Below are 72089 nucleotides of genomic sequence, written 5' to 3' on the forward strand. Positions count from 1 at the left end.
AACATTACCAATTACATTGTAGAAATGTATCCATTTTTGCTATGCTGCTGATGCTATGATTGCGCGAACTTTTCATATGCTTTGGGCCCTATGTCTAATACTGTATCCGGTAATACTTATTCCTTTTAAGTTTTTATTTTCATTATATTTTAATTAAATGAATTTCAGTTCACTTTCAGAATTTTCTGAAAAGCCAAATGACGACATTCATGTTAATTCAACATTTCTCCTATTTATACCGAAATATCATGACCGTTAACAATGCCAAAATTCATACATCCACAACCAGACAGGTATGTGGGAATTCATGCTAGAAATTGGTATGCCAAACTGTAAGTAATCAGGAAATTCAAGCTTGCAAACTGGAAAAAAAATCTCTACTGCAAAGATTAGTGAGCCTGGAAGTATCTAAGGTGGGTGCACTCAGAGTTCATTTCTACTATTGTATTGTATTTGTACCAGAGTTTCACAGTCACTGCTAAATTTTAATGATCCAAGACTGGGCTACTATATCAATTAAGTTCTTGTTTGCAGACCATTTTTCTTTCCTTTTTCCCGCTCCAAATGTCCTCCCTCTCCTCTCTGACTTGCTTACTGAGGCAATGGTCACCCTCTGCTATTTTGCACAATTAGCCATTCTTCATGTGTAAGCCTCGACAATGAGCACTGGCAGGCTATTTAGTTGTTAAGGGCAGCAAAGCCTAACCTGATTGTATCCTCGCACGACATTCACAGAAAGTGTACTTCCTGCAGGCACCACTGGATAGTGATCATAGGATTACACAGGATATACGGCACAGAAACAGGCCATTCGGCCCAACCAGTCCATGCCAGTGTTTATGCTCCATACAAGCCACCTCCCGTCTTTCCTTATTTAAATCTATCAGCGTAACCCTCTATTCCCTTCTCCCTCATATGCTTGTCTAGCCTCCCCTTAAATGCATCGATACTATTCGCTTCAACCACTCCCTGTGATAGCGAGTTCCACATTCTCTCCACTCTTTGGGTAAAGAAGTTTCTGAATTCCCTATTGGATTTCTTGGTGACTATCTTATATTGATGGCCTCTAGTTATGCTCTTCCCCACAAGTGGAAACACTCTCTCTGTATCCATTCTATCAAAACCTTTAAAATTTTAAAGACCCCTATTAGGTCACCCCTCAGCCTTCTCTTTTCAAGAGAAAAGAGACCCAGCCTGTTCATCCTTTCCTGATATGTATACCCTTGCATTTCTGCTATTATCCTTGTAAATCTTCTCTGCACCCTCTCCAGTGCCTCTATATCCTTTTTATAATATGGTGACCAGAACTGTACGCAGTACTCAAGTGTGGTCTAACCAAGGCTTGCTACAGGTTTAGCATAGCTTCCCTACTCTTCAATTCTATCCCTCTAGAAATAAACCCTAGTGCTTGGTTTGCTTGTTTTATGGCCTTGCTAACCTGCATCGCAACTTTTAGTGATTTGTGTACTTGTACTCCTAGATCCCTTTGTTCCTCTACCTCACCTAGACTCGCACCCTCCAAGTGATAAGTGACCTCCCTATTCTTCCTAGCAAAATGTAATACCTCACATTTATCTGTGTTGAACTTCATTTGCCAATTATTTGCCCATTCTGCAAGTTTATTAATGTCCTCCTGTAATTTGTTGCAGTCCTCCTCAGTATTGACTATCCGCCCCCCCCAATTTGGTGTCATCCGCAAATTTAGAAATTGTGTTTTTGATTACGAAGTCTAAATCATTAATGTAAATTGTGAACAGCTGTGGTCCCAGCAGTGATCCTTGTGGAACACCACTACCCACCTTCTGCCACTGTGAATAGCTACCTTTTACACCTACTCTCTGTTTTCTATCCTGAAGCCAGCCAGGAATCCATTCTACTACTTGTCCCCTGACTCCGCATCCTCTGACCTTATTCATCAGTCTATTATGGGGTACCTTATCGAAGGCCTTTTGAAAATCAAGATAAGTTACATCTACTGCATTGCCATTGTCTGCTCTCTCTGTTACCTCTTCAAAAAATTCAATAAGGTTGGTCAAGCAAGACTTTCTCTTTTGAAATCCATGCTGACTATTCATTATTATATTTTTGGTTTCAAGATGTTCTTCCATTTTCTCCTTTCGTAGGGATTCCATTATTTTTCCTACCACTGATGTTAAGCTCACTGGTCTATAATTCCCTGGACATGTTCTATCCCCCTTCTTAAATATTGATATTACATTAGCTATCCACCAGTCCTCTGGCACTACACCTTGTTCTAATGAATCATTAAATATGCATAGTAATGCCTCTGCTATCTCTTCACTAGATTCTTTTAAAATGCGTGGATGAAATCCATCCGGACCAGGGGTTTTATCCTCTTTGAGTTTGAATACTTTATTTAATATATCCCCTCTTTTTATTTTAAATGCACTTATCACATTACTAATCTTATCATCCAATGTCATGTCCACCTGTTCTATCTCCCTGGTAAATACTGAAGCAACATAATTATTTAATATTTCTGCCATCTCTCATTCGTTACCTGTGGTATTATCCTGTCTATCCCTTAATGGCCCTATTCCCATCCCAACCTTCCTTTTTTTATTGTTTTATGTTCCTTGATAATTTAATTTCATAGTTCCTCTTTGCCTTCCTAATTGTTTTTTTGACTTCTCTCCTAATCTCTTCATATTCTTCCTTATCATGCACTCCCCTGCTGTCTAAGTACTTAATGTATGCCTTGTTCCTTACCCTCAATTGTTCCCTTATGGTTTTATTCATCCATGGAGTCTCATTAGTGTTTAGTTTGATCTTTCCTTTTAATGGAATATGTTTTTCCTGCACTCTGTTGAACACCATTTTAAATGTTTCCCATTGCTGTTCTACGTCGTTTGCCAATATTGTTGCCCATTTTTCCCTCCAAGCACATATTGGGTTAGAAAGGAGTCTTGTACTCATTGTAGGAACTCCATTCCCTTATCCCCTTTACCTACCTCTTCTATCCAATTAATAGCGGGGTAGTTGAAATCCCCCATGATTATTATTCTATGCTTTTTACTCATTTCCCTAATTTGTCTGCATATTTCTTCCTCTACCTCCCTTCCACTATTGGGTGGTCTGTAGACTATGCCTATTAGTGTGATTGATCCTTTATTAGCTTTTATCTCTATCCATATGGATTCTATTTCTGTCTTGCTGATATCTGCGTCACTTCTTTCTGCCATTATGTTATCCCTAATAAGTACAGCTACTCCACCTCCCCTTTTACTCTCCCTATCTTTTCTAATTATGTTATACCCTGCAATGTTTAATTCCCAGTCCTGATTTTTCTGTAGCCATGTCTCAGTTATCCCTACTATGTCTGGTTCCTCGCAATGCATGATTGCCTCCAGCTCCCGTTTTATTACGGACACTGTGTACGGACAGTTTAACTCATTTTTAATAGCAGATCCTCTCACTTTATGTTCAACCATCTTTTTACACTCCTGTTCTATAACTCTATTTATTCCCTTGCCATCAATGTCCTCCCTTACTTTATTCTTTCCTATGCTCTCTTTTCCTGTTTTGTTTATGATTAGGCTGGTTACGTTTCTTGTAGGTCCCTCCCCCCATCTTACTAGTTTAAAGCCTTTGCCACCTCCCTATTTACCCTTTCCGCTAGGAGACGGGTCCCATCCTGGTTCAAGTGGAGCCCATCCCATCGGTACAGCTCCTTCCTGTTCCAGAGCTGGTGCCAGTGTCCCATGAAAAGGAACCCCTCTTTCCAACACTAGTCCTTTAGCCACGTGTTAATCAATAGTGAAAACCCTGGATCGGTTCGCCTTCCCTAATCCAGGAGCAGTCCAACCAGTTGTAAAGACAGAGAGGGCTGCCACACATTGGAGTAATCCAGCCTCCCATATATTGGGTTAGATTTTACCTCCCATTGACTATGAATCTAGCTGTCTCCAAGGAGGGACCCTAACTTTAGGGCCCAGTTTCTGTAATATTTATGCCAATGACTTCCACCTCCATGATGTTATGACTTTTGAATAGCTAGGAATAGGGAACACAGTGGAGTCTGACTTTAGGGAATAATCTCTCTGGCAACCTGTAATTGGTAAAAGAGATAAAGTTGTCTTTTGCTGTGTCTTCATGAATAGTCTTCTGATAGAAAGCAGGAGGTTGTAATTTACTTTGCACTTCAAATTCTCTTTGCTTCACCTCTCATCAAGGACAGTCTTTCTGAGACCTTGTTCTGTGTCCTGAGCCTAAGAATATGATGTTTACAGCATAGAACAAGTTCCTGCAGCCCATAATGTCTGTACCAGCTCTTTGCTAGAGCAATCCAATACTAATCTCACTGCCTTGCTTTCTCCCCATAACCTTGTATCTCGCTCTGCTTCAAATATATATTTCCTTTAAATAATGCAGCAATCTCTTCCTCGACCTACGGCAAAGCATTCCATGCTTCAAATCTTTGCATCAATTTTTTTCTCCTAACCTCTCTCCTCACTCTGTTGGTAAATTGATGATCCCTTGTCACTGACTCCCATCCAGAGGAAAATCTGTCCCTATTCACCCTATCAAAACTTTAATCATTTAAAAAACTCAATTAAATCTCCTCAGCCAGCTCTGTTCCAATTTCAAGTTTCTCCTCATAACTATAAGTTTCTATAATGGGACGCCCAAAACTGCTCAGTGTACGCTAACTGTGACCTAGCCATCGCCTTGTATAAAGTTATTGTTACCGCTTTGCTTTTCTAATCTATGCCCCATTTATCAAATCCAAAATGCTATTGGCCTTTTTATGACTTTATCTACCTGCACTTACATTATAATCCTAGTCTATGGGTAAATATGTAGGATACTGAAGGTACTTCTTTCATGTTATGTTGAGACAACAACAAAGCAGGAATATCTCTGCTTCTGACTGCATTAGATGTAGCCAGATAGTCACGTATACAATATTTACACAAGATACACACTATCTGACATGGTAATATTTGCGACACCTTATGAACCCAGAACTTACCTCCCTCACCTTGACAAATTTAATGTATATATAAGGTTAGACTACACATAGCTGTATCTATAATATGTTGTGATAATGGGTTGTAGTGGGAATCAGAAAATTGCTGGAATCTAATCAGAAATTATGCATCTATTTTAATATCCTATTGTTTGCTGCAATCTATTGATCTAGTGTACTCTAAGTGCATTTAATTCTCCATAGAACCCATTCAACTATAACTTGAACCTAAAATGTATACACTTTCAAATAAAGGAACTAAGAAGACATTTTGTGGAGGTCAATGTTAATTTTAGATTCCCCATAAAATTTTCCTTAATTATACACAATCTTCTGCCTCAAAGTATAGGTATGCAGTATGGTGTACCTGAATAGTTGCCAGCACAGCACGTGGCTGATGCCACACACCAACCGAATATACCACATTTCTTGCACCATTTTTTGTCTGCATTGTGTCAGGCACTCCATTTGAAATTAATAAAAGAAAAGGAGAGGGTCTTGAGCCCATGCTCTTGTGTCACACTGGCAAAATTTCCATTCACTAATTTTAGTTTCTCTTAGTGGGCCCATCAGGCACCGCCATCCTTTACCTGCATGAATACATACATACATCATTAATCTCAATCACATGTTTTTTTAGGAGGGCAAGGACTGTCACATTACTTGGATGTATTATTCCATTAATCCGTTATACAGTTCTTCCTTGTATTATTTTGCATGCTTATTGCTGCCATCTATTGGTGGCTTTAGCACAGATTTGGCCACTGATCTCAAGTGGGCAGAGGACATGGAAAGCCAGTGGCCAATCAGCCATGTTGAAGAGGTTTGAGAGAAAAACAGAAGTGTGTGCTGTAATCTATTGATCTAGTGTACTCTAAGTGTATTTAATTCTCCATATAACACATTTATCTATAACTTGAACCTAAAATGTATACACTTTCAAATAAAGGAACTAAGAAGGCATTTTGTGGAGGTCAATGTTAATTTTAGATTCTCCATAACATTCTCCTTAATTGTACACAATCTTCTGCCTCAAAGTATAGGTACACCCAAGTTTATCCTTCCTATTGTAGGAGGACTTCATCTGACTGAGGAAATCCTGATCCACTAATTTATTTTAGTAATGTTCTTCTATTTAAATATAAAACAGCATAGAACAAGTCAAATAATGTAACATGAAAGTATTCTAATAATGTTGTAACCCTCAATAAAGATAATTTTTTTTAACATTGTGACAATCACAGTATATATTTCACATGGCAACTCAAAGAATTAAAAGCACATTTCCATGCAGGGGGTAACGTAACTCATTCAGCAATATATCCACAGATTATTGAGGTGAAGGAGTCACATGACTTGATATGTCACAAAAACATTAGGCCCCAGGCCTCAAACTCCTTTCCGGGTCTGTGACTTAAGAAAAAGGTGCTGAATTGGAATTCTTCTTTAATGTGCTTCGTTGTGTAATGCTTCTGGTGATTGGCAATGATCCTGACATGCTATACATCATCTACTGATGCCTATTCTCTTACCCCGCCCCCACACCCCCCTCAATCCCCACCCCCTCTCAAGAAAAAAGTAGCATAGACTTGTAGAAGTGGTCCTGTGCAGTCAAAAGTGCTTGCATGTGATGGGTTTCAAATGATGACTCATTGCTGAAGCATTGGATAAAAAGTTGGAGCTTAGACATTGTGCTTGGTAACTTCAAAAGTCCTGGCCATTTTGGTCTTTCACACAGTCTAAATCTCTATTTAGGTAGGCACAACAGTCTACTCTCTGCATATGCTACATTTTAATTGTCCATTTTATAACTGAGAAAGGCTTGAATGATCCCTGTGTTTTTGGCTACTTCAACACAGTGATATGAAATACCGAGGACATCTTCAATTTATCTTGGCATTCGCAAGATTTAGTTGACTTTGTTTCATCAGGGATTGACAAAGACGCCAGGAAAATCCTTTCTCAGTGCTTTAGCTCAGACAGTTGTTTCAATTTTTTCAATAATTTCCACAGTGGATTGGGAAGGAGAAAGCAAAGCACAATCATCCTGATCCCACTGGCTCTCTGGACTAGAGTCATCATCTGAGCTCAATTCATCTTCATCCTCATCCTCCTCTGTGTCTTCATCACATGATTCTGGGTAGTGCAACCCTAATGCATTTATCCCAGAATCCTCTGAAGCAGATGGTGAAGAGCAGTGGTTCATCTGTGGTGCTGGTACCTTGTCTGCCATAGTTGGACCCTTTGGACTGACTGAGGTAGCCTGACTAAAGTTATCTCCAACCTTTGGGTCGTACACAGTGGGAGCTGGTTGAGGCTGACGCTGAACATAGCACATCTTGCCATTAATCCTTTTGACCCGATAGTTGTCAACAAAGAGTTTGGAAATAGTGCAGTACCTTGGTGTATCTGGTGTGAACGGAGGCCTGAGCAAAGAAGCAGTCTGTAGAAAACGTTCCACCAGGGAGATGGACAGTTGGACGGTATCTGCATGGCTGCTTGTGCTGACCGGGATTGAAGTGCTTGGTAGATGTTCTACAGAGGTCATAGGCTGGTAAATGTATCTACCTGAAAAGGGTCAAAATGAATGACAATGATAAGAATGCAAGGGACTCACAAAGCGAAGGGTGACATTTATTCTTGATGATTATTAATAATTAGAGACTTTTTCTGCTTGGACAAGATAAACTATTGTAACAAATTAATACTTAACAAGACCACAATGCTTATTTTTCATAAGTCTCCAGTTTCTCATGTGTAACTTATTTCTAAAGCACAGTGCACTATGTTGGGTTCATTCAGTTTTGTATTTAATTTATCCTGTTTAGTAACTCACATACCATTCTGGATTTGAGTGATTTAAATTGACATTTAGTGCAGTCCTGTATGTATTATTTCCAAGGGACTTGATTGTCATTTTGAGACTGGAAGATGGAGAGTGAAGATACAGGGTAGTTGCAGAGATGGTATCACTGAAAATGTCAAAATACTAATATTTGTATCTCTACAAAACTGGATATTGGCAGGGGATATAGTAATTAGAGAGGTCCATAACGTATATAAAAAAGATAACAGTGTGGTGTGTGAGAGGATCTCAACTACCAAGGATCCATTTCTCTCCACTGGACCTCGAGGGATCTAGGGTATACCGCTGCCTAATGTCTCACAGCCACCATCCTCCCCCCTCACACCACCCCCCACTTCCCCACCCTTCCTCTCTGGACAATGTGGATTTTTACCACTCTAACTGGACTGGCAAAGACTTACTAAGGGGACCATAACTTAAATGCTACATTGCTGTGCCAGCCACCACTGAGGCCAGGTACCACAGGGAGATAATGTTTAATGGGTGCATGTGCACCATGATAAAACATGGGAATAATGAGTGTGAGTCATTTCATCTCTGCACAGCCCCATTGCTGGTTGTCTGATTTTTTAGAATATCCTCACTGGGTAATGTACTACATGTAGCTAATGGTGTGGATGGGCAACCTGATGACCTCTCTCTTGCACTGCCACTTTAAAATGGGCCACTAGGGGATGTGCAAGTATGTCTCCGGGCACGATCTTTCCTTTTCCCTGTTACCCTTTTTAACCTTAGCCACATTGCCTACCAAAAGCCAAGTGCTTTTCCCCACAGCAGTGCAGTTGAAATAAAGTTGTGAGCTCGGCAGCGTTGGGCACTCAGGCATGAAACCACGCCCCAGCACGTGTGTGCCACATGTTGATGCTTCAGCATGCGTTATACGCCCTCACCTATTTGCTTAAGCTCAGATAGGGATGGCCCTCCACGTTTGTACGTTCAGCAAATTACCTGACGCTGGCACAATCTGCATTCTCTCTTCGGATTGGTGGGCATGTTTTATTTGCCACCTGTTTAAAGTTCCAACTCAAAACCGTACTCTTGAAGTGTAAATGTTGCCCTTTCCTGCCAGAAATCAATCTTCAATGAGCTAGACTCCAGGCATTTGCCTTTCTCATTGGTTAGTAGTATCACAAGGGCATCCATACAAAACTCATTGATAACACTGGCTGTGCAGGTCTGTGTGCTGGGGGGAGAGAATGGGGGAAGAAAAGAGACATCAACCAAACTGAAAGCCCAAATACAAGTCTATTTTGAGCTCTCGGCCTATTTCTGTCGAGACCCTGACACTTCAAATGCTGTTGTTTCCATTTGGTTTCATTTCCCTTGTGGTGAAGGAACTCAGTCATTTGATCTCAGTGAGCCACAGGAAATCAGTCTGGCTGACTTCCAGGAGTTGTCCTCTTCCTGTTTCTCCAGCCTGACCTGGCACAGTTCTCAGACAGTATATTTGTATTCCTAAACTCAGAATGTTTAAGCTCAATCCTCAAAAAAAAAACACAACTCACTTTGAAACACGTTTGCATCTTTGACAGAATCTGACCCAGTCAAGAACTGTTTTAAACCTTTACCCGGGAGTAAGAACAGAACTCTTTCTAAAATGCTGAGGACGATGGATAATGTAGATGAAAATAGATTTTTTTAACTTCAGCTGTGAGTTCAGAGCCAGAAGACGTGATTATGACAATAACAAGCCTCAAGCAAGACTAGAGGGATTACTTTTCTCCTGCATCCTAGCAGAGGTCAGCTAGCCATTTCAGCCAGGGGATGAGGCTCAATGTGGGAAAGAAAATAAATCATAATAATATATCATTTGAAAGGAGGCAGTCATAGAAAATGACAGGTATCCTGATTCTGGAGGGAGCAACCATTTCAATTTTTGCTTTAAATTAAATGACCAACCTACAAAAAATAATGGCTTCCTTTCTCCAGCATAAAGGACAAGTTATCAGTCATGCAAAAGCTTTCTAAAAATAACATTTAACCACAGGAAAGCCTTCATACCCTGTATATAATATAATGGAATTAAAAAAAGATTTTATTTTAGGGCAGGATATTCTGTACTCCTGTCAGACAGCATTGTCTAATGAAACCTGGTAACGCCACAAAGGATTTGATGGTATATTTTCTCAGGGTAAACAAGCAAAATCTGGCTTTTGTGAAAACTGCAGCTACATTGTGACATTGTAATTTAGCACTCGCAAGAAAGTGGTGCTGTTCCTGGACACACCTTGGGAGGCTGCTTTCCAATGGTTTTTCATTCAATCCCATACTCAGTAGTAAAATAAAACAGAGAAAGAGAAAAAGAAAGAGAAAAAGAAAAAGAGAGAAAGAAAGAAAGAAAGAGAAAGAAAGAGAGAAAGAAAGAAATGCATTTCTATAGCACCTTTCATGACCACCAGACATCTCAAAGCGCTTTACAGCCAATGAAGTACTTTTGAAGTGGAGTCACTGTTGTAATGTAGGAAACGCAGCAGCCAATTTGTGCACAGCAAGGTCCCACAAACAGCAATGTGATAATGACCAAATAATCTGTTTTTGTTATGTTGGTTGAGGGATAAATATTGGCCAGGACACTGAGGATAACTCCCCTGCTCTTCTTCGAAATAGTGCCATGCGATCCTTTACGTCCACCTGAAAGAGCAGACGGGGCCTCGGTTTAACGTCTCATCTGAAAGACGGCACCTCCGACAGTATTTAATATTTAATACTAGCACATTTTCCAATGGTGTTGCTCACAGTGCCACTGAGTTTGTATATGAACAGGGGTGTTAAGTCAAGTAGCATTACCAGATACACTGACCTATCAGTATTGGGGGTAGAGCTTGGACCTGGGAACACTGGGAAGGGACCTTTTTAAATACGATTAAAATCACTAAGGAAGTGGTACTTGGTAAAATAATGGGACTCAAGGCGGATAAATCCCCTGGACCTGATGGCTTGCATCCTAGGGTCTTGAGGGAAGTAGCGGTAGGGATTGTGGATGCATTGGTAATAATTTTCCAAAACTCACTGGACTCAGCAAAGGTCCCGGCAGATTGGAAAACTGCTAATGTAACACCCTTATTTAAAAAGGGTAGTAGGCAGAAGGCTGGAAACTATAGACCTGTTAGCCTAACATCTGTGGTTGGTAAAATTTTAGAGTCCATTATTAAGGAGACAGTAACGGGACATTTGGATAAACATAATTTAATAGGACAAACTCAGCATGGTTTCATGAAGGGGAAGTCATGTTTGACAAATTTGCTTGAGTTTTTTGAGGAAGTAACATACAGGGTGGATAAAGGGGAACCAGTGGACGTAGTGTATTTAGACTTCCAAAAGGCATTTGACAAGGTGCCACACAAAAGATTATTGCTCAAGATAAAAAATCACGGGATTGGGGGTAATATTCTGGCGTGGGTGGAGGATTGGCTCTCTAACAGAAAGCAGAGAGTTGGGATAAATGGTTTGTTCTCAGATTGGCAACCAGTAACTAGTGGTGTTCCGCAGGGGTCAGTGCTGGGTCCCCAGCTCTTTACAATCTATATTAACGATTTGGAGGAGGGGACCGAGTGTAACATATCAAAGTTTGCAGATGATACAAAGATGTGACGGAAAGTAGTGAGTGAGGAGGACATAAAAAACCTGCAAAGGGACATAGACAGGCTAAGTAAGTGGGCAGAGATTTGGCAGATGGAATACAATACTGGAAAGTATTATGCACTTTGGCAGGAAAAATCATAGAGCAAGTTATTATCTAAATGGCAAGAAACTGGAAAGTACTGTAGTACAAAGGGATCTGGGGGTCCTGGTGCACGAAACTCAAAAAGTTAGTATGCAGGTGCAGCAAGTGATCAAGAAGGCCAATGGAATGTTGGCTTTTATTGCTAGGGGGATGGAATATAAAAACAAGGAGGTATTGCTGCAGTTGTACAAGGTATTGGTGAGACCGCACCTGGAATACTGCATACAGTTTTGGTGTCCATACTTAAGAAAAGACATACTTGCTCTCGAGTCAGTACAAAGAAGGTTCACTCAGTTAATCCCGGGGATGAGGGGGTGATCATATGAGGAGAGGTTGAGTAGATTGGGACTCTACTCATTGGAGTTCAGAAGAATGAGAGGCGATCTTATTGAAACATATAAGATTGTGAAGGGGCTTGATCGGGTGGATGCGGTGAGGATGTTCCCAATGATGGGTGAAACTAGAACTAGGGGGCATAATCTTAAAATAAGGGGCTGCTCTTTCAAAACTGAGATGAGGAGAAACTTCTTCACTCAGAGGGTGGTAGGTTTGTGGAATTTGCTGCCCCAGAAAGCTGTGGAAGCTACATCATTAAATAAATTTAAAACAGAAATAGTTTCCTGGAAGTAAAGGGAATTAAGGGTTACGGGAAGCGGGCAGGAAATTGGACATGAGTCTAGGTTCAGAATGGTCATAGCCCTGTGGGTAGTGGAGTGGGCCCAGGGGCCGTGTAGCCTGGTTCTGCTCCTACTGTGTTCTAATTCTGTGTTAGATTTCAGGAGATGGTTTTATTCCTGTTCCTGGCTGGGGTGGAGATCGCCTTTACAGAAGATAAGTACTGTAGAAAATATAGGGACAGAGTGATCTCCTGGAAGAATTTCGATCGCCTAGATGGGTCGGAGAGGAATTTCCCAGATTTTTTTCTCCCAAATTGGCCATTGGGTCTTTATCTGGTTTTTCGCCTCTCCCGGGAGATCACATGGGTTTGGGTGGATGCAGAGTGATAGAAGATTTGAGGTTAGGATCAGATCAGCCATGATCTTATTGAATGGTGGAGCAGGCTGGAGGGGCCGATTGGCCTACTCCTGCTCCTATTTCTTATGTTCTTATGTTCTTAGGATCTGGCAGTAATATGATGGTGTATCAGTATCTAATAGTATTTTGGGAGGAATTTTGTGGAGGTCTTGTATCTGGAATCACTGGGAGAAGGATCCTGGGATCTGGAGGCACTGGGAAGGGAGGTGTCAGGGTCTGAGAGCATTGGGGGTAGTTCTGGAATCAGGGAGCGCTGGGAATGTGGTCGAGGGGATTGTGAAAACTGAGAGCATGTTTTGGGATCTGGAAGCGGTGGGAAAATCTGGGTGGGTGGTGGGGGAGGGGTGGGTGGGATCCAAAAGAATTTTGGGAAAACCTGAGGCCTTCAAGTAAAAAAAAATCAAGGCATTAAAGAATACAAAAGTCGATTCAGTTGATAAACTTAATCATATTATTGTGAAATATGTATATATATTTTGATATTAGCAATTGTAATGTATATACCTTTAAGGGGGGAACTATCTTTTACAGCTCATGCATACTGCAGTACCGGCAGTGACCGCACCTGTATATAGCACTGAGTAGTAATCTGTACAGATCAGTTCCCGTGTGAGCCACGTTTAGTAAACACCTGTTATACCGTTCTCCTGCAGTCTGTGTCTTATTAGACACAGACACAACATTGGTGACAAGGCAAGTTCGAACCTACCTGCAACCCTGCATCACCTCCCGGGGATTCGTTCCTGGAGATCAGTGGATTGGAGGTCAAGGCCAGAGACTTGGGCGTCGACCACGGGCAACTGCCCAGTCATCCAGCAGAGACTCGAGAATTGCGGAGGAGGCTGTCGAGAGCCAGGCTTGGCTTTCCAGTTGAGGTGGTCCAGCGAAAGGGGCTGGCAACAGGTAGTGCGCAGACCCTTCCCGGACAGCGGCGAGTTAAAGCCCGACCGAGCGGCACAACAAAGGGCCGAGCAGCGTCGAGGGGGGAGAGAGAGAGGGCAGAGCGCACAGGGCACAGCCGGTGTTCAGAGGCCGAGCAGCATCGAAGAGAGGGAGAGAGAGACGCGCAGAAATCCGCGAGGCGCCGCCATTGCCATGAGGACCGCCAAGAGCGGCATTGGCAGCAGCGCAGGAGAAGCGCACGAAACCTACAGGGTGCCGCCATTGCCACGAGAACCGCCAGGAGCGGCGTTGGCAGCAGCAGGGGAGGAAGGAAAGCGCGGGAGACGCCATTTTAAGCCATTGGGAGACGCCATTTTAAACCACACCCAAAATGCCGAAGAGTGGCAGTATCACCGCGTTTGACAATGAAGTCGAAGATTGGACTACATATGTCGAACGAATAGAGGTATACTGCAAGGCAAATGAGGTGTCAGATGACAAGAAAGCGTCGGTATTGTTAAATTTAATGGGTGCAAAGACGTATGGTTTATTACGAAATCTAGTAACCCCAACGAAGCCAATGGAAAAGAGTTTTGAAGACATAGTAACGATACTACAGGAACATTTAAACCCCACACCGCTGCTGATAGCAGAAAGATTCAAGTTTCACAAACGGAACCAGCATAAGGATGAAAGCAATGCTGATTATTTAACAGAACTGCGTAAACTATCGAAACACTGCCAGTTTGGAACGGGACTGGCAGATACCTTAAGGGACCAGTTTGTGTGTGGGCTTCAAAGTGAAGGAACCCAGAAACGGCTTTTATCTGAAAAGGACCTTACGCTGGAAAAGGCTTTCAGCATTGAGGTATCATATGAAACAGCAGCACAGGGCGCTGCAGAGATACAACAGAGACTGCAAGAATATGGCACAAACGAAATGTCATATAGAACAGAGAAGTGCTATCGCTGCAGCAGAACAACACACGACCAGAATGATTGCTGGTTCAAAGACAAAGTGTGCAGACAGTGTGGAAAAGTAGGACACATAGCACGAGTCCGCAGGTCGGGAAAGAAAACCAGCAATAAGAAACCTACCAAAGAAAAGTACAAGAAGGTACATAAGATGACGGAGAATAGTTCAGACGAACAAACGAGTGATAACAACTCCGAAAGCAGGGAACTGAGTTGTCTGAAACTACATAATGTGATCACAACGGAGGATCACCGAACCATTTGGGTCACTCTCAAGATAGCAGGAGTCCAGGTAAAGATGGAATTGGACACAGGATCAGCCCTAACAGTCATAAACCGATGGGACTACGAGCGGCTATTCTCACACATACCCTTGAGAGACACAAAAATTATTTTGAAGATGTACACGGGGCAAAAGGTCTACCCCCAAGGAAGAATAAGGGTGACCGTTATATATAACGGTAAGGAAACACCAAAACTAGACCTGTATGTATTGCAAGATGGAGGACCACCATTATTGGGACGTGAATGGATCCGGAAAATACAACTGGATTGGCATTCCATACAGGCACTGACTGTGGCTGACAAAAAGGATGACGACGTTACACCTGGGCGACTGTCAAAGATCCTAACTGACGCGAAAGAAGTGTTCCAGCAAGGACTCGGAACACTAAAAGGCGTGACAGCGACAATTAAAATTGAAGAAAATGCAAGCCCAAAAGTTTATAAGGCCAGACCGGTACCTTATGCGATCCGCCCAGCCGTCGAAGCAGAGCTGGAGAGTGTGGAACGTTCAGGTGTACTGTCCAAGGTAGACTGGAGCGAGTGGGCTACACCCATCGTCCCTGTGATGAAAAAGTCGTTGAGCAGCACGCCTGGGGAACCAAGGAAGGTTCGAATCTGTGGGGACTTTAAGGTAACAGTGAACCCGGTCCTTCACACCGTACAATATCCGCTTCCGCGGATTGAAGATATTATCGCCTCACTACCTGGAGGGAAACGCTTCACTAAGATTGATCTGGCCCAGGCATATCTGCAAATGGAGGTAGAAGAAGCATCAAAAAAATACCTCACAATCAACACCCATAAAGGTCTCTACCAATACAACCGGCTGGTATTCGGGTAGCATCAGCTCCGGCTATTTGGCAGAGGGCAATGGAACAAGTCCTGCAAGGGATCCCAGGAACCCAGTGTTATTTGGACGACATCCTGGTCACGGGCGAAAATGACAGTGATCACCTTGCCAACCTGGAGCAGGTGCTCACTAGATTGCAGGAATATGGGCTCCGAGCTAACCGCCCCAAATGCGAGTTTTTTAGAAAACAGATCTCGTATTGTGGCCACGTTATCAATAAAGAGGGGTTACATAAGTCCCCAGAGAAGATTGAGGCAGTAGTCAAGGCTCCAGCACCGGAAAATGTGTCACAACTGAGGTCGTTCCTCGGGCTGGTAAACTACTACCATAAGTTCTTGCCAAATTTGTCTACAATACTACACCCACTGAACATCCTACTGCAAACTGGGGCGCCATGGAAGTGGAGTGACGAATGTAGATGAGCTTTCCAGAAGAGCAAAACACTAATCACATCGAAAGAGGTATTGGCCCATTACAACCCGGCATTACCAATTCGGTTGGCATATGATGCGTCACCCTACGGCATTGGAGCGGTGCTGTCGCACAAATTCTCGGATGGCTCAGAGAGGCCAATAGCCTTTGCGTCACGATCACTAACCTCAGCCGAGCGTAACTACGCCCAGATTGACAGGGAGGCCCTCAGCCTAGTGTGGGGAGTGAAAAAGTTCAATCACTATCTGCACGGGCAGAAATTCACCTTGCTGACTGATCACCAGCCTCTTGTCTCCATTTTTAATCCGAAGAAGGGCGTTCCGGTGATGACTATGCAACGACTACAAAGATGGTCACTTTTTCTAGGGGCGCACCACTATGAGATTGAATATAAGGGCACGAAACAGCATGGAAATGCTGATGGGCTATCACGCCTGCCACTGCCTACTGCGGAGGAAGCACCAGCAGTGGATCCTGTCGAAATATTCCATTCGACTATAGTTGAATACCTACCGGTAACTAACGCTTGTATCGAAAAGGAAACCCGAAATGACCCGACACTGTCTCGGGTATACGATTTGACGGTGAAGGGATGGCCAGCACATGGCGACTCACTGTTGCCAGCATTCTCGACAAGGAGAGAACAGCTGTCAGTGTGCCGGGGGACCTTGATGTGTGGATCCCGAGTGGTAATTCCACCCAAGTTAAGGGATAGCGTGCTCAATGAGCTTCATGAGGGTCATCTGGGAGGGGTAAAAATGAAAAGCCTAGCCAGGGCTTATGTGTGATGGCCGGGAATCGATAAACAAATCAAGGACCTGACCAAGAGCTGCTCAGGATGCCAGAAAGACAAAATGCACCACCACAGGCCCCTCTACACCCATGGGAGTGGCCCTCATCTCCATGGCAACGGGTACATATTGATTTTGCTGGTCCATTCATGGACTCAATGTTTTTAATAGCCGTGGATGCGCACTCGAAATGGCCTGAGGTCATCAAAATGCCCTCCACCACCACAGAGAAAACTATTGCAGTCCTACTAACCATTTTTGCCAGGAATGGCTTGCCAGAACAGATTTGCTCCGACAACGGACCACAGTTTGTGTCTGAAGAGTTCCGGAGGTTCTTGAAAAAGAATGGGGTAAGGCATTACACATCCGCCCCGTATCATCCAGCCACAAATGGGTTGGCTGAGAGGTTCGTACAAACCTTTAAGAAGGCAATAAAGGCTATGTACAATGACAACATTCCGCTGCAGCACAAGGTGGACAATTTCCTGTTCGCCTACCGGAATGCGACACATGCAGTCACCAACCAGGCCCCAGCCATGATGTTCTTTAACCGAAGGTTAAGATCTCGCCTGGATTTGCTCAGACCAAACGTACAAAGAGATCTTGAGAGTAAGCAATTCCAGCACATCCATCATCGTCGTACGTGTCTTCACACTGTTCCCTTTGGGGAACTGTATGAAGTGGTGGAAGGATTTCTGGCCGCAATTAACGCTCCTTCCGTGACCGTAACCATCTTCGTACCAGCCATTAGGGTGGTTAGCCCTATGGCGGGAGGGTTTTACGGGCTCCCTCAACCCGTATGAGGCGGGGGGGCCACCCACACCCATGGACGCAAGTATCCCGCTGGATGTCAACCCAGAATTTGGAGCCGGAGCTCCGACTCCACTTGCCGGGACTGTCTGGAGCGGGGTTCAAAACCCTACGTCTTCTGGCCCAGCGGCGGGGATGCTACTGCTACGCCAAAGGCCCACTCCCAGCACATCCATGAGAAGCCAACAAGGAGCTTCAATGTAGGGCAACCAGTCTTGGCCCGTGACTACCGAACAGAAAAATGGCAGCCAGGAACGATATGCACACGGCAGGGCCCACTAATGTACACAGTGGACGTTGGGGAGAGCATCGTGAGACGCCATGCTGACCAGATCCTAGAGTCACAGGAACAAGTCAACCCCATGCCTCGCCCATACGTACCTGGTGATGAACCCGACGTACAGGTCGCATCTACCCCAGAAACAGTAGCATCGGAAGCTGATGAACCAACCGATGACAGGGGGCCAGAATCGCCTCCGCACCAAGAGCAAGACACTCGGGAAAGGCGCTATCCAGAAAGGATCAGGAAGCCTCCCCAAAGACTGAATATATAAATAGACTATTTTCAGCTAATGTTGCATATTTAATTGTTAAATGAGTGTTATGGTACTGTTAATCTAAAAGGGGAGGAATTGTAATGTATATACCTCTAAGGCGGGAACTATCTTTTACAGCTAATGTATAATGCAGTACCGGCAGTGACCACACCTGTATATAGCACTGAGTAGTAATCTGTACAGATCAGTTCCCGTGTGAGCCACGTTGAGTAAATACCTGTTATACTGTTCTCCTGCAGTCTGTGTCTTATTATACACAGACACAACAGCAATGTTAGTTAGAGAAATAACATTCAGAAAGCTATTTGAAAGATTTATGGGAACCGAGTGGCTCTGTTTTCACTGACGAGGCGATCAAAGAAAAAATGGCAACAGTAGAGGAAGTCAAGAGGGATATTAGTTAAGATGGAAAGAAAGGAGATATTAGGCAAATTAACCGAACTTAAAGAGCTACACAACTTGATAAGGCCATAAAGAGTGCAAACAAAGTACTGGGGTTCATTTCTAGAGGAATAGAATGCAGAAACAGGGAGGTAATGTTAAATTTATATGAAACCTTGGTTAGACCACACGCAGAGTTACTGTGTGCAGTCCTGGTCTCCATACTACAAAAAGGATATTGAAGCACTGGAGAAAGTGTAGAAAAGATTTACAAGGATATTACCAGAATTGAAGGGGTGCAACTATCGGGAAAGATTGAGCAGGCTGGGGCTCTTTTCTCTGGAAAAGAGAAGACTATGAGGAGAACTGATGGAGGTCTTTAAAATTGTGAAGGGGTTGGTTGATAGGGTGGATGTGAGGAAATTGTTTCCACTTGTGGGTGAGTCGAGAACAAGGGAGCATAAATATAAGATAGCCACTACAGATGAAATAAAGAATTTAGGAGGAATTTCTTAATGGTGAGAATGTGGAGCTCGCTGCTTCATGGAGTGATTGAAGCAGATACCAATGATGCATTTAAGGAAGACTTAGAGGGAAAAATTGGGTCGTGCCCCCTTTAGGGCACTAACTTCGACGTGACGCTACTTTTAGTGGCCCAAAAAAGTTAGCACCCTGTGCTGGAAATTGAATAGTAGCGCCTCAAGCAGGTGGCGGGGCATTACTGGAAGCATTCCCCCTCCCTCTTGGGGCGCTATCATTCAATATCGCAGCGCTACGTGCAACAGCGCCACACACATCGGCACATAGCACTGTGGTACTACAGGCCTCCTTCCCCTGATTAAAGCAGAGGGGCACCGGGGCCCTACTGGTCCACCAAGGAGCGGGGTACCGACAAAAGAGCCCAGCACTCAAGGAGATCGATCGTGGCCAGCACCCCACAGGAGAAGGTGCAAGGGAGCAGGTGCTGGCAGATGGCCCAAAAAAATGGTCGCCCGACATCTGCCCTTTAATTTGCGCCGTCGCGGCAGCAAGCACGACAGACTGACCCTGTAGGACATAGCGTCCGGTGGTAGGTCAGGGGGCGCGAGTGAAGTTTGCAGCCGGGCCGAGACCGGGGCGCTGCGCACGGCTATGATGTCATCGCTGGAGGCCGCTGAATTTTGCAGGCGCGTTAGCGGTGCCGCGCCCGGGCGCTAGTTGCTTTGCACCCCGTTAGCGCCCCCCTTGGGGTGCTATCGGGAGGCGCAAAGCAACCCAATTTTTCTCCGTTAATGCATACATGAGGAAGAAAGGAATAGCGGGATATAGGGGTATGGTGGGAAGAAGTAATTAGAGTGGAAGGAGGCTCATGTGGAGTATAAACACCGGCATAGATCAGTTGGGCCAAATGGCCTCTGTTGTTGTGTTGTACATTCTATGTAATACTGTACAATCACTGTAAAATAATATTGTGTGTCACACAGGGTTAACATTGGAAAGACCCATCAGAGCGCTGCCTACAGGAGCAACAGGTACTTATATCAAGTCTTCACTGAAATGTGCAAAGGAAAGGCTATACTGAAGGTATGGCCCTCACCTGAACAAAAATGGCACCTATGTACTTATGGAGAGGGCAGCGGGGGAAGATTTAAACTAATATGGCAGGGGGTTGAGGAAAGTCTAGGTTTGAGAAAGATAATATAGATTCCCTAACAAGTTAACAAGGTCATTGTGTACCTAATAAATTAATCAGATCAGTAATAATAAGAAAACATTACTTATGAGAAAGCACTCGGTGGTACAGTGGTTGAGTGTGGGCTTGTACTAATGATTTCCTCCAACGTGATGCATCTCCGATCTCAGTAGTGCAGCTCTGGAAAATGCAGAGCGAGCTGCAGTCCAGCCCATCCCTACAGAAAACAAGGGAGTGCGAACTGCAGAGGGACTCTTGTGCGCCTCCTAGTGGCCAGATTTATAATGATATTAGCAGAATGACTGGGAGCAGATCATTACACTTGGGTGGTATCTGGGAGACTATGATGGTGCTTGAATTTAAAAAAATAATCCTTTAAGGAGAGAAAGCTTCTTGATAATATAAAGTAACATATAAATGTGGGTTTTCCAGTATCACTAGGCATAGTATTATCATGTGCAGCGCAGAGGTGCAATTTATGCACTATTGCTATGGCTTGTTGTTAGGTTTTGCTGATCCGTGGAGAGACAATGTCACACTATTTGTATTAGGACCATTTTTTGATTGTATAATGGCAGATTTCTGCTTATGACATCTTCTTTCCCAGTTTGTTCAGAAGGGAGTTGGCTGAACTGCTGCTATATGACTATTTGACCATTTTCCCTCAAAATGACATTTTATTCAATAAAACTGTAACAAATCTGCAACGATAAACTACAGGAAACAGCATTGATTCTGATCAGCTAAGCTTTCACTTCTGTGAGTTTCTGAGCACATCAAGCATGACGAATGTGAGTGTTGGGGAATGGAACATTTCTTTGTCACTCAGCGTCAATTTGAAGCAGTCCCAGATCAGAAAAAAATGTGGGTTTTTTCTGCATAGTGAAGCTCTCTCTACACTGCCCCAACTCTGTGCCTCAACCTCAGTCTCAGAAAAGCACCTCCAACTGCAACAGTGTGAACGTTCCTTCTCGCCTAGTTATCCCTCAAACCTCTTTTGAGTCAGATTGCTAAATAGGATTGAAATTGAGTAGACTGCCCAAGCTTAGGCCACACAGGATGTTTACTCGCAACAGGGAAAGGAGCTTCCGCCATCAGTTTGGATTGCATTTGGGTCTAGGTTCCGGAATGAAAAGGCCGTGTTCTATCCTCGTGCCACACCCAGTCTTCCTGTTCAGAACATTATGAATTGGTTTTCATTCAGAATCGTTACAAAGACAGTCCTTTTTTACATTTATTTTTAATAGTTGTTCTTGGGGTGTGGCTGACACTGGTTCAAAGTTAAAGTGTAAAGGGGGTGGGGGGCATGTGTGGCAATCCCAGGGGATGGTGGGGGGAGGGGCGCGGGTGGCAAGAAGCATTGACCCTGCAACAACAGGTCAGCAGGTGTGAACATTTTTGCGGTGCTAGCAGGTGCATCTGCGCTCCACCTGGCTCTGCAAAAATCAGTGGTGTAATGTATATACCTTTAAGGGGGGAACTATCTTTTACAGCTCATGTATACTGCAGTACCGGCAATGACCACACCTGTCTATAGCACTGAATAGTAATCTGTGCAGATCAGTTCCAGTGTAAGCCACGTTGAGAAAACACCTGTTGTACCGTTCTCCTGCAGTCTGTGTCTTATTATATACAGACACAACATTGGCGACAAGGCAAGTTCGAACCTACCTGCAACTCTGCATCACCTCCCGGGGATTTGTTCCTGGAGATCAGTGGATTGGAGGTCAAAGCCAGAGACTCGGACGTCGACCACGGGCAACCGCCCAGTCATCCAGCAGAGATTCGAGAATTGCGGGGGAGGCTGTCGAGAGCCAGGCTTGGCTTTCCAGTCGAGGTGGTCCAGCGAAACGGGCTGGCAACAGGTAGTGCGCAGACCCTTCCCGGACAGCGGCGGGCTAGAGCCCGACCGAGCGGCACAGCAAAGGGCCGAGCAGCGTCGACGGGGGAGAGAGAGAGAGGGCAGAGCGCACAGGGCGCAGCCGGTGTTCAGGGGCTGAGCAGCATCGAAGAGAGGGAGCGAGAGACGCGCAGAAACCCGCGAGGCACCGCCATTGCCACGAGGACCACCGAGAGCGGCGTTGGCAGCAGCGCAGGAGAAGCGCGCAAAACCTACAGGGCGCCGCCATTGCCACGAGAACCGCTGGGAGCGGCGTTGGCAGCAGCAGGGGAGGAAGGAAAGCGTGGGAGACGCCATTTAAGCCATTGGGAGACGCCATTTTAAACCACACCCAAAATGCCGAAGAGTGGCAGTATCACCGCATTTGACAATGAAGTCGAAGATTGGACTACATATGTCGAACGAATAGAGGTATACTGCAAGGCAAATGAGGTGTCAGATGACAAGAAAGCATCGGTATTGTTAAATTTAATGGGTGCAAAGACGTATGGTTTATTACGAAATCTATTAACCCCAATGAAGCCAATGGAAAAGAGTTTTGAAGACATAGTAACGATACTACAGGAACATTTAAACCCCACACCGCTGCTGATAGCAGAAAGATTCAAGTTTCACAAACGGAACCAGCAAAAGGAGGAAAGCAATGCTGATTATTTAACAGAACTGCGCAAACTATCGAAACACTGCCAGTTTGGAGCGGGACTGGCAGATACCTTAAGGGACAAGTTTGTGTGTGGGCTTCAAAGTGAAGGAATCCAGAAACGGCTTTTATCTGAAAAGGACCTTACGCTGGAAAAGGCTTTCAGCATTGCGGTATCATATGAAGCAGCAGCACGGGGCGCTGCAGAGATACAACAGAGACCGCAAGAATATGGCACAAACGAAATGTCATATAGAACAGAGAAGTGCTATCGCTGCAGCAGAACAACACACGACCAGAATGATTGCTGGTTCAAAGACAAAGTGTGCAGACAGTGTGGAAAAGTAGAACACATAGCACGAGTCCGCAGGTCGGGAAAGAAAACCAGCAATAAGAAACCTACCAAAGAAAAGTACAAGAAGGTACATAAGATGACGGAGAATAGTTCAGACGAACAAAAGAGTGATAACAACTCCGAAAGCAGGGAACTGAGTTGTCTGAAACTACATAATGTGATCACAACGGAGGATCACCGAACCATTTGGGTCACTCTCAAGATAGCAGGAGTCCAGGTAAAGATGGAATTGGACACAGGATCAGCCCTAACAGTCATAAACTGATGGGACTACGAGCAGCTATTCTCACACATACCCTTGAGAGACACACAAATTATTTTGAAGATGTACACGGGGCAAAAATCTACCCCAAAGGAAAAATAAGGGTGACCGTTATATATAACGGTAAGGAAACACCAAAACTAAACCTGTATGTATTGCAAGATGGAGGACCACCATTACTGGGACATGAATGGATCCGGAAAATACAACTGGATTGGCATTCCATACAGGCACTGACTGTGGCTGGCAAAAAGGATGACGACGTCACACCTGGGCGACTGTCAAATATCCTAACTGATGCGAAAGAAGTGTTCCAGCAAGGACTCGGAACACTAAAAGGCGTGACAGCAACAATTAAAATTGAAGAAAATGCAAGCCCAAAAGTTTTTAAGGCCAGACCGGTACCTTATGCGATCTGCCCAGCCGTCGAAGCAGAGCTGGAGAGTGTGGAACATTCAGGTGTACTGTCCAAGGTAGACTGGAGCGAGTGGGCTACACCCATCGTCCCTGTGATGAAAAAGTCGTTGAGCAGCACGCCTGGGGAACCAAGGAAGGTTCGAATCTGTGGGGACTTTAAGGTAACAGTGAACCCGGTCCTTCACACCGTACAATATCCACTTCTGCGGATTGAAGATATTTTTGCCTCGCTATCTGGAGGGAAACACTTCACTAAGATTGATCTGGCCCAGGCGTATCTGCAAATGGAGGTAGAAGAAGCATCAAAAAAATACCTCACAATCAACACCCATAAAGGTCTCTACCAATACAACCGGCTGGTATTCGGGGTAGCATCAGCTCTGGCTATTTGGCAGAGGGCAATGGAACAAGTCCTGCAAGGGATCCCAGGAACCCAGTGTTATTTGGACGACATCCTGGTCACGGGCAAAAATGACAGTGATCACCTTGCCAACCTGGAGCAGGTGCTCACTAGATTGCAGGAATATGGGCTCCGAGCTAACCGCCCCAAATGCGAGTTTTTTAGAAAACAGATCTTGTATTGTGGCCACGTTATCGATAATGAGGGGTTACATAAGTCCCCAGAGAAGATTGAGGCAGTAGTCAAGGCTCCAGCACCGAAAAATGTGTCACAACTGAAGTCGTTCCTCAGGCTGGTAAACTACTACCATAAGTTCTTGCCAAACTTGTCTACAATACTACACCCACTGAACATCCTACTGCAAACTGGGGCGCCATGGAAGTGGAGTGACGAATGTAGATGAGCTTTCCAGAAGAGCAAAACACTAATCACATCGAAAGAGGTATTGGCCCATTACAACCCGGCATTACCAATTCAGTTGGCATATGATGCGTCACCCTACGGCATTGGAGCGGTGCTGTCGCACAAATTCTCGGATGGCTCAGAGAGGCCAATAGCCTTTGCGTCACGATCACTAACCTCAGCCTAGCATAACTACGCCCAGATTGACAGGGAGGCCCTCAGCCTAGTGTGGGGAGTGAAAAAGTTCAATCACTATCTGCACGGGCAGAAATTCACCTTGCTGACTGATCACCAGCCTCTTGTCTCCATTTTTAATCCAAAGAAGGGCGTTCCGGTGATGACTGCACAACGACTACAAAGATGGTCACTTTTTCTAGGGGCGCACCACTATGAGATTGAATATAAGGGCACGAAACAGCATGGAAATGCTGATGGGCTATCACGCCTGCCACTGCCTACTGCGGAGGAAGCACCAGCAGTGGATCCTGTCGAAATATTCCATTCGACTATAGTTGAATACCTACCGGTAACTAACGCTTGTATCGAAAAGGAAACCCGAAATGACCCGACACTGTCTCGGGTATACGATTTGACGGTGAAGGGATGGCCAGCACATGGCGACTCACTGTTGCCAGCATTCTCGACAAGAAGAGAACAGCTGTCAGTGTGCCGGGGGACCTTGATGTGTGGATCCCAAGTGGTAATTCCACCCAAGTTAAGGGATAGAGTGCTCAATAAGCTTCATGAGGGTCATCTGGGAGGGGTAAAAATGAAAAGCCTAGCCAGGGCTTATGTGTGGTGACTGGGAATCGATAAACAAATCGAGGACCTGACCAAGAGCTGCTCAGGATGCCAGAAAGCCCAAAATGCACCACCACAGGCCCCTCTACACCCATGCATTCACCAACCAGGCCCCAGCCATGATGTTCTTCAACCGAAGGTTAAGATCTCGCCTGGATTTGCTCAGACCAAACGTACGAAGAGATGTTGAGAGTAAGCAATTCCAGCACATCCATGAGAAGCCAACAAGGAGCTTCAATGTAGGGCAACCAGTCTTGGCCCGCGACTACCGAACAGAAAAATGGCAGCCAGGAACGATATGCACACGGACGTTGGGGAGAGCATCGTGAGATGCCATGCTGACCAGATCCTAGAGTCACAGGAACAAGTCAACCCCATGCCTCGCCCATACGTACCTGGTGATGAACCTGACGTACAGGTCGCATCTACCCCAGAAACAGTAGCATCGGAAGCTGATGAACCAACCGACGACAGGAGGCCAGAATCGCCTCCGCACCAAGAGCAAGACACTCGGGAAAGGCGCTATCCAGAAAGGATCAGGAAGCCTCCCCAAAGACTGAATATATAAATAGACTATTTTCAGCTAATGTTGCATGTTAAAAGTGTTAATTGTAATTAGTTTGATATTTAATTGTTAAATGAGTGTTATGGTACTGTTACTCTAAAAGGGGAGGAATTGTAATGTATATACCTTTAAGGGGGGAACTATCTTTTACAGCTCATGTATACTGCAGTACCGGCAGTGACCACACCTGTATATAGCACTGAGTAGTAATCTGTACAGATCAGTTCCAGTGTGAGCCACGTTGAGTAACCACCTGTTGTACTGTTCTCCTGCAGTCTGTGTCTTATTATACACAGACACAACAAGTGGCACCAAAGCTTTTGCCCTTTTTTTCCCCAGAGGACCACTAGTTAGGCTGCTCTACATCAGGTGCCACTGGGAAGAGAGTGCATGCTTACGCTCAGCCCACTGGTACCTGAACATTGCATCAGTGTCCTACAGCCGGCGTAGAGGCCCCAATTTAAATATTTAAATGAGGTTTGCACCTGTTTCGGACAGGAGTGTTGGTCGTCCATTTCAAAGCCTGCTGGACTATGAAGTTGGGGTCGAGGTTGGCCAATGGCCAGTTGGAATCTTTAAAAAAAAATTGTCTGCCAGCTCTACCATTTTTCAGCATGAATCAGACAAAAAAAAGTCCCCCTACCATTTTATTTGTTCCCTAGAGTTTTATACAAATGTATTGCAATGTTCTCAAAGCAATGACAGAACTTCAGTTCTCAGAGGGTTAAGCATATCCCATTACGCGTGGTTTGGTGTTTGACAGCTGTGTTGTTGTGTAGCATGCAAGGTCGGATTGCACACAGATTAAGTGAAATTACTTTCTTTTTCAATGAGTCATTTTGATTCCATTCAAGGATGTAATTAACTGTAAAAGAGGAGATCATGGGTCCACGTCAACCTCAACCTGGGATTTATAGAGCACCAGACACAGAACTCAACAGTAAAGAAAGAGGAAACTTTGTATTACAATCAATGCGTACTGTAAATGGTTTGCACTGCGTAGAACAGCCTGGTCTATAGCAGACTAATTAATCTCAAGTTCTTTTCAAACCTCCGCAACCCATCATTCAGTCAGATTTGAATAAATAACTGAGGGTGTAATACACTTCAGCCTGTGTGTTTTCACCTACCTATCATATAAATGTCAGTGGATACAATACATAAATAATATGTTGGAAAATGCTACCAGACCTAAAAATCCCTACACACTCTTCTCTTCCCTGTGTCATACTGTCCGGATATAAAGGCCCGGAAATTACGGTAAGTAATAACAGTGAACGAACAGCGTGCACCGTTATTACCCCTTTGAAACTGACCGCAACTTCAGGTTTTAGCGCATGTGCATCCTAACACGGAAATCCTAACGTTGTGGTCAGTCATTCACTGCTCCGATGCTGGTTGCATTGTGGCCAGCCCCCCACCCCACCCCCCGCCATAGCCGGCAATCAGTGTAATCAGGGAAATCAATGAAACAGACAAAAACGTGAGCTTTTCCGTGGTAATATCGCTGTTAAATACCCCATTAAAAGTTAGACCTTGTGGATTAGGTGTAACTGGGGTTTTAACAACGAATTGACTGCTAAACAAATGTTATGGCCCTGAAAAACAAATTTTAATTTTGTGGAGTGTCAAATTTTTCCATTATAATAAAAATTACAATTTTTAGGAAACTTTAAAAAGAATTTATACTTTTTAAAAGTTTGTTCTTATTTATTGCAGATTTTCCTTTTCCCCATTTGAGAGCCCCAATCGCTCTCTGTAACATTTTTTAAAAAGTCAGAATAAAAGCAATTTACTCACTTCCTGGTTCCCTGTGTGCGAGATTTTTCGGCATTGTGATTGGCTGCTTAGACAGCTTGTTGATGTCACAGCAGATCGCATTATGGGGTTCCCACTACACTACACTGATCTCAACTGCACGTCGAAAATGGAAAACTTCTCGCCATAGAGATCGCGAGATCTTCGGGGTCAGCGGCGAACGCCTTTTGTTAGCCGCTGACCACAAATTACAGGCCAAAGTCTCTTACTTTAACTCATTCTCTCCCGGGGCCTCCTTTCCTCTCTGGCTTTCCTTCTTCCAACAAAATTCAGGCTTTCAAAACCTAAGCTTGGTGTCACCTACTTACAAGTTCCTGATTTAGCTCATCTCCTCTTTTAGTCTCTTCGACTTTGATGTGCTGCACTATCCTTGGTTTCTCATTAAAACCTCTCCCACATTCAGTGGGTGTCTTGCATGAGATCTCCTGCTTCAGGATTATTATCTCACATGTGTCTGTCATATCTCAGGTCTGAAGTTTCTCTTGGTTTTTCTCACTGAATCCACTATCACTATCTACCCCTCCCTTCATCATATGTCATACATCCTCGAGCAGTTGTCTTCCTTGGCATGACATTTTCCATGGTCTCAACTGAGGAACCATCTCTGTCTGTACTTGTCCAGGGCTGTCACCAGGATGCTGGTAAAATAGTGCATGTCCACTTCCCAATATTACACGTCACCACCCAACATTGTATGTGAACATATAAGAGGCAAAATGACATCTGTGCAGCTAAATTCATCTATCTTCTGAACAGAATTAAAAAAGGAAAAAATAGACAAATTGGTTCCACCCAAGTTCGCTCTTTGGCTGTTCTGATAGTCATGGCTTCCTGTATTACAGACAGAGCTCCAAAACATGCAGAACTGTTGCACTTTACTCTGCTGATAGCTCTGTGCACAGCAAGTCAGCCAGTATAATTCAATAGGGCATTCTCCCTTAGCTACATCTCTGACAACTTGGCTGTAATTTTCCCGTTACCGAGCGTGCGGGTTTGGGGGCGGATTGGCAGTAAAAATTGCCAAAATTGCCAGCGTGTCGGGAACCCACCGTCATCCCGCTGACTTCTACATTTAACCAGGACGCGATTCCCAGCACGCCACGGACCCGATCGGTAGAGCTGAGCGACCTCATTCAAGTAATTAACTGTTTGTTGAGAGATCCTTAGGAGGGTTTTTAACATCAGCTTTTGGCTTTAACTTCTTGAGCACGGGTATCACGCACCTCGGGAACCTCGCCTGTGAAGGGAAGGTGGAAGCTCAGTGGCCATTGTGTGAGGGCATTAATTGACAGCTGGGAAAAACACATAAATACTCCCACATTACACCTGATTACTTGGCTAATGGAAAGGCTCTTGCTGACTCCATTTTGTGCAGTTTTAGCTCTCAGCAGTTTGCAGGTCATTTCTCCAACCTCAGAAGCCACTCTTACCACATTCTTAGTCACTATCACAACATTGAGGGATTGGCTCTCTGATCTCCACTTTACCTGCCATCTATTACATCAGCATGGGTGCCACTTATACTCTCTAACCTTGGACCTCAGAACCAGCACCAACAACACCAGCCAGACCAGTAGCAGCAGCAACCACAACAGCAGCCTTCTCCTCAATGACCTGATGCTCCACAGGAGAGAGGGGGTCAGCACAGGGATACACTGTGCCGGAGGCGATACCCCCAACACAGGGTATACAGGCAGAGGATGAGCTTCCTGGACATGACTGAGCAGCAGTGCTTCAGGAGGTTCAGGCTATCATGCCAGGTCGCCACAGACATTTGTAGCTTGCTGGAGCAAGACCTGTTGCCAATTGGACCTGGTGGACATGCCATACCAATGGCTGTCAAAGGCACCACCACCCTCAACTTCTTCACTTCAGGCTCCTTCCAGGAATCTGCAGCAGACATTTGCAGGATCTCTCAGTCGGCCGTTCACAGATGCATTACCCAGGTGACCAATGCCATGTTTCACAAGTCAGCCAATTTTCTCAAATTTGTCACTGATGAAGCCAGTGTGACTGAGCAGGCGCTCAGCTTTGTGGCTCTGGCTGGCTTTCCACAGGGGCAGGGCATCATCGACTGCACATGTGGCCATCAAGGCTTCCCCCACATCACCCAGGAGTGGTTGTCAACCGCAAGGGCTTCCACTCCCTTAATGTGCAGCTCATCTGCAACCACAAAAAGATCATTGTGCATGTGTGTGCCAGATTCCCTGGCAGCTGTCATGACTCTTTCATGTTGCACCAGTCCACCCACCTTCAGCTCTTTGCACCTCCAAACAGACTTACCGGCTGGATGCTTGGAGACAAATGCTATCCACTGAAGACATGGCTCATGACACCCTTGAGGAGGCCGAGCAATGAGGCCGAGGAGTGATATAATGAGAGCCACATGTCCACCAGATGTGCCATAGAGCAAGCAATAGGCATGCTGAAGATGCACTTCAGATGCCTTGACAGATCTGGAGGAGCCCTTTAGTACACACTAGCCAGTGTCTCCAGAATCATCGTTGTTTGATGCATGCTGCACAACATAGCGCAGCAGCGAGGATTGGCGCTGAAGGAGGAGCAAGGCACTGAGCGCACAGCCTCTTCAGAGGAGGAGGAGGAGGAGGAACCTGAGGTGGAGATAGTACCAGCAGCGGCGTACATTGCTGCCCGAGAGGCCCGGGATGGCCTCATAATGGCCAGATTTATTTAACTTGCTTCAGTGCGCCCATATGGCTTCCAGTTGCTGTACTAAGTACCCCACCCCCCACAACAACACCATAAAGCATCCCTACAATGACCAAGCCATTCCTCTCACCCAAACCCCCATTGCTCGAGGTTAAGTAATGTCTCACCATTCATCCCAAGTGACAAAGCCACTTTCAAGGTAGCAGGCAAAAAGGGACAAGACCGGAAAGTGGTGCAAAGAAATACATTTATCTGTGTCATCAAAATAACTGAAACTTAATATTTGTGTACATACCCTTGTGCATCTACTTTTGTGTCTTTTTTCTTTTCCGAGTGCTTCTACGAGGTGCAACCCCTGTGGCTTCAGCAGAGGTAGAGGCAGCCTGCTCACTTCCCTGCTGCGACTGGTTAGACGCTTTTGGCGGACGTCCTCTGGGTTTTGGAGCCTGTGATGGCCCCGTCAAAGTCTGCCCTCCTGCAACTGTGCAGGGACAGACTTGGCCATTGGGATCTGAGGAAGCATGTGGGGCTCTGACTGAGGGGGAGACAATGGGGGAGAAGTGGGAGCACTGTGAGAAGAGCCCCCACTTCCATGTTCCCTCTCGCCATCATCCCTCTCATTGGCCACCCGCACTTCCCTGTTAGCAAGCACCTTGCTGCACAGCAGTGGGGCGAGGAACGCCCACATCTACATTTATATCCCTCCTAGAGATGAGGTCTATGAGCGTCTGCCATCTGTTGTCCACAGCAAGCATGTGCTCATGTGACTGGCGCATTTGCTGCTTCATGCAGGTGGCCATTCTTTCCATGGAGCAGCACATCATCGCCATCGCCTGCGACATGGTGGTGCTCATGTTGGAGATGGACTCCTCCACTCTCTGCACATTTGCAGACATCGTGGCTGCAAAAGCTGCCAGAACCTCATGCAGTTGTTGCTGCTCCTCCAAGATCACCCCCTTTCTCGATGGCCCCCGAGGCTCAGCGTCTGCATGCAGCTCAGCAGAGCTTGGAGCGTCCTGCGCCCTCCGGCGAGGAGTCTCCATTGCTGTCTGCTCTTGCTCACTTGTGCAGTTTGAGACACCAGGTGACAACACTGCTGTATCTCGCACAGGACCCACTGAGGTGTGCGTATCTGCACTGGTACTGGCTGCGCTTGGGTCTGCTGCCACTGCACCCTCAGAGGCTGGAGCTTCCTCTGAGGAGTCGTCTTCCTCCTGTGACTGGACAGTGAGGGGGGCACTTGATGGATCTACGGGAGGTTAAAGAAATGACTTAGAAGTGTTATATTAAGAATGGGTTACGTTACCATTATGCTCATGATGAAAATTCACTGGTTGCTGTCATCAGTCACCATATGAGTGACTGCTGTGTGCCATGTGGCTGAATGAGATGTAATTCTGTCACCAGGTTGCTGGGTTGTCCCTCTCTCTTCGTCTCCCACCCCCAGCAGCTCTGCAACTCAAGAGATCTCCAGGGCCTCCTCCTCTGCTGGAGTCAATTTTATGAATACTGGAGGGCCACCTCTGGTTTTCTGTCTCTTCCTATTGTTGTGGGTTCTCTTCTCCTGCAAGGATGGAAAGAAGAGAACTTTGATTGAGAGTGATGGAATGATTGTATGGTTACATCTGTAGAGGGTGACTATGAGGGAGTGGCGTGACATTGCCAAATGGCCTCCTTCTGTTGTGTTACTTGCTATGGTTGCATTAGGATGAGGGTGAGTGTCAGTGGTGGTTCATCAGATGGTGATGTGAGTATGTACATAGACAGAGAGGGATGGGTGGATGCGCAAGGTAGGTTGGTGTGAGGAATGATGTGCAGGAGTAGGCTTGGAAAAGCAGAGTGATGGGCTTGTGGTGACAGGTACATCAGGATGAAGGTGAATGTGGTATTGTACTCACCTTTTCTGACCTCGTGCGATCATTGAATCTCTTGCGGCATTGGATCCACATCCTCCTGACCACATCTCTGCTGCTGACCTCCTCTGCGATCTGCAACCATGCTGTTTTGGTTTCTTTGGGTGGACTTTTACACCTATCAGCAGGGAACAGGAACTCCCTGCAGGCTCTCACTGCCTGCACCAGAACATCGAGGGATGCATCACTAAATCTTGGTGCCGCCCTCTGCCTTTGTGCATTTATGAGCAACATTTTTATCACCCTGGTAATAGTAGGCAGAGCTCTGCAAGTGACCTTTCAAACTCCCTCATCAACCTTCAAATGAGAGGTGTGCAAGGCTGCTTTAAATATCAGCGCTAGAAACGGGTCATCGATGACGTCATCAGACCCGCTCCATTTAATTGGGCTGGGAAACGCGCATGAATCTTTCAATTGGGGCCATTAAGTTAAAGTCGCTGTGAACAACGCACTGCTCAGAACATCACGTTCCCCACCCACTACACACCCCGCAGACACAAAACCCGACTCCAAGGTAAAGATTCCAACCCTTGGTTTCTATAGGATTCAACAAAAATAAATATTGCATGCTGTTTTTTTACGGAGGCGATTGCTATGCCCTGTGCAAGTTAATTCTTGAATGCATTCAACAGTTTGTCCACATATTTAACATATGAGATAATATGTTACTCCGTGGGTTTCCTTGCTTTATGCTCACACTGACCTTTTCACTATAGCATTCAAGAAAATATACCCCAAGGCTTTGGAACAAAGATTGAATTCAGTCAGGAATTAATCTACAGAGAGAAAGTATTTTTGCAAGTTGTGAATGGTTTAACAAAATATTTACTTTAATTAAAATACTGGATTGAGATCGATGTAAGAGATTATCAAAGAAAAACAGGTAAATCAAAGGTAGTAGTGTTGTGTATGTACCTTTAAGGGAATAACTGGTCTCAGACTGCAGTACCGGCAGTGAACACCCCTGTATAAAAGGCCCTAGCAGGCTTCTGTAGTTTCAGTTCCAGGTTGCCTCCATTCAGTAAAGACCTGTTATAACCAACTCCTGCAGTCCGTGTCTCAATTATACACGGACGACGAGCAGATACGAACTTACCTACAGTCTGCACCACCTCATGGGGATCCATCCCTGAAGTGAAGTTATCAGAGGTCGAGGCTAGAAGGAAGAAAGAAACAGTAGAAACGGGCGTCGACCATGGGCATCCGCCTCTGAGTCAGCGGAGTTGAAGATTTGCAGGAGAGGCTGTCAAGAGCGGGGCTTGGTTATCCTGTCGATGGTGCTTCAGCTAATCGGGCTGGTGGCAGGTAGTACACTGATCCTTCCTGGGCTGCGGCGGTCCAGAGCTCGAGCAGGTGGCTTGCAACGGGGCCGAGCAGCGTTGTCGGGAAGAGGAGAGAGAGGGTGGAGCACACAGGGCACGGCCGGTGCTACGAAGCCGGGCAGCGTACAGACCCGAGAAGAGGGAGACAAGAGTCCCGCAGGGTTGTTCCGACGACGGGGAAATAATAAAAAAATTAAACGCGCAGAAAGCCGCGAGGAGCTGCAGTATGCCACGGAAACCGCGGAGAGCGGCATTAGCAGCAGCGCGGAGGGGAAGTGCGCGAAGACCATAGGGCGTCGCCATCAAGGCATAAAACGCCAGCAACAGCGCTAGCAACAGCGGAGAAGACAGAAAGCGCGGGAGGCGCCATCTTAATCCAGCGGGGAAGAAGGCGCCATTTTGGTAAATCGGGGAAGAAGGCAAAGCGCGGAGGCGCCATCTTAGATTTCCCAGATGCCGAAGACTGGCTATATCACTGCCTTTGATAATGCAATAGAAGACTGGACCACGTATGTGGAAAGAGTCGAGGTATATTGCGAGGCAAACGAAGTAGCCAATGAGAAAAAGGCATCGGTACTGCTAAACTTAATGGGCGCAAGAACGTACGGCCTATTGCGGGACGTGATTACTCCAGCCAAAACAAAGGCGAAGAGTTTTAACGAAATTGTTGCTATCCTACAGGAACACCTAAATCCTGCACCGCTGCTGATAGCAGAAAGATTTAAATTCCACAGGAGAAATCAGCATAAAGATGAGAGCAATGCTGATTACCTTACGGAACTACGCAAGCTATCAAAGCACTGCCAGTTCGGAGCAGGACTGGCAGATACCCTACGGGACAAATTTGTCTGTGGACTCCTGAGTGAAGGAACCCAGAAGAGGTTACTCTCAGAGAAAGAGCTGACGCTAGATAAGGCTTTCAGCGTGGCAGTATCGTATGAAGCAGCAGCAAGGGGAGCTGCGGAAATACAACAAAAGCCACAGGAATACGGCACCCACGAAATGACACGGGGGTTTGCAAAATGTTATCGCTGCGGCAGAACAAACCATGACCAGATGGACTGCTGGTCCAAGGACAAAATATGCAGGCAATGCGGAAAGATGGGACACATTGCACGAGTTTGCAGGTCTGGGAAGAAGACCAATGACAACAAAAAGGCTACTAAGGAACCATACAGGAAAGTACAAAAGATGACGGACAGTAGTTCCAAAGACCAGATGAGCGATAGTGAATCCGGGAACAAGAGACTAAGCTGTCTCAAACTTCACAACGTAATCGCAAAAGAGGATCACCGAACCATTTGGGTCACCCTCATGATAGCAGGGTCCCAAGTCAAAATGGAATTGGATACAGGATCAGCTCTAACCGTCATGAATCGACGAGACTACGAGCGGCTATTCTCACACATACACTTGAGAGAGACATCCATTGACTTGAGGATGTATACAGGACAAAAAGTATACCCCAGAGGAAAAATAAGGGTGCCTGTCGAATACAACGGCCAGAAAATACAGAAATTGTATCTGTACATACTGCAAGATGGTGGACCACCGTTATTGGGACGTGAATGGATCAGAAAGATAAGTTTAGACTGGCACTCCATTCAGGCACTGACGGTGGCTGGTAAAAAGGATGACGACGTCACTCCTGGCCGATTGTCAACAATCTTAGCTAACGCCAAAGAGGTATTTCAACAAGAACTGGGCACTCTTAAAGGCGTAACCGCCTCGATAAAAATAGAAGAGAATGCAATTCCCAAGTTATTCAAAGCAAGACCGGTACCATATGCAATTCGCCCAGCTGTCGAGGCAGAGCTGGAGAATCTGGAGAATGCAGGCGTGTTATCTAAGGTAGACTGGAGCGAGTGGGCGACACCCATCGTTCCTGTCATGAAGAAAACATTAAACAATAAGTCTGAGGAGCCAAGGAAGGTTCGCATCTGTGGGGACTTCAAGGTGATGGTGAACCCAGTCCTTCACACAGTACAATATCCTCTTCCAAGGATAGAAGATATCTTCGCCTCACTATCTGGAGGGAAGCGTTTTGCAAAAATTGACCTAGCACAAGCATATTTGCAGATTGAGGTTGAAGAATCCTCTAGGAAGTATCTCACGATAAACACTCACAAAGGTCTTTACCAGTATAATCGACTGGTATTTGGAGTAGCATCAGCTCCTGCGATATGGCAAAGAGCGATGGAACAAGTCCTGCAAGGGATTCCGGGGACTCAGTGTTACTTGGACGACATCCTAGTGACAGGTGAAGATGACAGTGAACACCTTGCCAAACTAGAGCAGGTGCTCACTAGACTACGTGAACATGGGCTACGAGCCAATCGCCCCAAGTGCGAGTTTTTTAAGAAACAGATATCGTATTGTGGCCACGTGATTGATGAAGAGGGGTTACATAAGTCCCCTGACAAAATTGAAGCAGTAGTTAAGGCTCCAGCGCCTGAAAATGTGTCACAACTAAGGTCATTCCTTGGATTGGTGAACTACTACCATAAGTTTTTGCTGAATTTGTCCACAATTCTGCACCCACTGAACGCCCTACTACGAACAGGAGTAGCATGGAAATGGAGCGATGAATGTAAGCGGGCCTTTCAGAAGAGTAAGGACCTAATCACTTCAAGAGAAGTATTGGCTCACTACAACCCATCACTACTGATAAGACTGGCGTGTGATGCGTCTCCATATGGCATTGGGGTGGTACTGTCACATAAATTCCTTGATGGTTCAGAGAGGCCGATAGCTTTTGCGTCACGCTCGTTAACTTCAGCCGAGTGTAACTACGCCCAGATTGACAGAGAGGCCCTCAGCCTAGTGTGGGGGGTGAAGAAGTTCAATCACTACCTGCATGGTCAGAAATTTACTCTACTAACTGATCATCAACCTCTTGTCTCCATTTTCAACCCAATGAAGGGCGTACCGATAATGACAGCACAACGGCTACAGAGGTGGTCCCTTTTCCTAGGGGCACACCAATATGACATCGAGTACAAAGGAACTAAACAGCATGGGAATGCTGATGGATTGTCGTGCCTACCGTTGCCGATGGTGGAAAAAGAACTTGCAGTGGATCCAGTGGAGATATTCCACTTGACCATAGTCGAATGTCTCCCTGTGATGAATGCAAACATAGAAAAGGAAACACGAAATGACCCGACACTCTCCTGGGTCTATGATTTAACGGTGAAGGGATGGCCAGCACATGGCAAACCACTGCTGCCAGCATTCTCGGCGAGAAGAGAACAGCTGTCAGTGTGCAGAGGAACCTTGATGTGTGGATCCAGAGTAGTAATTCCATCCAAATTGAAGGATAGAGTGCTCAATGAGCTTCATGAGGGTCATCTGGGAGGGGTAAAAATGAAGAACTTAGCCAGAGTGTTTGTGTGGTGGCCGGGAATCGATAGAGAAATCGAAGAGATGACCAAGAGCTGTACAGGATGCCAGAAGGTCCAAAACGCCCCACCACAAGCCCCTCTACATCCATGGGAGTGGCCCTCATCTCCATGGCAAAGGGTGCACATTGATTTTGCTGGTCCCTTTATGGACTCGATGTTTTTAATTGCGGTGGATGCACATTCAAAGTGGCCAGAGGTAATAAAAATGTCCTCAACCACCACAGAAAAAACTATCACAGTCTTACGAACCATATTCGCCAGGAATGGGCTGCCTGAACAGATTTGCTCTGACAATGGACCACAGTTTGTGTCTGAAGAGTTCCGGAGGTTCTTAAAGAACAATGGTGTTAAGCATTACACATCCGCCCCATATCATCCAGCCACTAATGGATTGGCCGAGAGGTTTGTTCATTCAAGAAGGCTATCAAGGCAATGTGTAATGAAGATATACCCCTACAACACAAGGTGGATAACTTCTTGTTTGCCTACCGGAATGCGACACATGCGGTTACCAACCAAACTCCAGCCATGATGTTCTTCAATCGAAGACTACGATGCTGCTTGGATTTGGTTAAGCCAAACATCAGAAGAGATGTGGAGAACAGGCAGTTTCAGAATATGAATGAAAGGCCGACCAGGAGTTTTAAGATAGGTCAACCAGTTTTGGTCCGGGACTACCACACAGAGAAATGGCAGCCAGGAACGATCTGTACACGGCAAGGACCTCTAATGTATACCGTGGACGTTGGAGAGAGCATTGTAAGATGCCATGCTGACCAGATTCTAGAGTCACTGGAAAACGTCAACTCCACACCACGATCTGATACACCTGGCGATGAAACCGAAGTACCAATTGCATCTACCGCAGAATCGGTGATATTGGAAGCAGACGAACCAAACAACGACATTGATCCCGGCTCAACTTTGCCAGAAGAACCTGATACCCCAAAGAGGCGTTATCCAGACAGAATCAGGAAGCCTCCTCAAAGACTGAACTTATAATTGCTTAACATCAACCAATGTATCTAGCAACCGTAATTGTAATTGTAATTAGTTATTATTTAGTTGTTAAATTAATGTTATGTACTGTTTATCTAAAAGGGGAGGAATTGTTTACCTTTAAGGGAATAACTGGTCTCAGACTGCAGTACCGGCAGTGACCACCCCTGTATAAAAGGCCCTAGCAGGCTTCTGTAGTTTCAGTTCCAGGTTGCCTCCATTCAGTAAATACCTGTTATAACCAACTCCTGCAGTCCGTGTCTCAATTATACACGGACATAATAAGTAGGAAAATACTTAGAACAATTAACACTGTAGAAGGCAGAGGAAATAATGTGCAATGGAGAGAATGTAGGGCCAATTTTAACCCTGCCTGTCAGCGGAAACCAGGTGGGTGGGCAGTTAAAATTGCTGCAATGACTTATCCGCACCAATCCTGTGGCCTTCCTGTGGGCTGCAATTTTAACCTACTCTTTTGAGCAGGCGAGAGAGACATGCTTCAGAAGTCGGCCGGGCTCCTTCTTTAAATATGCAGATCGAGTTCCGATGATGTCATTGGGTTCCGACTGCAATTTTAATCAAAGGCCTGTGCTGGGAGGCTATCATGCCTTCCCCACCAGGACAACCTAGCGGGATGAGGAGCCAGAGCCAGAAGACACACCAGAAAGGTGAGTTCATTTTATTTATTTTTTGTTTCCTTATGGGCCAGGAGGAGCAGGAGTTCTCCTTTGGACTCCACTGGCCCGGCTTCCCTCTCTCTAGCCCGTGCAATGCCCTCACGATCCTCCGCTCAACCACTAACCTCATTGCCAGAGACCATTCATACGGCTCACAGCGGTGGCCTCCTGCTGCTTGAAATGCCGCTCCCACCCGCTGGCTGGCTAGTACTTCCTGCCGGGTTCAGGCAGGAGACGGATGGGGCTCACGCAGATGAGGCCGGGAGTAGGGTTGCCAACTCTGCTTGGAGGTATCACTGGAGGTTTGATCACGTGACATCTGCCCACGTGACATCTGGTCATGTGACAGCTGCAATTGTTATTGCATTTCTCTCCCAACGTATTCCAGTTCTCGTGTGAAGGTGACAACGCTGAACTGTGAGCCTCAGTCAGAGCCAAGCTGTACTTGGACCTAACAAATTAAAATCGGTTGGAAGACCGACCTGAAAAAAATCATGAGATTGCACAAAGGGCAGCGGGCTCGGTGATTATACAGGGCACATCATCCTAAACTCAGTTCAGCACCAACATTTCTAAACCACTCTGGGCTCAAACTCAATAAAGGAGAGTTTTCATAGGTGCTTGTGCTGGAGCTGGTGCTCTCACCTGTAACCCATTCCCAGGGGAAGAAGCAAAAATAAACATGAAGCAAATAAATACTTAAATGAAAAAATTAAAGAAACAATTAACTCTATTTAAGCAGGAGCAACCTCATTCATTGCAAAAGTCTTACATCATATATAACGGAAGGGAAGACCACTGCTGTGAATGCGTGGCACCGATAGAGAGTGAATCTTAGGGGATAAATAAAGACAAAGAGGGATTGAGTCAGAGAGAGGAATGGAAATTAATTGAATCTCTTATATTTTCAGAATGAAACAGGCTAAACAGACACAGGCTCCTTTAGATGCATTGGGATTGTGAAACCTGGGCCCAGGTCCAATCCCAGACTTCCCTATTACAGGGAAGGCAAAGTATCCAACTGGGACCAAGTGGGATCAGGGAGCCTCCCTCCCGGGCTCTTCCACACTGTCAGTCAGTGACTTGAAACACCCAGAGGACAAGAACCTCTCCTGCATGCAGATCCAATATCTGAAATCTTTGGGAGTCAGTCAGAAGCTTGAAATACAATATGGTAAGGTGGGTGGGTGGTTGGGGGGAGGGGGCTAAAACATCTAAGCATTTTAAATCAGGCTTTAACTGCTTTGCAGAACATTTTAGACTTGTTTTCTGCTTCAGTGGTTTGAACTTCCTCTTCATGATGCGTTCAACCTGAGTCCTTTGGGGCTTTTGAATTGAAGCATGCTGAAAATGAAATGGTTGCCAGGGTTGCCCTTTTTGCAGATTGCATATGATCTTTTACCCGCTCCTCTCTCATTTCACAACCAGTGTTTAATTTCTCCTATGATAGCCAAGGTACAGCGTATGCACGAACCTCGCATACAAGGACCGTTTCTGCCAACAGCAGCAGCACCTGAGAGTCCAACTGCCGATTCCGGGAGACTCCTGAGCAAAGTGGGGGATTTACAACCCTACCTGGGATGCACTCTGTGGAGGACCGGAAGGTTTACTTCGCCCGCACAACTCCCGTTGGGAGTTAAAATCGACCCTTATATTTTGAACACGTAAGGGTCTCGCACAAACTTTTAAGATGCCTATATCAAATTCCTCACTGTGCTATTTTAACATAGATGTTTAAATTAAATGGGTTAGTGCCTACGTTAAAATAACACAGAAAGGAATTCAGTGCAAGTGCAATAAATGATCATACAAGCACAGCACTGATGGGCATTTCTATCTTCTTCCAAAATTAATTATTTTCCTGTGGCATTCTTGGTATGGTATTCTGCACTGCACTGTCGGAGGTGCCATCTTTTGGATGAGACGTTAAACCGAGGCCCTGTCTGTTCTCTCAGGTGGATGTAAAAGATCCCATGGCACTATTTCAAAGAAGAGCAGGGGAGTTCTCCCCGGTGTTCTGGCCAATATTTATCCCTCAACCAACATAACAAAAACAGATTCTCTCATCATTATCACATTGCTGTTTGTGGGACCTTGCTGTGTGCAAATTGGCTGCCGAGTTTCCCACATTACAGCAGTGACTACACTTCAAAAAGTACTTCATTGGCTGTAAAGCGCTTTGAGACGTCTGGTGGTCATGAAGGGCGCTATATAAATGCAAGTCTTTCTTTCTTTAAGATTTCCTAATAATTTCAATAGATCATTCGTTTAAAGGAGTGACGGTGTCATCTTCACCTAGTCTACAGTTTTCATGGCACTCAGTGAATGGGATAATCCAGCAACTTTTCCATCCACATAAATCAAATGAATGGCATGATATTTATTTGCGAACGGATTATTCTCAGTAACAAAATTGTTAAGTTCTTCCAGCTGATTTACTGTTATTATCATGAATATTAAATATCTGCAAAGATTATTTTTTGTACAGCAGCGTGCTTTATATAATAAGCTTGGTCAATAAGGCAGGCTTTAAGGAGGGTTTTAAAGGAGAAGGGAGAGGCGGAGAGGTTTAGGGAGGGAATTCCAGAGCTTAGGGCCTCGACAGCTGAAGGCACAACCACCAATAGTGGGGTGAAGGGATTTGGGGGACGTGTAAAATGTCAGAGTTGGAGGAACGCAGAGTTCTCTGAATTTTGTAGAGCTGGAGGAGGTTGCAGAGATAGGGAGGGGCGAGGCCACAAAGGCATTTAAACATGAGGATGAGAATTTTAAATATAAGGTGTTGGTGGCCCAGGAGCCAATGTAGGTCCATGAGCAGAAGGGTGATGGGTGAATGGGATTGGTACAGGTTGGGATACGGGCAGCTGAATTTCGGATGAGCTCATGTTTATGGGGGTTGGGAGGGAGCCCAGAAGAGCATTGGAATAGTTGAGTTTGGAGATGACAGATGCATGGATAAAGGTTTCAGTGACAGATTGTCTGAGCCAGAGGCTGAGATGGGCAATGTTATGGAAGTGGTATTAAGTGGTCTTTGTGATGGAGAGGATATGGGGTCATACACAGCCAGTATGTCAGCACCTGTAAAGAGAAACCCTAACCCTACCATTTTGGATAGAAGTTCTGATGAAATCCTCCATGCAAAACATTAACCTTTCCTTTTGTTTTCAGATGCAGAAAGGCCTGCTGTACATTGCCAGTATTTTTATGTTATATTTTAGATGATCAGCATTTGCAGTTTTCTACTTTTAATCTGCAGTGGTTTTATTTCCTTTAATCTTTAATATTTTACCGATGGATACTGGCTTTGCCCTGTTCGGGCAGACTGGTGATTAATTTAACACTGAACTCATTAAAGGACTCTCGTGTAAGCTCTGTATGAGCACTTGTTTATGACAGATGTACTGAATAGCATAACATGCACAGATTTAAAGAACTCCTTTTTGATCAACACCAACAATGATAAAGTGCCAAATAATAGACTTGTTAGAAAAATTTAAACCCATGGGATCAAAGGGACAGTGGCAGCATGACAGATAGCAGAGAGTAGTGGTGAACGGTTGTTTATCAGGCTAGAGGGAAGTATAGTGGTGTCCTCCAGGATAACAACAGAAAATGCTGGAAAAACTCAGCAGGTCAGGCAACATCCGTGGAGAGAAATTTGAGTTGACGTTTCGGGTTGGACCCTTCTTCAAAACTGGAAAGAAAAGAAACGAGATCGGAGGCAGGGCTGCGATCGGACAAAAGAATAAAAGAAACAAAAGAAGTAAAAGAGATTAGAAGCTGGACGAGATGGTAATAGGCTGGGATTAGGTGTAAAGTGTACTGGCAGGGCAAAAGATAGCTGCCAGGTGTGAGAGAGAAACAAAAGGAAAGGGGGGGGGGGGGAAAGGAGTGGAACAATTACAAGAGAAAATGAAATGGGGGCCGAGCTTATGATCTGAAATTGTTGAACTCGATATTGAGTCCGGAAGGCTGCAGACTGCCTAATCAGAAGATGAGGTGCTGTTCCTCGAGTTTATGTTGAGCTTCCGTGGAACAATACAAGAGGCCAAGGACGGTGAGGTCCGAGTGGGAATGGAGCGGTGAATTAAAATGACAGGCGACCGGAAGCTCGGGGTCACCCTTACGGACTGAACGGAGGTGTTCCGCAAAGCGGTCACCCAATCTGCGTTTGGTCTCCCCAATGTAGAGGAGACTGCATCATGAGCAGCTAATACAGTATACTAGATTGTGAGAAGTACAAGTAAATCGCTGTTTCACCTGGAAGGGGTGTTTGGGGCCCTGGACAGTGGGAAGGGGGGAGGTATAGGGGCAGTTGTTACATCTCCTCCGCTTGCACGGGAAGGTGCCAGGCGAAGAGGAAGGGCTGTTTGGGGTGATAGAGGAGTGGACTAGGGTGTCTCGGAGGGAGCGGTCCCTGCGGAATGCTGAAAGGGGAGGGGAGGGGAAGATACGTTTGGTGGTGGGATCACTTTGGAGGTAGCGGAAATGCCGGAGGATGATCCGTTGAATGTGGAGGCTGGTGGGGTGAAAGGTGAGGACAAGGGGAACCCTATCGTGGTTCCGGGAGGGAGGGGCAGGGGTGAGGGCAGAAGTGCGGGAGATAGAACTGACACGGTCGAGGGCAGTGTCAACCACAGTAGAGGGGAATCCTCGGTTGCGGAAAAAGGAAGACATGTCTGAAGCACTGGTGTGGAAGGTGGCGTCGTCGGAGCAGATACGGCGGAGGTGGAGAAACTGGGAGAATGGAATAGAGTCCTTACAGGAAGCGGGGTGGGAGGAAGTGTAGTCCAGGTAGCTGTGGGAGTCAGTGGGCTTGTAGTAAATATTGGTCGATAACCTATCCCCAGAGATGGAGACGGAGAAGTCGAGGAAGGGAAGGGAAGAGTCCGAGATGGACCATGTGAAGGTGAGGGAAGGGTGGAAATTGGAGGCAAAGTGAATGAAATTGTCAAGTTCAGGGCGAGAGCAGGAAACGGCACCGATACAGTCATCAATGTATCGGAAAAAGAGGTGAGGGAGGGGACCCGAGTAGGACTGGAACAAAGATTGTTCCACATAGCCCACGAAAAGGCAGGCATAGCTAGGACCCATGTGGGTACCCATGGCAACACCTTTGATTTGGAGGAAATGAGTGGAGCTAAAGGAGAAGTTGTTCAATGTGAGAACAAGTTCAGCCAGGTGGAGGAGGGTCGTGGTGGATGGGGACTGGTCGGGCCTCTGTTCAAGGAAGAAGCGGAGCGCCCTCAGGCCATCCGGGTGGGGGATGGAGGTGTAGAGGGATTGTACGTCCATGGTGAAAAGGAAGCGGTTGGGGCCAGGAAACTGGAAACTGTTAAAGTGGCGGAGGGCGTCCGAAGAGTCGCGGATGTAGGTGGGAAGAGACTGGACAAGGGGAGAAAAGATAGAGTCAAGATAGGAAGAGATAAGTTCTGTAGGGCAAGAACAGGCTGAAACGATGGGTCTACCAGGGCAGTCCTGTTTGTGGATCTTGGGAAGGAGGTAGAAGCGGGCTGTGTGGGGTTGGGGAACTATGAGGTTGGTGGCAGCAGGGGGAAGATCTCCAGAGGAGATGAGGTCAGTGACAGTCTTGGAAACGGTGGTTTGATGTTCGGTAGTGGGGTCATGGTCCAGGTGGAGGTAGGAGGAGGTGTCGGAGAGTTGGCGTTCAGCTTCCACTAGGTAGAGGTCAGTACGCCAAACAACAACAGCACCACCCTTGTCAGCGGGTTTAATGACAATGTCAGGGTTGGATCTAAGAGAATGGAGTGCTGCAAGTTCAGAGGGAGGTAGGTTGGAGTGAGTGAGGGGAGCAGAGAAATGGAGACGGCCGATGTCACGGCGGCAGTTAGCGATGAAAAGATCTAGAGAGGGTAAGAGGCCAGGGGGTGGAGTCCAGGTAGAACGGGAATTCTGCAAGCGGGAGAAAGGGTCAGTTGTGCGGGGGGAAGACTCCTGGCCAGAGAAGTGGGCACGGAGACGAAGGCAGCGGAAAAAGAGCTCAACATCGTGCCGAGCTCGAAATTCATTGAGGTGGGGGCGTAAGGGGATGAAGCTCAGGCCTTTGCTGAGGACTGATCGTTCAGGGTCAGAGAGTGGAAGGTCAGAGGGGATAGTGAAAACGCGGCAGGGGGTGGGATTGGGAGAAGGGGGGTGAGAGGAAAGTGAAGGGGAAGAAGGTTCCGGAGGGGCGTTGGTGTCCAAGAGTTGATGAAGCTTGCGATCCTTGACATCGGAAAGGAAGAAGAAAAGTTTTTTGTTGAAGCGTCGGATGAGTCGAAGGATGAAATGGAACTGTGGACCCGGAGAGCTTTGAGATAGAGTGCGCCGGTGTTGCTGAAGAGAGAAGTCGAGTATGTTCATGTGGCGCCGCATGGCGTTGAGCGTGGATCTCAGGATGCGGCGAGAGCAGTAGTTCGAGGAACGATGAATATCTTGGAGATATTACACCTAATCCCAGCCTATTACCATCTCGTCTAGCTTCTAATCTCTTTTACTTCTTTTGTTTCTTTTATTCTTTTGTCCGATCGCAGCCCTGCCTCCGATCTCGTTTCTTTTCTTTCCAGTTTTGAAGAAGGGTCCAACCCGAAACGTCAACTCAAATTTCTCTCCACGGATGTTGCCTGACCTGGTGAGTTTTTCCAGCATTTTCTGTTGTTATTTCGGATTTCCAACATCTGCAGTATTTTGCTATCGTACTGGTGTCCTCCAGGGGTCAGTATTGGGACCACTGCTCTTTTTTTTGATATATATTAATGACCTGGGCTTGGGTATAGAGGGCACAATTTCAAACTTTGCAGATGACACAAAACTTGGAAATGTAGTAAACAGTGAGACGGATAGTAGCAGATTTCAGGAGGACAGGGACAGATTAGTGAAATGGCTAGACACATGGCAAATTAAATTTAATGCAGAGAAGCATGAAGTGATACATTTTGGGAGGAAACATGACAAGAGACAGTATAAACTAAATGGCACAATTTTAAAGGATGCAGGAACAGGGAGAGCTAGGTGCTGGGGCCCAAGCACCGGTCCTTGCGGTACCCCACTAGTCACAGCCTGCCATCCTGAAAAAGACCCGTTTATCCCTACTCTTTGTTTTCTGTCTGTTAACCAATTCTCCATCCATGCTAGTATATTACCCCCAATTCCATGTGCCCTAATTTTGTTTACCAACCTCTTCTGTGGGACGTTATCGAAGGCCTTCTGAAAATCCAAATACACCACATCTACCGGTTCCCCTATGTCTATTCCACTAGTTACATCCTCAAAGAACTCCAATAGGTTTGTTAAACAGGATTTCCCTTTCATAAATTCATGTTGACTCTGCCGAATCTTACTATTAGTTTCTAAGTGCCCAGTTATTGCATCCTTTATAATAGATTCCAGCATTTTCCCAACTACTGATGTGAGGCTAACCTTTTTTAAATAGTGGGGTTACATTAGCTACCCTCCAATCCATGGAAACTGTGCCCGAGTCTATAGAATTTTGGAAGATGACCTGTGGTAGGGTGGGCGTGGCTGGCCGCCCATCTGGCCGTGCCCCAGCCATCTCTGCAGTTACCCGTTTTCTCTCTCCCTCCTTTCTCAAATAGCAAGGTTACATTTGCTATCCTCCAATCTGCAGGAACCGTTCAAGAATCTATAGATTTTGGAAGATAACAACCAATGCGTCCACTATCCCAATGGCCACCTCTTTAAAAACCCTAGATTGTAGGTCATCTGGTCCTTGGGGTTTATCAACTTTTAGTCCCATTAATTTTGCTAGTACTGTTTTTTTACTAATAATAATTTCTTTAAGTTCCTCATTCTCGCCACCCCCTTGGTTTTCTCGTATTTCTAGGAGGTTTTTTGTGTCTTCCTCCGTGAAGACAGAAACAAAGTATTTATTTAATTTCTCTGCCATTCCTCATTCCCCATTATAAATTCTCCCATCTCTGACTATAAAGGACCTACATTTGCCTTCGCCAGTCTTTTCATTTTCACATACCTATAGAAGCTTTTACAATCCGTTTTTATATTTTTTGCTAGTTTGTGCTCATATTCCATTTTCCCTTTCTTTATCAATTTCTTGGTCCCCCTTTGCTGATTTCTAGAAAGATCCCAATTCTCAGGCTGACCGCTTTTTCTGGCAACTTTATAAGCTTCCTCCTTTGACTTAATACTAGCTTTAATTTCTTTTGTTAGCCATGGTTGGATTACTTTTCCCTTTGGGTTTTTATGCCCTAGAGGAATATATGTTTGTTGCAAATTATGCATTATTTCCTTGAATGTTAGCCATTGTATGTCCACCTTCATACCTTTTAGTGTAGTCTCCCAATCTACCATGGCCAACTTGTCCCTCATACCCTTGTAGTTTCCTCTGTTTAGATTGAAGACCTTAGTTTCAGATTGGACTACATCGCTCTCAAACTTAATGTAAAATTCAATCATATTATGGTCACTTGTCCCTAAAGGCCCCTTTACCACAAGATTATTGATTAGCCCTTTCTCATTACACAGTACCAGATCCAGAAGAGCCTGTTCCCTGGTTGGTTCCTCCACATACTGATCCAGGAAACCATCTTGCATGCATTCCAAGAATTCGTCCTCCACACCATTAGTAGTAATTTGATTTGCCCAGTCAATATATAGATTAAAGTCCCTCATGATTACCGTATTGCCCTTGTTACATGCACTTCTAATTTCTTGATTGATACTGTGCCCTACATTACCATTACTGTTTGGTGGCCTATACACAACTCCCACCAATGTTTTCCGCCCTTTGCTCTTTCTTAGCTCCACCCAAACTGATTCCAGTTCTGCATCACGATCTGCCGAGCCAAGATCTTTTATCTCTACCGTACTGGTCTCATCCCTTATTAACAGTGCTACGCCACCTCCTTTTCCTTTTTGTCTGTCTTTCCTAAATGTTGAGTACCCTGGAACATTCAGTTCCCAGCTTTGGTTACCCTGCAATCATGTCTCTGTAATGGCAATTACTTCATACCCATTTACTTCTATTTGTGCCATTAATTCATCCACCTTGTTGTGAATGCTATGTGCATTTAGATAAAGTGCCTTATGTCCTTATGTTCTTATGTTCCAAATTCCAGCATCTTCCTGATATTTCAGAAGCTCAGGTGTGCAAAACTGACATTCCAATTGTGAACTTCGAACTCCAGCACCCACCAGCTTTCCATTTGTTACACTGCACATTTTTTTTCACTTTATAAATAATTCATAAAATATATATATTTCCCCTCCCCCCCCCTCCCCAATAGCTCAGTGAGTAAAAGTATTGTGTGGTACTGAGCCTTACATACCAGAAAGATCCTAGGTTTGGATCCCTGGTCTGAGATGAGTTAGCTGTTCTCAGCAGGGCTGGCATTGGGAGCTGTAATTTGGAGAGGGGGATTAAAAAGCTGCACTGTCGGAGGTGCCGTCTTTTGGATGAGACGTTAAACCGAGGTCCCATCTGACCTCTCAGGTGGACGTAAAAGATCCTGCTATTCGAAGAAGAGCAGGAGAGTTCTCCTCAGTGTCCTGGCCAATACTTATTCTTCAGCCAACATCATTGAACAACTTCTCCTTTAACTCCACTCATTTCCTCCAAATCAAAGGTGTTGCCATGGGTACCTGCATAGGTCCTAGCTATGCCTGCCTTTTCGTGGGCTATGTGGAACAATGTTTCTTCCAGTCCTACTCGGGTCCCCTCCCTCACCTCTTTTTCCGATACATTGATGACTGTATCGGTGCCGTTTCCTGCTCTCGCCCCGAACTTGACAATTTCATTCACTTTGCCTCCAATTTCCACCCTTCCCTCACCTTCACATGGTCCATCTTTGACTCTTCCCTTCCCTTCCTCGACTTCTCCGTCTCCATCTCTGGGGATAGGTTATCGACCAATATTCACTACAAGCCTACTGACTCCCACAGCTACCTGGACTACACTTCCTCCCAACCCGCCTCCTGTAAGGACTCTATTCCATTCTCCCAGTTTTTCCGTCTCCGCCGTATCTGCTCTGACGATGCCACCTTCCACACCAGTGCTTCAGACATGTCTTCCTTTTTCCGCAACCGAGGATTCCCCTCTACCGTGGTTGACACTGCCCTCGACCGTGTCAGTTCTATCTCCCGCACTTCTGCCCTCACCCCTGCCCCTCCCTCCCGGAACCACGATAGGGTTCCCCTTGTCCTCACCTTTCACCCCACCAGCCTCCACATTCAACAGATCATCCTCCGGTATTTCCGCTACCTCCAAAGTGATCCCACCACCAAACGTATCTTCCCCTCCCCTCCCCTTTCAGCATTCCGTAGGGATCACTCCCTCCGAGACACCCTAGTCCACTCCTCTATCACCCCAAACAGCCCTTCCCCTTCGCCTGGCACCTTCCCGTGCAAGTGCAGGAGATGTAACACATGCCCCTATACCTCCGCCCTTCCCACTGTCCAGGGCCCCAAACACCCCTTCCAGGTGAAACAGCGATTTACTTGTACTTCTCGCAATCTAGTATACTGTATTCGCTGCTCACGATGTGGTCTCCTCTACACTGGGGAGACCAAACGCAGATTGGGTGACCGCTTTGCGGAACACCTCCATTCAGTCCGTAAGGGTGACCCCGAGCTTCCGGTCGCCTGTCATTTTAATTCACCGCTCCATTCCCACTCGGACCTCACCGTCCTTGGCCTCTTGTATTGTTCCACGGAAGCTCAGCGTAAACTCGAGGAACAGCAAATCATCTTCCGATTAGGCACTTTGCAGCCTTCCGGACTCAATATCGAGTTCAACAATTTCAGATCATAACCTCGGCCCCTATTACATTTTTCTTGTAATTTTTCCACTCCTTTTCCCCCCCCCCCTTTCCTTTTGTTTCTCTCTCACACCTGGCAGCTATCTCTTGCTCTGCCAGTACACTTCACACCTAATCTCAGCCTATTACCATCTCGTCTAGCTTCGAACACCTTTTATTGTCTCTTTCTCTGCTTTTGTTTCTTTTACTTCTTTTGTCAGATCGCAGATTTTCTTTCCAGTTTTGAAGAAGGGTTCGACCCGAAACGTCAACTCAAATTTCTCTCCACGGATGTTGCCTGACCTGCTGAGTTTTTCCAGCATTTTCTGTTGTTATTTCATTGAAACAGATGATCTGGTCACTATCACATTGCTGCCTGTGGGAGCTAGCTGTGTGCGTTATGGCTGTTTCCTACATTACAACAGTGACTACACTTCAAAGCTGTAAAGCACTTCAGGGTGTCCTGAGGTCGTGAAAGACACTGTATAAATCCAAGTTTCTTTCCTTCTGTTTTTTCTGTGGTTGTGTGGATGTTGGTTAAGGACTGGATCGGGATGATCGGCAGTGTTCCTCATGGGAACATGCCTGCTGACATTCACTGTTTAGCTTTGCACATGAAGAATGGCCCTTGCATTGGGACACTGGAGGGCAGGAAGGGAGGGAAAAATTGCTAGTGTAGGTTGTATTTGCCAAAGAATTACTTGACAATATCCTGGGATGATCATTTTATGCAGCAATTCTCTGTGAAGGATATTCTGGAATACCATGGCCACTGTTGCACTTCCTTGTTGGCCTGCATTACAACGATTATCTCTTACTGCAGCCAATCTGCACTGGCAGTAATAAATGTCTTAAAGCCATAGGACTACACTGCTATCAGATCTGATTTATTACAACGCTGAAGGAGCTGCTGAAGTTGTAGCTACCACTTGTGGGACTGTTGTAAGGTAGATATGTCAGCCGTGGCTTAGTGGGTAGCACGCTTGCCTCTGAGTCAGAAGGTTGTGGGTTCATAGTCCCACCCCAGGGACTTGAGGACATAAATCTAGGCTGACACTCCAGTGCAGTGCTGAGGGAGTGCTGCACTGTTGGAGGTGCCGTCTTTCAGATGAGATGTTAAAGATCGCATGGCACTATTTCAGAGAAGAGCAGGGGAGTTATCCTCAGTGTCCTGGCCAAAATTTATCCCTCAATCAACATAACAAAAACAGATTATCTGGTCATTATCACATTGCTGCTTGTGGGAGCTTGCTGTGCGCAAATTGGCTGCCACGTTTCCCATATTACAACAGCGACTACATGCCAAAAGTACTTTTTTGGCTGTAAAGCACTTTGAGATGTCTGATGGTTGTGAAAGGCGCTATAGAAATGCAAGTCTTTCTTTTCTTTTTCGATGTGGCTTAAGAATGTTTAAGCACAGGTTCCAGAAAACTACATGCTGCTGCTTACTGGTCAATATTGAGAATTACTTTCGATGATCAGGAATTCAGTGGTGCAATGGGTTAGACACTGGTCTTTTATCTTTGGGATCTGGGTTCAAACTCAGCTCCGACTGGTGGGATGAAAGTCTCCTAGACTATGTGAAATCATTTTGGGCAGTCTAAATCCACTTTCTACTGGGAAAGCACTTGTAGCACAAAGCGGCACCGAATTTGCCACTAATTGACAATATGACTCTAAGGAACATTGGTGTGAAAAATAGAAAGAAATGTCACAATGGTGCAGAAGGAAATGCTTTTCTGAGGTTTGAGTTGAGGATTTTTGGAGTTGAGGGAGCTTTAGTATAAAATCTAGCTATACTTTACCTGAGCTGGTCTGAGAGTGCTTGATTCTGACACTGGGGCCTGGTGTTTCCGCTACGTTCGCCCAAAATCAGCCAAAGAAGTGCAAAAGATCGTGGAAATTTAAGCACAAATTACATCCAGTGCAAATTGAGTTTCCATGATCTTTTGCGCTAGATTAAAAAATCTTGCGCTTGAAGCCGGCCCCACCCACAAAACTGGCCACAGCCCCGGATCGAATTAATCACCATTGCGAGTTTTCGTTATTTGCGCACGTTTGCGGGCTTTAAAGGAGATTCTTAAAATTAAGCTGGTTCTTTGGGCTGCAAGGCCACTAATAGGCACGTTTTAAAAGCTATTGAATATATATGTTTTTAATTTACTAAGAAACTGACTACTGTACCCTAATGTAACTAGCAAATGGTTCTTTATAGTTTTTTAAAGTCATTTTCAGTCATTTAAAATCGGGTTACTCACAGGTGTAGGACTAGACACTCTGATTAAAAATGCTTATTTTTTGTGATAAATCCATTTTCAACTGTATTAATCAAACTGCACCAAGTTACCACTCTTAAATATATTAAGGAATGCTTTTTAAAGCAAAAAATAAAAAAATTAATGTTCTCAAACACTGCCCGATTGCGCTGGTTCATGGCAGATTTTATGTTCGGCGATATGAAATTGAGTTTGAGCAGAAACTTGAGAAAAAAAAACACCTCACAAAACTAGTGCAATTTTGGGTGCAATTTGCGCCCGGATCACCGACTGTGCCCAAAGCGGAAACTCTACATCAGGAAGGCTGAAATGGAACGTGCCCTATTCCTGAGCACTAACATCCCTCACCTTTTTTTAAAAATGCTACACTTATTAATATGAACAATTTGAATGCTGAGGATGTGTGGTACTCTGGTTAGACCACACCTTCAATACTGTGTCTTGAGTCCAGTTCTGGGCACTGAGATTCAAAGGAGCCATTCAAGCCCTGAAGGCAATGTGAAGAAGAGCCATGAGACTGATCCCTAGCATCAGGAGACTGAGTTACAATGAAAAACTGGAGAAATTTGGTGTGTAAAACCTTGAAAGATGGCAACTGGCATTGGCTCTCATAGAAACATATAAGATAGTAAAAAAATAAAGTAAATTCAGTAGACTATGTCAAGTTGAACCATGACAGTAGGACTAGGGGATGCAGCTTCAAATGGGCGAAAGGCAAATTTAGGATTGAAGGCATGAAGCTCCTCTTCACGCAGACTGATTAACATGCAGATGGCACTTCTGGGTCGGCTAGTAGAGATGAAAGCATTCCTCATCCATATCCATCTTGTGCCCTTTAGAATGCAATATTTTCCCATTTTCCAAATCTAGCAGGTACTGGGTGTGTTTGAGGCCGACCCGCTGTGGTTAAAATGGGAAAATGTTGGATATCCCCAGAGCTAACATTCATGGCTGAGCATAGAAATCCAACCTAAAATGAGGACTTTGAATTTATGTTCTCCTATTTTTGTGGTTTCACATGACCAGCTGATCTTTCTTTGGGCGGGGGAGGGGATGAGGATGAACAATGTAACAATAATTCTCAACCAAATAATAAATGGTCAGAATTCTGAGCCAATGAATAGCTGTATAGTTACAGAATCCATTTTGTTTGCCCAGTTTATGATGCAATTTTCAGGTGTCATATCTGTTATATTGAAATCATATGTATTTATAAGAAAGACTACATATTTAATAGATAATTATTTACAGTCTGTTAACATAGCCATCACAAACTAATATTGTAACACTAGTTCTGTGCCCAATTTTTGATGAAGTCTAATACGTTGACTTTCATTCAGTCTAATTTGAATGAATTGTAGAATGTTAGACTTCTTGTCTATGAATCACTGAGGTCTCACGAAGTGCTCCGGTCTCAGGATTTAACAGTAACAAAAGGCTGGCTGGTGCTACAGTCAAAATTCCCAGCTCAGGATGTTGAGGATTTAAGTGTTCACAAGATTCAATTGTAAGAATGTGGTAAAATCAGTTCAAGTTAAAAACAGTTCCTTTTTCTTTTCCCCCTTGTCCAGCCCAAATTAGGTCCCCAGCGTTGAAGGAGGTGAGGACATGCTGGCTCCCTCTTGTTTTGCCTCTCTCACTTTGCTTTATATGTTTCATGGAGTGACTTTTGAACCCATACTAGCTTAATGTTGCCTGTAAGCCCTCGGTGAAATGAATGAAAAAACAAGGAGATAAATAAACCAGGAGTTCTGGAAATCTGAGATAAAATCAGAAAATACTGGAAGTACACAGCTGCTCCATCATGATAAAAGGTGCCCCTTTACAACAATAACCTGTCTTTTATCTTTTAGATGCTGACAGACTTTGCACCTCCAGCGTTATGTATTTTTATGTAAAGTGTGGGAGTTGGCATTAAGGGACTGTCATACCTCAATATTGCAGTCCCAACTAACTTCACATGCAATATCAAAATCCCAACTTCTCTTTCTGGTCCCTCTCCTGAAGGCATGGATTCACACTGTGATACTGTTGTATGGGTACCAGTAGCCCTCTGGTACATTACCACAATGGCCTTTCTCGTGTGTCACCCTGGATGGTGAGTGTCAGCAGGCACTTTGACCATGGAGGAGGGGGGTGAGGGAACCCCGTTCTCACCCAACACGTTCAAAACCTATCCTTGCCCAAGTTCCTCCCAGGTGAAATGCTACCCAGCAGGGGTTACTAGATAGCAAATGTGACCAGCAATCTTGACCAATTTCTTCTTATGGCACTGAGGCAAAATGTAGTACCGAGAACACCACCCAGCTGAGATTCAGCAATAACCAGGGATCAAACCAGGGGCCTTCTGGACCTGTACATTGCAGTACCAGATTACTTGATGCATTTATCCAACGAGCCATCAGGATTATAATGATGAATGTTTGCTGCTTTGATACTTTGCTGAGCCTACTTTTGATACAAAGTATTCATATCAATTATTTACTTATTTAAATAAACTATTTGAGATCCTGTGAGGTTACCATGGGGAGTTAAGACCAAGTGTGGCCTGCAGGTGAAGTGGGGTTAGATGGCAGGGTATAACTGGAGGAGGGCGTGCAGATGCAAAGGGGCACAGTCCCCTCATTGGAACCCGTTAACAGACCATTTGAAAGGGAAAATTATGTCTTAAAAGCCCGAACTGTAACAAGGTAAATATGAGTTCCGAAACAATCATCAGATCTGTAGAAAGCATTCCATCCATACACACCCATTACAACCTGCTTTCCTAACGTAAAGCGTGGATGATGGCCAGACTTTAAATTTGATCAATAAGTGAGCTTTATGGCCATTGATTGTACGAGCTCCAGCCAACATGGTTTCACGTGCAAGAGATACTTAAACGATCAGATTTTGAGATTCTCAGTAAATATCCTGAGGGCTGTACACCGCATTAGGCAATCACTGCATCAATATGGGCCTCAACATAATTTTAACTGACATTTTACTTCTGCTAACCACACATGAACGTTAATGAGCAGTAATAAATATTGCTTACAGTGACACCACCCTAAGTGACAACACCAGTGCCGTTTGAAACATTTGCCATGGCTGTGGGTGGCACAGATTGAGAGGCCGTCACAAGGCTGGAAATCTGGTCTCCCCGCGCAGCTCCGAGCCAAAGCCTGAGCTTCATCCACCTTCTCGTTCTTCAAAAGCTTCCTCACACCAGAGGCCGTCATCCTGTCTGGGAGGGGGGGGGGGGGGGGGGGGAAGAATCCGGGCAGAGAAATCCAGTCCAAGGAGGTGATAAACTCTAGATAAAGAGGGTGAAGCAAACTTCAATTAAACAGGAACTTGGATATTTCAATCTACTTTGGACAGTTTGAGGAATTGGATTATAGAGTTGAAAAAATTAAATCTTCAAGGCGAAGGAGCAGGGAAGTGTGGAAGGTCACAGACGCCGCAGTTTGATGGATACTCAGGAACGGCAGAAGGATCCCAAGGCCCCGCGGCTATGATCTGACCAGGGACTAAGCGGATGGTCCTTGAGAATAAATATGCATCTCCCAGAAAAAGTAGCCATTCGGGAAACTCCCCATTATGCGCTCAGGCAAGAAGGGAGAGGAATTCCAGTTCTTCTAGTTGCAGAGGTCAGAATCAAATCTCTCAACAGGGAAACTTGAGGATCACCGGCGGAGGGGAGGGGAGGGGAGGAAATGTAGAGAAAATGCCACGTCAGATCAGAGTTGAGAAGTCAAGAAAATGTCCGTTTAGCGGAACAGTCCACCCCAGGAGAATTGCGATGGAACCGTGCTGACCCGTTTCTCCAAGTGCCGCCCAAGACCAAAGCCCCGGAGCTCGGAGTCGAGCCAAAACGACTGGAACCGGGCAGCTCTGAGCGATCCGTCTCCGCGGATCGGTTCCGATACGTACGACCCAGCTACTGAACTGCGAAGACTTCACTGCATCTCCATAGTTTATTGCAGCAAGCTCTTATCTCTGCTCAACGCCAAATACGCGGCACATTATATTTTCCCTTTAAAAAAAAAATATCCCTTACTGCAGTGGCGGCTGGTGTGCACTTTGCTTTCCAAACTGGATTGGATTCGGACTCGGCTTTCAGTTCCGATGTAGATGTGTAATTCTGTCCAGATTCGGTCGAGCTTGCACCGTATTTTTGAAGTCACTTGTGTTGTGACCCTCGATGTTCTTGTCAATTTCACTATGATGTAAGTGACACGAAGCAGCTGCCTGTGGAAATGCAGTCACGAAACTGAAAACAGGGAGGGAGAGGAGGAGACCGTTTGGCAAAAAAAATTACATTTAAATACCCCGTTGTCAGTATCCGACAACATCTGGACCAGCCATCCGCTTCCCATCTGTAATAATGTGCCCACGTTCTTCCACCGCCTCCGGCCGCGTCCACATATCATCCGATCGGTCCCGTTCCTTCAGAACTTCAACCAGCGCAAAGTTCTCGGATTAATTTTTATTTCAGTTTGAAAAATTATACATGATATCACGCCGAGGATGCAGCTGGTCAGTGACGGCAACCCGTGTGATCGTATCATCCAGCTGTTTTTTTTTAAGCTATCATTCTGTGTAGCAGAAAAGAGACTGACAGAGCAACTCTCGCTATTAAAAGGAATTGGTTACAATTGCTTTCCTGCAATGTGTTAACCCTATGATGGTGCGGTTTCCTGAAGATATGTATTTAAAAAATCCAGCTTTCTTGTTGCAAAAAAAAGGAGTAGAGGCTTGGAATGGGGATCCCGATTATTCCCTGTTCAACTCACCACACTGTTCACAGTAAAAGAAAACAGCAAGATCTAAATTTAGTTTCGTCCTTCAGTTGTATTGTATTTACAGTTTGGATCTCTGATCTTCTCCAATCCCACTTGGCTACTTCCCAGTTGTAACATCCCTCCCTCCTTTACTTCTCAACTTTGAAAATGTAATGCATAATATCTGAAAACTGTCACATTGTGTAAATAGCCCAGAGGTTTTTAAGTATTTTTTCTGTGTGGAACACCCTGCAAATAAATGATTATTTTTGGGATGGTAGGGTGTAACTACTGGATTAGTTCTTGGGCCTCAGCTATTTACAATCTATATAAATGACTTAGATAAAGGGACTGAGTGTAATATATCCAAGTTTGCCGATGATACGAAGTTAGGTGGGAAAGTAAGTTGTGAGGAGGACGTAAAGAGGCTGCAAAGAGATATAGATCGGTTAAGTAATTGGGCAAGAAGGTGGCAGATGGAGTATAATGTGGGAAGTGTGAAATTATTCACTTTGGTAAGAAGAATGGAAAAGCAGAATATTTTCTAAAAGGTGAGGGACTAGTAAATGTTTGGATTCAGAGGGACCTTGTACACGACTCACAGAAAGTTAACATGCAGGTAAAGGAAGCAATTAGGAAGGCAAAAGATATGTTAGCCTTCATTGCAGGGGGGTTGCAGTGTAAGAGTAAGGAAGTTTTACTGCAATTATATAGGGCTATGGAGTACTGTGCACAGTTTTGGTCTCCTTATCTAGGGAAGGATATACTTGCCTTGGAGGGGGTGCAACAAAGGTTCACCAGACTGGTTCCTGGGATGAGAGGGCTGCCCTATGAGGAGAGATTGAGTAGATTAGGCCTACACTCTCCAGTTCAGATGAGAGGTGATCTCATTGAAAAGTAGAACATTCTTAGAGGGCTTGGCAGGGTAATTGCTGAGAGGCTGTTTCCCCTGGCTGGGGAGTCTAGAACCGGGGTCATAGTCTCAGGTTAAGCAGTCGGCCATTTAGGACTGAGATGAGGAGAAATTTCTTCACTCAGAGGGTTGTGAATCTTTGGAATTCTCTACCCCAGAGGGCTGTGGAGGCTCAGTCATTGAGTATATTCAAGACTGAGATCGATAGATTTTTGGATATTAAGGGAATCAAAGGATATGGGGGTAGTGCAGGAAGGTAGAGTTGATGTAGAAATTCAGCCATTATCTTATTCAATGATGGAGTAGGCTCGGGGTCTTATGCCCTATTCCTGCTCCTATTTCTTATGTCCTTATGTAATATTGACATAATTCAAGCAATCATTGTCCTAACTTTTAAAATGGTGTGGAGATGCCGGAGTTGGACTGGGGTGGACAAATGTAAGAAGTCACACAACACCAGGTTATAGTCCAACAGTTTTATTTGAAATCACAAGCTTTCGGAGCGCTGCTCCTTCGTCAGGTGAAGTGGAGAGATGCATAAAGACACAGCTTATATAGTCAGAGAATAATGCCAGATGATTACAGGTAATCTTTCTAACTGCCATTTATCACACCTCGGCAGAGAGATAATCACAGCGATCAAAGGTGTGAATGGTGTCCAAACAGGTTAGTCAGGAAAACATTACATCAAAGAACAATGAAGTGGGGTCACAAGGGGTCAAATGTTGCAGATGCTGGGGTCTGTATGAAAAACAAAAAACAGACAAAAAAACAATTTTTTTTTTGCTGGAAATCACAGCAGGTCCAGCCGCATCTGTGCAGAGAGAACAAGCCAACAATGACTCGAGTCTGGGTGACCCTACGTCAGGTGGGGTTACTGTAGCGTGACCTTGACCACAATGTCTTCACCTTCGACAACCAGTTCTTCACCCAAACACACGGAACAGCCATGGGGACCAAATTCACACCCCAATACGCCAACATCTTCATGCACAAGTTCGAGCAAGACTTCTTCACTGCACAGGACCTCCAACCAACGCGATACACCAGATACATTGACGACATTTTCTTCCTATGGACCCACGGCGAAGAATCACTGAAAAGACTACACAATAACATCAACAAGTTCCATCCCACCACCAAACTCACCATGGACTACTCCTCAGAATCGGTTTCATTCTTGGACACACGAATCTCCATCAAAGACGGACACCTCAGCACTTCACTGTACCGCAAGCCCACGGACAACCTCAGGATGCTCCACTTCTCCAGCTTCCACCCTAATCACGTTAAAGAAGCCATCCCCTATGGACAAGCCCTGCGAATACACAGGATCTGCTCAGACCAGGAGGAACGCGATGGACACCTACAGATGCTGAAAGATGCCCTCGTAAGAACGGGATATGACGTTCGACTCGTCGATCGACAGTTCCGACTGGCCACAGCAAAAAATCGCATAGACCTCCTCAGAAGACAAACACAGGACACAACCAACAGAGTACCCTTCGTCGTCCAGTACTTCCCCGGAGCGGAGAAACTACGCCATGTTCTTCGCAGCCTTCAACATGTCATCGATGACGACGAACACCTCGCTAAGGCCATCCCCACGCCTCCACTACTCGCCTTCAAACAGCCGCCTAACCTCAAACAGACCATCGTTCGCAGCAAATTACCCAGCTTTCAGGAGAACAGCAACCACGACACCACACAACCCTGCCACGGCAACCTCTGCAAGACATGCCAGATCATCAACACAGATACCATCATCACACGTGAGGACACCACCCACCAGGTACATGGTACATACTCATGTGACTCGGCCAACGTTGTCTACCTCATACGTTGCAGGAAAGGATGCCCCGGAGCATGGTACATCGGCGAGACCATGCAGACACTGCGACAACGGATGAACGGACACCGCGCAACAATCGCCAGGCAGGAGTGTTCCCTTCCAGTCAGGGAACACTTCAGCAGTCAAGGACATTCAGCCTCCGATCTTCGGGTAAGCATCCTCCAAGGCGGCCTTCGAGACACACGACAACGCAAAATCGTCGAGCAGAAACTGATAGCCAAGTTCCGCACTCATGAGGACGGCCTCAACCGCGATCTTGGGTTCATGTCACGCTACATGTAACCCCACCTGATGTAGGGTCACCCAGACTCGAGTCGTCATTGGCTTGTTCTCTCTATACAGATGCGGCCGGATCTGCTGTGATTTCCAGCAGCAAAAAAAAATGTTTTTTTGTCTGTTTTTTGTTTTTCATACAGACCCCAGCATCTGCAACATTTGACCCCTTGTGACCCCACCTCATTGTTCTTTGATGTAATGTTTTCCTGACTAACCTGTTTGGACACCATTCACACTTTTGATCGCTGTGATTATCTCTCTGCCAAGGTGTGATAAGTGGCAGTTAGAAAGATTACCTGTAATCATCTGGCATTATTCTCTGACTATATAAGTTGTGTCTTTATGCATCTCTCCACTTCACCTGACGAAGGAGCAGCGCTCCGAAAGCTTGTGATTTCAAATAAAACTGTTGGACTATAACCTGGTGTTGTGTGACTTCTTACATTTAACTTTTAAAAGGCAGTGTCTGCTACCCAAGAGAAAATGGAGTTAGCATTTTAGAAAATGTTTTTGTTTTATTAGTGCACGGCAACATAATTAACATGCTAGTAAGAAAGGTTGCATTTATATAGTGCCTATCACAACCTCAGGATGACCCAAAATGTTTTACAGCCAATGAAGTATTTTTAAAGTGTTGTCACTGTTGTAATTTAGGAAAGTAAGTCAACAAATATAGAAAGTATATAGAAAACACAATTCCTAAGTTACTGTGGTAGTGATGTGTAGCAGACTGACAGAAATCTGATGACCCTGTGGACTTCCTAGGATGCCCTTGAGGACCTGATACTATATCCAATTATGATTCCATCACATGGTGGGAGATAGAGAGGTCCTGGAAAAGGTTCCTGGGAAAACCTCTAGACGCTCTGAGAACTGGGTTTTTTTAGTCTAGAAAAGCATAGAGTTCGGGATGATTAAAAACAATGGAGGAGTTGGATTGTGTCCATGTGGATAGACTATTTGAATGAGATAGGTTAGGGAGAATGAGGGGACATACATATAAGTTATGTAAGCACAGAACTAGGTTAGATGTCAGAAGGTTTCTCTTGTCGCAGATGGTTGTGGACCTTTGGAAGTTGCAGGTTCATGCAGTGAGGGCAGATTCACTGCAAATGTTCAAAAGGGAACAAGGTGAGTTCCTGGAGGAGGCTGATAGGTGGGATGTTGGGTGATGTACCTCGAGGTCACTGTTATCTCCTAGAACTCATTTTTAATTGTCTTGGGGTTCAGAGAGGAATTTCTCTGAATTCCTTTTTCTCTGAATTGGTCGAGGTTTTTAATGTTTTTTTGCCCCTCTCAGGAGATGATATAGCTGCTAATGGGTGTGCAGCATCAAGGGTCATGATGCTTAGTGGCAACATGATTGTGTGGGACAGGCTCCACGAACCAGCTGATCTTTTCCTGTCCATCTTTTTTATATGTTTGCTTGTAAGCAGACTCCAGTTTGGATTCTTATATTTTATAAAATTACACACGGGCATTAAGGAATGCAGCATTGTATCACTTGGACTTCAAAAGAAATGTAATTTGAGGAATAAATTTAATAATTGCAAATATTGCTGTATACCTTGAATTAGCTCTTGTTCTGGATTGCCTTTGCCTTTATGACCAGTGCTCTAACGAGGCAAATCCAGGTAAATGAACAACTTATGAACTGCTGAGGTCAATCTGAGTCGACAGCTGTAACTAACTGCCTGTAAATTTCAGGCTCCAGGTCAATAACTGTTCTTTATTTTCAAGATTGTTTTGAAACTGTAACAAAGTGTGACGTCTGAAGTGCAATGTACATTTGCCAGATACAAGCTTTTCAAATATACACACACACTAGAATGTCTCGTGGCATTGCTCCTGATAAGTCAAATGATGTGTGGGGCTGAAATTGCAGTGCTGCTGGTGTACTGCCTTATGAATGTTTGGTAGGAGTATAGGACCTGCTCCCATTATGTTGGGAATCCACAGGCCTTGTAGGAATGGAGCTTTGATCCATTCCTTGCACTTCCAGTAATGTGGAAGGGGGCAGGGACTCTCCATACCCTTTAACAGAATTTATACCCTTTAACTTCTGCATCTGTGAAATTGGTCCTTTATTTTGGTAATTGGATTCCAGCTGACAATGAAATGAGTTCCAGCAAGGGTTCCCTTCATCAAAGGCATCAAAATAAAACCATGAAGGGGGAGAGAGAAATGTACAATTGAAATGGGTAGTGAACGTACAGGTTGCCATTTAATCCTTAGCACTTGAATATTGTTTGATTTCAGCATTGAAAAGAATTCCGTGGCTGTTGCTGTTGAGAATATGTTATCTAGCTTTAGTCTGTTAGAGTAACAGTGCAGTGCAGGAAGGGGGCTCATCTGTACAGAGGCGCTGTACTGTGGATAACAGGAACTGGAAATGCAGTGCAAATTGTACAGGCCACTCACTCTAAGCCATCGCTTTAACAAAGCCATTCGTTATGGAAATGAAATGAGGAGGCTTAACACCGCAGATTTGTGTACAGTGCAACCTATTATGGTTTAACCGACCCCCGCTTATAGCGGGCAAACCGAAATTATGCCAATGCGCCCACTATATGCAGTGAAGACTGTACCAGGAGCACGTTCGATGCCTGTTCCACTCAGGGCAGCACAAATTCTTAGGGAGGACCTAAAATAGAAGTTAGGCTTCTCATTCTCATATGCAAAAGGCCAAACACTTGTTTTAGGTTGCTGCCCCAGGCTAGTATTGGCCTCGGACGTTTTCTAGGCCTCTTTGGGGTGCAGGGATTAGCCATGCAAAATTGGTAATTTTTGTCCCCATTTGTGCAAGAATGACCAAGTTCTACCTCATAATGTCACCAGCCATCTTCTATCTCTCGCAATATTTATTTCCATTGAAGTCAATGGGCTGTCAATTCGCTATCACCCATTTTACACTATTGCAAATTACCCCCATGCACAGATTCTTGCTCAGGCTCCAGGGAACAACTGTGACTTAGATAGTGATTTTTTTTAAAGTGTGATTGCCAAGGTCAATTAAGAGCCTGTGGACATTCTGACTTTGGTATTTTCTGTTGCTGGGGACAAAGTGTGATGGACAAGAAATACATAGTAAATATACTGTTATGTACATTGTTATGTACATATCTCAGTATACTGTACCTTTAATAAGGCAACACCTGGATGCTCAGACTGTTTAATTTCCTTCTAATCTTTTTCTATTTATGAACTGGATAGAGGATCTCTGTCTCCACCATTGACTTTCAACCATCATGCCCCTGCCCTTTACAGTTCTTGTCCTAAACCCTTCCATTTATTACCCCTCTCTGAACCTTCAAAGGTTTCCTCTAAACCTACTTCAATGACCATGCTTTTTACCACCTCCTCCAATCACTTCTAATCTTCTGCTCAATGTTCCATCTTCCTATAGAAACATAGAAACATAGAAGATAGGAGCAGGAGTAGGCCATTTGGCCCCTCGAGCCTGCTCCGCCATTCAATGCGATCATGGCTGATCATCCAAATTCAGTACCCGGTCCCTGCTTTCTCCCCATACCCCTTGATCCCTTTAGCCTTAAGAAATATATCAAACTCCTTCTTGCATATATTCAATGAATTGGCCTCAGGTTCACCACTCTCTGGGTGAAGAAATTCCTCCTCATTTCTGTCCTAAATGGCCTACCCCTTATCCTTAGACTGTGACCCCTGGTTCTGGACTCCCCGACCATCGGGAACATCCTTCCTGCATCTAGTCTGTCCAGTCCTGTCAGAATTTTATAAGTTTCAATGAGATCCCCTCTCATTCTTCTAAACTCCAGCGAGCACAAGCCCAATCGACCCAATCTCTCCTCATACGTCATTCCTGCCATCCCAGGTATCAGTCTGGTGAATCTTCGCTGAACTCCTTCCATGGCATCCTTCCTCAGATAAGGTGACCAAAACTGCACACAATATTCAAGATGTGGTCTCACCAAGGCCCTGTACAACTGCAGCAAGACATCCTTGTTCCTGTACTCAAACCCTCTCGCTATGAAGGCCAACATGCTATTTGCCTTCTTAACCGCCCGCTGCACCTGCATGCTTACCTTCAGCGACTGGTGCACAAGGACGCCCAGGTCTCGTTGCACTTGCCCTTCTCCCAATCTATTGCCATTCAGATAATAAGCTGCCTTCCTGTTTTTGCCACCAAAGTAGATAGCCTTGCATTTATCCACGTTATATTGCATCTGCCATACTTCTGCCCAATCACCCAACCTGTCCAAATCATCCTGGAGTTTCTCGGCACCCTCCTCACCGCACACACGCCCACCCAGCTTTGTGTCGTCTGCAAATTTGGCGATATTACATCTAGTTCCCTTGTCTAGATCATTAATATATATTGTGAATAGCTGGGGTCCAAGGACTGATCCCTGCGGTACCCCACTAGTCATTGCTTGCCACTTGGAAAAAGACCCGTTTATTCCAACTCTTTGCTTTCTGTCTGCCAACCAGTTCTCTATCCAAGTCAATACCTTGCCCCCAATCCCATGTGCCTTAACTTTACACGCTAATCTCTTATGCGGGACCTTATCGAAAGCCTTCTGAAAGTCCAAATACACCACATCCACTGGTTCTCCCTTATCTATTTTGCCAGTTACATCCTCAAAAAATTCCAGTAGATTAGTCAAGCACGATTTACCTTTTGTAAATCCATGTTGACTTTGTCCGATCCTGGCACTGTTTTTCAAGTGCTCTGCTATTACATCTTTTATAATGGACTCTAGCATTTTCCCCACTACCGATGTCAGGCTTACCGGTCTGTAATTCCCCATTTTCTCTCTACCACCTTTTTTGAATAGTGGGTAACATTAGCTACCCTCCAATCCATGGGTACTTGTTCCAGATTCCATCGAATGTTGGAAGATAATCAGCAATGCATCTATTATTTCTAGGGCCACTTCCTTAAGTACCCTAGGATGTAGATTATCAGGCCCTATGAATTGCTTTGGGAAATTTGCTACGTAAATGCAAGTTATTGTTAACGGAAAGGTCAGTAGAGGCTTTCAAAACATAAACCTCCACGCACTTCAATTCATAGAATCTTACAGCACAAAAGGGGGCCATTTGTCCCATTGTGCCTGAGCTGGCTGATTGAAAGAGCTATCCAATTAGTCTCACTGTCCTGTTCTATCCCCATGACCCGACAGAATTTTCCTTTTCAAGTATTTATCCAATTCTCTTTTGACAGTTATTATTGAATCTGCTTCCACCGCCCCTTCAGGCAATGCATTCCAGATCATTATAACTTACTGCGTAAAAAAAACCTCATCTCCCCTCCAATTATTGAAATGGAAAGCAAAACTGATTTTTAACAGTAAACAAAGAAACTAACTGCATTTGCAAAAAGCTGTGTTGATTCTTGATATACTCACTGCTGAATTAATGTTCAGGTGCTGCTGTAAATTAATGGTAAGTACTCCCTGCAGTGAGATTGAGAACTTGACTGTTAAAATGCTGCATACTTGTTACTCGGCTGCCCAGTTAACCCAGTTTGCTAGGTGATGGTTTACTTGACACAGTGATCCTGGCCCAAATGATACCTCACACATGTGAGCAAATCTCTTGTTATTTGTTTAGGTTAGCAGGAGACATTTGGGATTCTAGAAATCCAATAAATGAGTAAAAAGCGCCCTCTGTCTTCGGTTCACAGTCAACACCAACCAGGTTTTGAAATAAATCTTCATTACATTTTCCCGACAAATAGGAAATATTGATCGATTCTGGAACCTTCCAGTATCTTAACTCCATCCACCTGCCTTGACTCCATGTCCCTTGGTGCCCTTCACTTGCAAGAATCTATCGATCTCAGATTTAAAATTATTAATTTGTTTCAGTACTTTTACTGCCTAGCTGCAGTTTAAGGCTCCAATGATACTGAAAATTGGTGTGAGATATTTTCCTGCAAGGGATCTGATGCCTCACATATTTAGCATTTTTAAAAATTTGTTCATGGGATGTGGGCGTCGCTGGCAAGGCAAGCATTTATTGCCCATCCTTAGTTGCCCTTGAGAATGTGGTGGTGAGCCGCCTTCTTGAACCACTGCAGTCCGTGCGGTGAAGGTACTCCCTAAGTGCTGTTCGGGAGAGAGTTCCAGGATTCTGACCTAGCGACGATGAAAGAACGGCGATATACTTCCAAGTCAGGATGGTGTGTGACTTGGAGGGGAACTTGGAGGTGGTGGTGTTCCCATGCGCCTGCTGCCCTTGTCATTCTAGGTGGAAGAGGTCACGGGTTTGGGAGACCTATGTTATACTGCTACTTTTGCATTGATAAGCATCCAAAATCACTTTGTATCAATATAAAAGCAGCAGTATAACAGCGACATAAAAGACTTTTGCTTGATCCCAGATGTCCCCGACTTTTCCTAAATATTTTGTATCCTGAACAAGGATGCTTTAGTTGCAATTTTTGTGCTAAATATAGCAGCAGAAGGATCAATAGTGCTGGCAGGCTGTCTTGACAAGGGTATAGATCTGCAATGTCTCCTGTAAGATGCAATGCTCATAGGTTTGGGAGAGGGTGGAAGAAAGAGTTTCCTCCAGTTTTCTGTCTGCATTGATCCTGCAAAACAAACTAGAATGTTACCAGGGAAGAGGGGCTTCAGTTATATGGAGAGACTATACAGTAGCTGGAATTATTCTTAGAGCGGCTGTGGGTGAAAATAAAGGTTGGTGATTTTCAGGCCCAGTCGAGCAGCGGCAGCAGCGGGAGTGGCGGCAGAATTCGAGAATGACGTCACAGTACAGAAAGTGACGCCAGCGCAGGGGAAGCAGCTGATTGGGTGAGTACGACCAGGTGGGTATTTATACTACTCTATAGTTTGACAGTTAAGGTTAATAGTTTATAAGGTTTAAAGGCCTAGAAATTCGGTGGGCTTTGCGCCCAGTTACAGCCCAAAGAGGGCTTCTGCGCCAGTAGGGGTGGTAGCGCTGATTTTGAGGGCCACGGTAATGGCGGCGGTAGCCGGTAGCGCTGCGCCGGCACCGATGACGTCATCGGTGTGCGCAGTGCCCCGGTTCCGCCCCGCTACCGCCCCGACCCCCATCTTCAGTAGCGGCCGCCTCTTCCGTGGCGGCCGCTAACAACATCGGGAGACCGGGTCCTTACTGCAGCCTTAGCGGGGCGCTTTAAGGTGGAGGTGCGGCCGGCCGCTTTTTCGGCGGCCGCCTGCCCGCACCTCCTTCCCCGGCCTCCTCCACCCCCCCGCCGCGGCATTGCCGGCTGGTTTCTGTAAAGTATGCGCATATACTTGATACAAAAAGGAAGAGACAGCTTGGAAGGGTTTAACTTAGGTCTTTACTTCATACCCACAGGCGGGAACTGAGGGGAGATCAGTACCCGCAGTACTATTTATACCCCTATGGCCAGGAGTGGTACTACGGTATCACTACGCCCTACAAAGTAGTGCTGCCCTGGCCATAGGGTTAAAGTAGCATACATATTACATACACAACATTCCTCCCCTTTTAATTAAAACGTACCCGTGCAATTAAGTCAACAGATGCACCATAACTAGGGCAAATAACATTTGGTAACACAACATACATAACATATTTACATCAGAGTTGTCTACCTATATATATATAAAAAGAAACATGTTATAGATTCAGTCTCTGAGGAGGCCTCCTGTCTCGACTAGGATAACATCTTTCTCTAGTCGGTCTCGGTGTAGGCGGCAGTACTTCCGTCACCACTTCATCGCTGGAGTCGTTGGTGTCTGATGGCACATCCTGTGCCGTGGAGCTCACTGGAGTGCTGAACTCCTCGCCATCCTGAGACTTCTGTAGCGACGAGCTGGGCCGTGATTCCGCTGGAACAATGTGCTGAGACGTTTGAGGTAGTGAATCAGTTGGGTTTCTGGACTCCACAAGTTGATCAGCATGTCGTCTGATTATGCCGTCCCCTGTCTCCACTGTGTACATCAAAGGTCCCTGGCGGGCCTTTATCGTACCAGACCGCCACTTTTCATTTCTATAATCACGGGCCAACACTTGCTGCCCCACCTCGAAGCTCCGTGTCTGTCTGTCAGGAGCCCTACGAAATACTCGGTTTTCCACATCTCTCCGGATGTTTGGTCTGAGCAATTCGAGGCGAGACCTTAACCTTCTATTAAAGAACATGACGGCGGGGGCCTGGTTGGTCACCGTATGTGCAGCATTACGGTACGCGAATAGGAAATTGTCCCCCATCGCCTTGATGGCCTTTTTAAAAGTCTGTACAAATCGCTCTGCCCGCCCATTTGTAGCCGGATGATATGGTGCGGACGTATAATGTCGCACTCCATTCCTTTTTAGGAATGCTTGAAATTCTTCTGCCACAAATTGTGGCCCATTGTCCGAACAGACTTGCTCGGGCACCCCGTTTCGGGCAAAAATGGTCCTTAAGGCTGCGACCGTCTTTTCGGCTGTCGTTGATGACATCTTTATGACCTCCGGCCATTTTGAGTGGGCGTCCACTACAATAAGGAACATCGCATCCATGAAGGGCCCAGCGAAGTCCACGTGGATCCTTTGCCACGGCGTTGAGGGCCACTCCCACGGATGTAATGGGGCTTGGGGTGGTACGTTCTGTACCATCTGGCACCCTTGGCATGCTTTTGCTACTTCCTCGATGTCCCTGTCAATGCCGGGCCACCAGACGTAGGCTCTGGCGAGGCTTTTCATTTTGACACCCCCCAGATGACCTTCGTGTAAGTCCCGCAACACTTTATGTTGTAATTTTTGAGGGACCACCACCCTGGCTCTGCACATCAATGTGCCCCGGCATACGGACACCTGGTCCTTCCTTGCCGAAAACGCCAGCAATGATGCGTCACCCTGCGCCGGCCAGCCTTTCACGGTCAATTCGTAAACCCTTGCCAGTGTCGGGTCATTCTGTGTTTCCCGCTCGATACATTGGCTGGTGATGGGCAAGTGTTCCATAACCGCCGTATGATATATTTCCACGGGATCCTGTACTATCTCTTCGATCTCTGCAGGCAATGGTAGCCGCGACAGGCCATCCGCATTGCCATGCTGTTTGGTACCCTTATATTCGATAAGGTACTGGTGTGCTCCTAAGAACAGTGACCATCTCTGTAGCCTTTGGGCCGTCATCAGGGGCACCCCTTTTGTTGGATTAAATATGGACACCAACGGTTGATGATCCGTCAGTAGTGTGAAACGTTGTCCATGTAGATAGTGGTGGAATTTTTTTACACCCCACACCAGACTGAGGGCCTCCCTGTCGATTTGCGCATAGTTTCTTTCGGCTGTAGTTAACGACCTTGAGGCAAATGCTATTGGCCTCTCCGTCCCATTGGGAAATTTGTGTGACAACACTGCCCCTATACCATACGGGGAGGCATCACATGCCAACCTCATTGGCATTTTTGGGTCAAAGTGTGCGAGCACTTCCTTTGATGTAATGAGTTGTTTACCCTTTTTAAAAGCAGCCTCACATGCTTCGTCCCAATTCCAGGAGACTCCCTTTTGCAGCAATGAATTTAGTGGATGTAAAATGGACGATAAGCTCGGGAGGAACTTATGGTAATAGTTTATAAGGCCTAAGAATGATCGTAACTGAGATACATTCTCAGGGGGCGGGGCCTTCACTACTGCCTCGACCTTTTCTGGGGACTTATGCAGGCCTTCCTTGTCTATAATGTGACCACAGTATGAGATACGTTCCTGGAAAAACTCACATTTCTGCTTGTTCGCCCTGAGTCCGTATTGTTGCAACCGCAGAAGTACTCGCTCCAGGTTAGCGAGGTGGTCGTTATCCGTTTGTCCTGTCACCAGGATGTCATCCAGGTAGCACTGCGTTCCTGGAATGCCCTGTAGGACCTGTTCCATGGTCCTCTGCCATATGGCTGGGGCGGACGCCACACCAAATACCAGGCGATTGTACTGGTACAATCCCTTGTGGGTGTTAATCGTTAGGAGCTTTTTCGAGTCCTGCTCCACCTCCATCTGTAAATAAGCTTGACAAAGGTCAATCTTCGTAAAGTGTCTACCCCCAGCTAACGATGCGAATATGTCCTCTATCCGCGGCAGCAGATACTGTACCGTGTGCAGGACTGGGTTAATAGTTATTTTAAAATCCCCGCAAATGCGAACCTTCTTTGGTTCCCCCGGCGTGTTATTTGCAGATTTCTTTATAACTGGGATGATGGGCGTGGCCCACTCACTCCACTCAATCTTTGTAAGGACACCTGCACTCTCTAAGGCGTCCAGTTCTGCTTCCACAGCTGGCCGGATGGCGTAAGGCACCGGTCTGGCCTTACAAAACTTGGGGTTTGCGTCTTGAGCAATAGTTATTTTTGCTCTAATGTCCTTTAAGGTCCCCAGCCCTTGTTGGAACACCTCTGGAGTTTTTGCCAATATTTTCGACAGCCTGTTTGTAATGGTTGTATCATCCTTGGTGGTCTCTACTTTTATCTCGTGTATCGACTTCCAGTCGAAATGGATTTTTCTTATCCATTCCCTACCCAAAAGTGGTGGTCCGTCGTTTGGTAGGACGTATAAATAAAGTCCTGGCACTTTTCTGCCGTTGTATTTAACTGTTACTTGCATTTTTCCCTTTGGGTAAACTTTTTGTCCCGTATATGTTTTTAATTTGATTTCGGTATCCTTTAAGGGAATGCGTTTGAACAGCCTGTTATAATCTTGTTCATTAATTACTGATAGGACTGAACCCGTGTCTAGCTCCATATTAACTTCGACGCCTGCTACCTTCATTTTAACCCACATTGTGCTGTGGTCCTCCATTTTGTCTACACCATATAACTTGAGACATCCCAGACCTTTAGGCTCTGCTTTTGTGCCTTCCTGTGACTCGTCTGAGCTACTGTCAGATATCTTATGTATTTTTGTCCTTGCCTTGGTACTGCTCGGATTGCCCCCACTATTGGGTTTCGTACCCGACCGACAAACTTTCGCTATATGCCCCTTTTTCCCACACTGCCGGCATATTTTATCACGAAACCAACAATTACTTTGGCCGTGGGTGGTTTTGCCACAACGGTAGCATTTACCTTTGTGAAATGTCACCTCATGGGTGTCATAGCCGGTTGTATTTTGTCGTATTTGGGCAGCACCCTGTGCTGCTGCTTCATGTGCCAATGCTATTTCTATCGCCTGATCTAAGCTGAGCTGTTTCTTGGCCAGCAACCGTTTTCGTGTACTCTCATTTAACATGCCACAGACAAATCTGTCTCTGATCGCTTCCGCCAAAAAGGCTCCAAACTGGCAATGTTTGGACAACCGTCTGAGCTCAGCCAAATAGGCTGCCTGCGACTCATCATTCCTTTGGTCGCGTCTGTAAAAGCGGTACCTTTCCGCTATAAATGGTGGCTTAGGGTTTAAATGTTCCTTTAACGTATCAACAATTTGGGCATACGTTTTGTCTGCTGGCTTTTCTGGAGTAAGAAGATTCCTCAGCAGACCGTATGTTTTTGCCCCCATAGAATTTAATAAGGTTGCTGCCTTTTCGTCATCTTTCACCTTGTTTACTATGCAATAAAGTTCATGCCTTTCTACATATGCGTCCCAATCTTCTATGTCGGCAACAAATTCTGACAACCGAGCTTCTTTAGCCATTTTTAAAACTACTGAAGAGGTTTTCCCGCCTTTTTCCACTAGATGGCGCTGTTATTTTTTTTCCATAGAGAAAAACTTTTCCCCTTTTGTCCACTAGATGGCGCTGTTCATTTTAAACTGCTGAAGAGAAAAACTTTTCCCCTTTGTCCACTAGATGGCGCTTTTCCCGCCTTTTCTCCCTCTGCTGTCAACGACGTCTCTCCAGGTTCGTTATTTTTGGCCCTTGCAGCTCCCGTTATTGCCACCGCCGCTATTACAACGACCTTCCCCTCTCGTGGCCCGCTAGTCCTCGTGGCTCCGTTTGTTCCCCAGATCGCCTGCCCGTTCTGGCCCTTGCAGCTCACGTTCCCCGGGAAGGATTGCAGTTTACCTGACCCTGGGTGGACTTTTGCCCCGTGGCTGGAACGCCCGTTCAGCCTCTTCTCTCAGCTGCCGCAGCCTCCGCTGGAACCTCTCTCTCTCGCTCCGTTGCTGCCGCTCCTCCTGAACTGGGCGGCCTCCTTCGGTCGACGCTGGACTCTGCAGGCTGGTAAGAAGCTTCTCTCCCCGTACTGCTACCGATTCTTTGTTGCACCTTGTACTGGTGAGTTCGAACGTTCCTAGTCGCCAGTGTAAAGTATGCGCATATACTTGATACAAAAAGGAAGAGACAGCTTGGAAGGGTTTAACTTAGGTCTTTACTTCATACCCACAGGCGGGAACTGAGGGGAGATCAGTACCCGCAGTACTATTTATACCCCTATGGCCAGGAGTGGTACTACGGTATCACTACGCCCTACAAAGTAGTGCTGCCCTGGCCATAGGGTTAAAGTAGCATACATATTACATGCACAACAGTTTCCGT

At 45.5% G+C, this 72089-nt stretch overlaps 1 protein-coding gene across 1 annotated transcript; it reads right to left on the reverse strand.

Annotated features, from left to right (window-relative positions):
* Positions 1–6557: 6557 nt before the first annotated feature.
* c4h3orf70 (chromosome 4 C3orf70 homolog) lies at positions 6558–56376 on the reverse strand. Its single transcript, XM_085985672.1, has 2 exons — positions 54881–56376; positions 6558–7558 (listed from the first exon to the last, which is right to left on the reverse strand). Exons 1-2 carry the CDS (start codon positions 55062–55064, stop codon positions 6966–6968), a joined length of 777 nt encoding a protein of 258 aa, XP_085841798.1. The 5' UTR covers positions 55065–56376; the 3' UTR covers positions 6558–6965.
* Positions 56377–72089: the final 15713 nt, after the last annotated feature.

This window comes from Somniosus microcephalus, chromosome 4, assembly GCF_052327205.1.
Source record: "Somniosus microcephalus isolate GS21.2 chromosome 4, FLI_Smic_1.0, whole genome shotgun sequence".
Lineage (NCBI taxonomy): Eukaryota > Metazoa > Chordata > Chondrichthyes > Squaliformes > Somniosidae > Somniosus > Somniosus microcephalus.

What these genes read in the sequence shown, in the direction of transcription:
- c4h3orf70 (XM_085985672.1), bottom strand. Translation starts at nt 55,064, where the DNA reads ATGACGGCCTCTGGTGTGAGGAAGCTTTTGAAGAACGAGAAGGTGGAT. An exon ending in TCACTTAGGGTGGTGTCACT is followed by an intron (nt 7,559 to 54,880) that starts GTAAGCAATATT and finishes GACCCTTTTCAG; the next exon opens with GTAGATACATTTACCAGCCT.